Source organism: Hyaena hyaena, unplaced genomic scaffold (assembly GCF_003009895.1).
Source record: "Hyaena hyaena isolate Hyena2069 unplaced genomic scaffold, ASM300989v1 scaffold_477, whole genome shotgun sequence".
NCBI lineage: Eukaryota > Metazoa > Chordata > Mammalia > Carnivora > Hyaenidae > Hyaena > Hyaena hyaena.
In genome coordinates, this window is record NW_024081112.1 from 302,679 (window position 1) to 374,767 (window position 72,089).

Below are 72,089 nucleotides of genomic sequence, written 5' to 3' on the forward strand. Positions count from 1 at the left end.
TGAAGGCCATCACATTAAAGCCAGTGCATAATTAGGAGCCTATGCTGCAGCCTGACCTTCAGAAACTGGTAATTCCTCTGGAGTATACTACCTGGGAATGTGTGTCACAAAGGGGACAAAATTAAGAATCACAGCTTTATTTTTTTTAATGTTTTTTTATTTATTTCTGAGAGAGAGAGACATCATGAGCAGAGGAGGGTCAGAGAGAGAGACACACACAGAATCTGAGGCAGGCTCCAGGCTCTGAGCCAGCTGTCAGCACGGAGCCCAATGAGGGGCTCGAACCCACGAACCATGAGACCATGACCTGAGCCAAAGTCAGACGCTTAACTGACTGAGCCACCCATGTGCCCCAAGAATCACTGCTTTAAAGAAGAGTTTCATCTTGGGCACCTGAAGGCTCAGTCAATTAAGCATCTGGCTCTTGATTTTAGCTCAGGTTATGATATCACAATTTGTGGGTTCAAGCCCCGCATCGGGCTCTGTACTGATGGCATGGATCCTGCTTGGGATTTCTTCTCTCTCTCTCTCTCTCTCTCCCCCTCCCCTGCTCATGCTTTCTCACTCTCAAAATAAATAAACTTTAAAAAAAGAAGAGCTTCATCTTATATCAATATTTAAGGAGCAAAAGGAAAAGTGCAATGATGAATCTCACTGCATCAAGTGTCAACTCCTCTGAGACTTGGTTTTCACGGGTTTTCACACTCCAGCTACACAACATGGAGCCTCCACTTCAAGAAGTTCCAACCTCACACCCAATCCCTATGTACTATCCTCACATTAGAGATCATATTCGAATGTCCTTCCCAGAAAGTCTGTCTAATATTCTTCCTCTTCTTTGCCTATCAATTTCCCCTGCATCTAGGAAGCCTTCCCTAAAGTTCATGTTTATATCACCCTCCTTAAAATAGAGTGCTTTCAGCCTGTGAAATCTTTCTTGGGTTTACCTACAGATAATGGAAAGCCATTGATGGATGTTAAGCAAGGAAATAACCTGACTAAAAGTATGCTTTAGAAAAAAATAATTCTAGGGGAAATGGACCGCAATAAAGATTAAAAATAGAAGAGAACATGACTTTTCTTTCATAGTCTGCAAATCAGAATCTGAATAAAATTCACACATTGCAATTGGTAAATGTGTTTTTAAAGTCTCATTTAACCTACAGGCTCCTTTTCTATTTTATCTTAGCAGTTATTTATTAAAGAATCTAGGTTGTCTGTTCTCAAGGTCTCAATTTCACTGATTGCATCCCCACTATATTTTATAACATGTTCTTCTGTCCTCTTTGTTTTCTATAAATTGTTCATTGGCTCCAAAGAATTGATCAGATTCAAGTTTGGTTTTTCTTCCACAAAACTAATTCATAATTGATATTGTGATGGGTTCTCTTTTTTGATGATAACAGTCATTGATGATCAAGGCCTAAGAACTTTAGCTTCTTAAGAGCTGAAAAATGATGATAGTTTAATCCTCCTTAATTAGGTGCAATACTTCTTTAAAGAGAAACTTTACTTCACCTAATTAGTTTCCCAGTTATCCCTGGAAACATGGGATAAGTGATTCTTTCCCTATACTTACCAATTTTCAATGTAATAAGTTTGTTTCCTAGCATCTTCTAATGGTAACCAGTTAGCTTTTTAAAATAATACTGTGAAATCACAAATTAAATATATTTGTTATATTTCCATTCATTTTAGTTGTTATTCTGATTAACAACAGTCAGATTGTCCTATCTTTGCATTTTCAAGTCAGCCCCCTAAATCCTTTTGAAATGATCCTGATAGTCTTTGATAGATGCCTTGCTACTTGCTATGATTCCTCTTATATAGCTCCTTTCCTAGATCTGGCATCAGGTAAGGAAACTTCAACCCTTTTAGGGACAATGCTGGCACTTCCACCAGCAATCTTGACCCACTCTGAACTCCTATTACATCCCTGCATCCAATCCTACACCTCTAAGTGACTTGAGGATGAAATGAAGGTCTGGCTGGTCCTCATGAATGTGAGGACAGATAGGTTCAGGCTCAAAGATTACTGACGGTCAAGAATGTCTGTGACTGGGGCGCCTGGGTGGCTTAGTCGGTTAAGCGTCCGGCTTTCGCTTAGGTCATGATCTCGCGGTTCGTGGGTTCGAGCCCCGCGTCGGGCTCTGTGCTGACTGCCAGCTCAGAACCTGGAGCCTGTTTCAGAGTCTGTATCTCCCTCTCTCTCTGACCCTCCCCTCTCATGCTGTCTCTCTCTCTCTCTCCTAGAAATAAATAAAAATATTAAAAAAAAAAAAGAATGTCTGTGACAAAATTACTTGGTAATAATAATAAAATAGTGGCACTACATTTGAAGTGGCTATTTTGACATAACCATATCAAAATGTCCTGCTGTAAGACAGCTAACAAGTTAGCTATTTGAGGAATCCAGACAGACAACAGGATAGACACTGGAATCTGACTGACCTGGATTTGAATCCCAGATCTGCCATTTTAAAAGTTGTATGATCTTGGGCAAATTATTTAATCCCTCTAAGCCTTAGCTTCATCATCCATAAGATAGGGTAGGTTTCAATGTGATGCATATAAAATAGAGGACTCATGACATGGCCACTACTCAGTAAAGGAAAATAACACTTATTTTTCATGTTTTGTTATTGTTGCAAAAATTGATATAGTGACAGAGGGTAGATTCTAAAATAGTCCAGACCTCTAGACACTATGCACATGTGCCTATCGAGCATTTCAGATGTGGTTAGTCTGTGTTGCTATGTGTTACAAGTATAAAACAGTCACTGAATCTTAAAGCCTTCATTTTCTTTTTTTTAAAAAAGGTGTAAATTATTCCATTAAAAATTTTTATTTTATTACATGTAATGTTGATAATATTTAGGGTATATTAGGTTAAATAAAATATATTCTGATAATTAATCTCTACTGTTTCTTTTCATTGTGACTATTAGAAAACTTAAATTTACCTATGTGGTTCATATTATACTTTTATTGGACTGTGGTCCTCTAGAGATAGTAAGAATTATATACAAGAATTTGGAGACTAAGTGGATAAGGTGTGAGGGACATAGAAATCACTTCTTTCACTTATCCTTATATATTTCTGTTCTAATATGAAGCAACTTTTAATAAGTGCTTTTCTAAAATTTTTTAATGTTTATTTATTTTTGAGGGAGATACTGAGAGACAGAGCATGAGCAGGGGTGGATCAGAGAAAGAAAGAGACACAGAATTGGAAGCAGGCTCCAGGCTCTGAGCTGTCAGCACAGAGCCCAATGTGAGGCTCAAACTCATGAGCGTGAGGTCATGACCTGAGCCCAAAGTCAGACACTCAAGCAAGTGAGCCACCCAAGTGCCCCAATAAATGCTTCTTAATGCCTTGGTGTCCATTTTTTCAAGACACCAACCATATACATTGGTTGCTTTTCCCTGCTTGGAAAGAGGCAGTTTTTCTGGGTCTTGACAACAGATGTTGGACAAAGTAACCAAATAAGTTCCTTTCAGGGAGAGATTTACACTGATTTGTACCTATCATGTTCCAGACACTTAATATGTCTTCTCACTTAATACCAAAAGAATTGTTGGAGATAGATATTACAACCTTCATTTTTACAGATAACGAAATTGAGATTCAGAGAGGTTAATTAACTCGTCCCATATCACAGGGCAAGGAAGAAATGAAAGTGAGTGGTAAAAGTGATCCCATCTGCCTCCTTGATCCATGCTGCCACTTTCCAATTTGGGTGGTTATTTAGGGGTAGATGTGTGAGATGAAGAATAACTAGGATTCCAATTTCCGACACCCGCTCACCTTCTTAGGTGGTTTCTCTTGGTCTCCTGACTTCTTAGTAGTCCCTAATGTGGAACCCAAAGCATATATGCTACAAAATGCAGGAGATGTGAGCACCTTAAGAAATCTATTCCAAAGTGTTTATATTATTTATATTATATTTATATTTAAATACATATATTTATAATTACATTATAATTATCCTTAGCAATTGAAATATCACATCAGGCTTTTTTCCAGACAATAATAAAAACATAGATTTTTAAAAAGGAAGCTAATGAGGGACCATGTGGGAGAAGAAGGGGAAAATATTTGGGGAGAGGGAGGGAAGCAAACCATGAGAGACTCTTGAATGCTGAGAACAAACTGAGGGCTGATGGGGTTGGGGCAGAGGGGAAGGGGGGTGATGGGCATGGGGGAGGGCACTTGTTGGGATGAGCACTCGGTGTTAGATGGAAACCAACTTGACAATAAACTATTTAAGGAAAAAAAAAGAAACTATATATCTAATGTTTCTCAAGAGTATTGCACTACCAAGCAGTTTGAATGGGTTTTTCTTCAACTTGTGGCCTTCAAAAAGAAATCACTATTTCTGTTGCTGGTTCTTTTTTTTTTCTTGTATCTTAAGTACAGTTCCTTCCACTGAATCAAAGCGGGATTTAGAATTTAAAAAATATTTTCCTTTGCCGACTTAGTGCCTTTGCATTGTTAAAACCTACTTTTATAATTACACCCATTTGCCTTTTATCTGAAGCTTAAAAGGTTTAACTATCCAAGAAAATCTAAAATCTCTAGGTCTAAATATTGGTATATGCCCTAGAATATTTCTGGCATCTTTTCTAGGGATTATTCAATGATTTCTTAGAATTCTGTCTCAAATCCCTTTATCAGGACAATTGTCTTAATTTGGCATATGAGGTATATTAGGATTTATAAATAAACATTTATTTATATACACACAAATAAATAGCTACATATAAATAAATAGCTGCCAATAATGTCAGGTTCTTTGTTGTAATTAATCCTCACAAAAAGATTTGAAGTGTGCATCATATTTCCACTTCACATATAAGGAAACTGAGACTCAGAGAAGTTAATTAACTTGTATCCAATGTAATATTGATAGCAAAAGGGAAGAAAGGAAACATAAACTCAAGTTTTCACTGCTTTCAGAGCTCATGGTTTCTTACCACTATTCCATTTAGCAATTAAAGACAAGGATAAATCAAAGGAAGTATCCTGTTGCAAAAAGAAAGAGATAGGGCACTCAATTTGAGGAGAAAAGCACGTTCAGAATGCCAGTTTCCTCCAGGAGTAGAATTTTACACATATTATCAGTAGTCAGTTCAGAGCACCTATTAGGAGAGGCCATGGACAACTACAGTCCATTCAGTGACCACCTATTAACTATATTTTCTTTCCCCACAAATATCTCTCTCACCAATATGCTATAGCATCTAAAATTCTGACTATCACAGCTTCCACCTTGGGATAGAGTGGTGGTTTAATAGTTGAGTTAGAAATGAGCTGTGTGGGGAGGCAGCATAGGGAATGGAAGAAATTAGATAGAAGAGTCTGTTGGAATCCTGACATCAAGACAGGGTTTGTACCCAAGATGTCCTGCTCTACAGAAATGCCTGGGTCCACTGAAATCCTTTTCAAGAATCACAGGGTCGGGGAGAAGGGTAGGGGGCTGGGATTCATTCTGTCTCCTTATTTGGTGCTTAATTTCTCCTCACTCTACTTCACTAGATATCCCATGAGCATTACTGAAGATTTCATTTAAAAAATTAACAGAATGTAAAATAGAAAGAAGTTATATCTAACCAAAGTCAAATTAGAAAGTCAAGTTGTAGGAATAGACCTTGACTGCAATTTTCCAAAGCAGAACGAAATAAAAATTTTCAGATGAAAGGAACTTTAGGCTCATCTCCTTCAATCCTCTCCTATTATGTATGAGGAATAGGAGGCCAGGAGGCAAAAACAGTCCCAAAATCTCAAAAGAGGTTGAGAGAGCATGGGTTTTAGAGTTGGACAAGGCCGGTTCAAAATTCTGAAATCATCACTTAATAGCTCAATAGTCAATAGCTGTGACTTAAGACAATTTACTTACTTTTCTGAATATCAGTTTCCTCTTCTGGTAAATAGCAAGAGCTCTCAAACAGATTACAGTATTAAATGAAACAATGTATACACATGCATTATTTCTATAGGTCTGAAGAAGAACCTCATAACTTTATGTTTTTTATTGCCATTTCTAGCTCTTCTCTAGTAAGAAAAAAACCTATTATAGTTTAGCATCTTTGATTTTCAACTGAAATATAAAAATTAAAACATATTCACCAAGAAGAGATGGATGGTTTCAGCATAAATCTGTCATTTGTACCAATCTGAGACACACGTGAGCTATGAGCAGGTTTTCTCACACCAGCTGTGTGTGTGATGCCCAATAGAGTGAATGTTTAACAATTAAACTAGTTTTAAATATGTAGCATGGAAGGAATCAAACTGAACATCAGTTGTGATTATCTGCTTGAAAAGCTCATTAAGAAATGAATTATGGAATAGTGGACTAATTAAGCCCGTGTAGAAATGTGTGTTCCATTTCTGCATAAGACTTTTTTTTTAAATGACTCAAACAGAAGGGCTTGATATATTGATATGGCAATTTGGGGGGGAAAAAAACCCTCTATTTCCTGCAAATGAAAAACACTAACATTTACTGAGTGCCTACTCAATATCATACATTATTTCAAATTATCTGCATGGCAAATCTTTATGATATCTGTTATTACTCCGATTTTCTTGATGAGGAAAATGAGGCTCAGAGAAGTTTCACAATGTATTTAGGTTACATAATTACTGCGTTGTAGAGCTGGGATTTCAACCTGTAACTAATTTCAAGGCTTTTTCAACTAAGCCCAGAGACCGTTATTTCTGATAGCTGCTGTGACTGTAGATGTGATGTACAACTTGCTTCATTATATGCACATGCATAACAATCTTATGTTAAAGACCCCCATGTACACCTGTGTGGCCAATCTGGCTCCTCCTCTAGACCGTAAGGTCTATAAAAGGAGGCCCATGCATTTTTGTGTTCACCAATATATCCCTGACACCCAGCTCGGTGCCTGCCACATACTACATCTTCAGTATTCGTTAAATGAAGAACTGAATATGAATTAACTAAAAGAATAGCACTGAGCTCCAGTCAGCTTTTCACAGATGGCAACACCAAGGATAAAAGGAGTGTTTTGCCTTCATTCATACAATTACTCGGCCCCAGAGTGAAGATTAAAAGCCCAGAGCCTCTGAAATGCTAAGCTCAATGAGCCAAGTCATCAGCAGGCTAAAGGACAGGTACATTATTTAAGTCCAGCTCTGTCCTCCTTAAGCAGAAGTCAAACACATCCTGATTACATGGACAGGAGTCCAGCCCGCATGTGTGACAGAGGTCACAAGTGACTCCTGTACCCACCTCCAGCCATAGGAGTCTGAACATTGTCAACCCAGCCGTTGAAAAGCAGTCTGCAAAAAAAAAAAAAAAAAAATCACAGGACCCATTTTCTCTTATTTGATTCTTCTCAAAGAGGCCATTACTGTTCAGCGATACCCTTCTTTACCTCTACAACTCAGCAGCAAACAGAGCCATTCACTTCTTCTTTCAGGCATCGAACTGGGGAAGAAAGGTCTTTCACATCCCTTTTAGGGGGTATGGTCAAGAGACATTTCAATAGTACTTGCTAGTCTCCCAGATGATACTAACATCAAGGGGCAGATAGAGAAACAGACATCCAACAAAGAAACGGAAGGAACAGCCAGAGAGCAAGAAAGAGAAACAAGAGAGCCTTGTCCTGTAAGTCAAGGTTGTAAAACATCTTAGAAGTAGGAAATGACCAATGATATTAATATCAAATGCAGTAAGCTGAGCAAGTTAAATAAGATGTGAAGAGACAAGTAACTATTAGATATGCCCACTAGGAAGTCACAGCGCCCTTAGAAAGAGCAGTTCTGGTAGAGTGCAAATGTTGATTTGTTATTCTGAGTCCTTCATAGACTGCATACTCCTTAGAAGCAGAAATGGTGGTTTCATGCCCACAGTACCCAGTACAGTGCCTGGCACATACAAGGCACTTAATAAACATCATCAAATGGACGCCCAGATGCATTCATTAGAAAGAAGACGTCATAGTTTATTTTGGAAAGAAACATCCCAAAGACATTTAAAACTGCTCTTAAGATGTACCAGTATTTTCTAAATTAAATCACTAGGTCTAAAATTATCACCATGCATTTGGCTTCTCCCTCCAAAGGCCCTGAAGCCAAAACAACTCAGTTCCTATGGAGAACATATAACTTGCCGTCTGCAAAGATAGAGTCTCGCAGATTAGAAGCATTCCTAAATTTCTGTGCTTAGAGTGACCTTTTAAGTTGCTGCTGTGATGTCATTAGTGTTACAATTTTATGCAAGATTAGGCATGTAATTATGTGTTAAATAGTTCTGCTGGCTCCTGCTTGCTGTTTAATAAAGCGAAGTGCATCAAGAGTATCCCATATGCATAGCTCAAGGCCACCAACTCCAGAAAACTGTGTCCGCTTGCTCTTTCTCTGCCTCATATGCTACTTGTCCTTGCAGCTGTCACCCCGCGGCCTCGGCATTGGTACCAGTGGAGAATCACTGCCCAGAACAGTACTCAGAACTGTTACTCTCCTGCTGGAGCTTCTAGAAACAGGGCAATTCTCTATAAAGGACTCAACTTTAATGAAATCAGAACCTGAGAGTTTGCAGCAGTGTTTCTCACCTGAGCTGCACATCGGAATCACCTGAGCAGCTTTGTATACATAATTCTGGTGCGAGGCCCCACCCCAATGATCCTCACTGGTCGGGCTTGAGACCTAGTATTTGTTAGACATTTCCTTGGGTGGTTGTAATGTGTGGCCAGGGTTCAGGGACACTGTCTTTAAGTTCTCCCTGCTCAGGACAGGTACCAGAAATTAACAGGAATGAGGAAGGACTTCAGATTTCATGATCTCAGTACCTCAGAAAACTGTTTTTCCTCTATTGAATGCCACTGACCCATTGGAGAAAAAAAAAAATCAATAGTCTCAATGTGCCAGGATAAAGCATCTTAATTGGATTTTTTTCAGATAAATAAAATCCAGTCTATTTGCTATAACAATTAATAACAGAGGAAAAAAGAAAGGAACTAATGTTTAGTATGTGCCTTGATCCTACTTTTTAGGTCCTTAGGCATCTGTTATTCCACTAATCTTCCAAGCAAGCCAGAAAAACAAATGTTACCATTCTCATTTTTACAGTTGAGGAAACTTAGATGCTGAGGTGTTAAACTGACTTGTCCAAGGTCACACAGTTGGTAGATGATTATTCCAGGAGGCAAATAAACAAATAGGCGCCATCTGGCTCTCCTTGGACCATGCTTCCTTTCTAAAGAAAACCTTCTCAAGTGGTAATTCAGCAAGCAACAGAAACTTTCTGGCCAAGTCAATGAAAGAGACGGAGGGAGCACGACAATCAGGAGAAGGAGCCGGAAGAGGGGGGATTTAGGGGAAGGAATGACATCCAGTGTTGAGCTTGGGGGTGGTCAGGAAGGAGCCTCAGCTGGGCCCAGCAGCCATAAGCCACAAAACGGGAGGCCCAAGTCATGCCAACAGTCATGCTTTCACATGGATACTTCGATGGTCAGGCGGCAAGCATAACCAGTGTGTCATTGCATGAACTGTTTCATGCCATAAAGGTATGTAAGATTCAGCCCTGCCCTGGAAGGCTCCACAGCCTAGCAGGGGTGGCAGATTGCCTATGGGCAGGAGAGCTCGTGCCTTGCTCTAACAAAAGTTGAGTACCAAGAATTGGAAGCAGAGCTGAGGAAGCTGCTAACTTCAAAGAAAGGCTTCCCAGAAGAGGTGACATCTGAGATGGCTGTGGAAACAAAGGGACTCCTTTACCAGGCAGAGAAGTGAGGCAGAGGGAAAGCACAAACGGAGTCAAGGAGGTAGAAACCCACAAGGTGTGTGCTTGATCAATGGAAAGAGGCCCTTTGTAAGTTCCTGAGACAAAGAAATTATTACATTCTCACAGACACCCTGTTTTCATTCAAAGCTGAGATGGGGTCTTTTAGGCTGCTGGCTTTCTGACCATATTCGTCTGGAGTCATACAGTCAAAGCTCTGCCAGGCTCGCAGCAAGTCCTAGGTCATTTCGTGAAGGAACTGGACCCAGGTTTCTACCCCGCTCATAGCTCGTGCCACCCCTAACACAGTTGTCTGCTCATGCGAGGATTCCAAATTGCAAAATTGTAATAAAGCACTTTTTTCTGTCTCTGTATCATTTTCCTGATCGTAATTCAAATGAGATTTCCTTGTCTTATAAAGTGAGTGGAGCTGAGGTAATTATTTAAGAGTTCAGGAGGACAGCCTTTGAGATTAGAGAGCCTTCAAGCCAGCTCCCGTTAACATATCCTGGGTGTTTCTTTGAAGCCTGGAAAGTTTTTTAACTTCCACAGAACCTTTATACTGGTGTCCTGAAAGCAGCTACTCCCTTTCAGTTTAATTAACAGCAAACTTGACAGGTTTTAAATAACAGTTTGTCTCATGAAAGAACACTGGGCTGGAGAAACCCCAAATCCACTTAGTGGCCTAACCTGAGGAGTCACTGAGCCCTTTCTAACAAGCTACACAGCTGATTCGAATGAATGTATCTCTCGCCTCCCACTTTCTATATCATCTCAAACAACAGAGCAAGGGTGCCATGATAGAATAACGACACACAGCCTGAAGGTATCCTAGGCATATTAAAATCACTGCAGCTCCTTGCACTTAGAATGACTTCAAAGCATGTATAATGTGTATTGTGTGTCAATTAAACGCTGGTTAATAACCAGTAACAGGGTAGGAGCTCACTTATTTATTGCTTTACCTTCACTCAAAGTGTACCATTTTTCTGTCTCCTCCACATCCCTGGTCCTTCCGGAGTGACTAAGGTGAGCAGAAGACTCCACTAGAGTCTGTGCTGAAGTGACTTCCTGGAAGTTTAAGCCAATCCACATTCTTATGGAGTATTTCATTCCGCTTAGATTCACATCATTCTTATTTCCTGAAGGCTAACTGGCTTTAGTAATGGATTTAATCTACATCCTATTTGATGTGTTTTACAGATCTTCAAAAAGGAACATAACTAACTTTCAGTATCTCAGATCCGAGTCATTTAATGAGCTGGCAGATTCAGGGGCATGTGGGTGGCTCAGTCAGTTAAGCTTCCGACTTTAGCTCAGGTCATGATCTCATGGTTCTTGAGTTCAAGTCCTGCATAGGGCTCTCCATTCACAGCACAGAGCCAACTTCGTATCCTCTGTCTCTCTCTGCCTCTCCCCACACCCACACATGTTCTCTCTCTCTCTCTCTCAAAAATAAATATGGGTGCCTGGGTGGCTCAGTCAGTTAAATATCTTACTCCAGCTCAGGTCATTATCTTACAGCTTGTGAGTTGGAGCCCCACATCAAACTCTGTACTGACAGCTCAGAGACTGGAGCCTGCTTCAGATTCTGTCTCCCTCTCTCTCTGCCCCTCCCCCCATTCACATTCTGTCTCTCTCTGTCTCTCAGAAATAAACATTTAGAAAAAATTCTTTAAATAAATAAACTTTAAAAAAAAGTTAGCAGACTCAACTTCTAAGCCTTTCTATAACTGTTGAGGGCATCCATTCAGGTATATCCTTTCTTTCTTACCATTTACCCTAGGAGACCAGAGGTGGGATTATGACCTCTTCCATCTACACTGGTTACCAAACCCCTACTATCCCCATGGCCTCTGTTCCTTCTATCTTAGACGCTAGCCCCAGAGTCGCAGAAGGTGATCTAGTCCCAGACCTAGTCCCAGAAAGGCAGTACACAATGATTTTAATGTGCTTGGATTCATTCCACCATTTACCGAATCACAAAATGTTGGAGCTGAGAGCCATCATACGGTTCTCTATATCAAACTTTCTATGTTACTTAAAAATACCCAAGTCCTAGCAAAGTTAAGTGACTTTCCTAAGGCTTCACAGCTAGATAGTGGCAAACTTGGACCTCTAACCAACCACTTACTCTAAGTACATGCTCTGAGCCCTTGCTGCTCAGTGTTTTCTGAAGAACTCCAACAACAGCATCACCTGAGACTATTTTTGATGCAGAAACTCGGGCCCTACCCCAGACCCCACTGAATCAGAATCTTCATTGTTATAAAATCCCCAGGTAATTCACAAGCACGTTACAGTTTGAGAATCACTGGGCCAAGATCATAATATGTCTTTCTACGGAGAACATGAGAATTGGAAGCAAGCAGACATTGGTTTTGAAGCATGGCTTCACTTTTCCTAAATATAAGCAAATATCTCCTGGAAGCATCGTTTGTAATCTGGAAATATTAGCACCATCCACCTTGCAGTTTTCATTATATAAGCACAAGGTGGATATATGAATATACATCTCAAGATATATGAATAAATAATATATGCAAAGTGCCTGACATGTAGTAGCTAATATATCATATAATAGCTAATATTTCCAGTCTCATGCCTCCCATTAATATAGTGTTCAACCAAAAGGAAAGTCATAAGTGATTGTACATCATGAAGGAATCACTTCCTTCCTTCCTTTGTTCTATTTGCTCAATATTATTTCAACATTTATATGTGATTATGATTTCTATATTTCATATTTCTAAATCCCTAGAAAATGAGGATTATGCAGAAAACAAATAGTAATAACTAACTACTTTCAGTGCTATGCTTAGAAATGAAAAGACTTACCCCTAAGCCACATCCTAACCAAGAGAACACATTTTTCTTACATCCTGACCCTTGATCCTATAAACCTAGCCTCTAGTAACCAGAGAGTATCTGCTTCTGTTTCCACTGCTGTGATTTTCTCAGAGACTCAAACACCACAGAACGCACCCACAACTTTGGCAACAGCAGAGCATATTTAAAAGACGATGCTTTGTCACCCAATATGTCACATCTGTCAACATCAAGGAAAAGAGTTTGAATAGGAAAGGAAAAATCAAATTTTAGTATCTAAATCTGAACCAAAATTTTAGAAAATTTTAGAAAATACAGTGTGCTAAAGAATGTGAAACCATACCAAAATTAGATTTGTGGAGAAGGAATGTGATGCTAATGTCAATTAACCATGTTTCCCTACGGCAGTAGCTCGACTGTGGCTCTCCACCCTAGCAGTGCATTAGAAACAATGAGGAGGGTGCCTGGGTGGCTCAGTCAGTTAAGCATCCGACTTCAGCTCAGGTCATGATCTCAGGGCTTGGGAGTTTGAGCCCCACATTGGGCTCTGTGCTGACAGCTCAGAGCCTGGAGTCTACTTTGGCTTCTGTGTCTCCCTTGCTCTGCCCCTCCCCCACTCACACTGTGTGTGTGTGTGTGTGTGTGTGTGTGTGTGTGTGTGTGTGTCTAAATTTTAAAAAATTTAATTAAAAAAAAAAGAAAGAAAGAGGAACCTTTTTAAAAATTGAATACACATTTCTGAGGAAGGGACAGGGTTTTAAAAAGATTCCCAATTGATTTTCATGTGCAGCCAAGGTTGAGAACCACTGCCCTATAGCAACAGACACCTTGCCTTGTTTAAGAGAGTCGATCCAAGGAAGCTGTTGGTTGCTATTGACACAGACTTTCCCCAAACTCAAGATAACAGATTTAACATCAGTGTGCTCCCCTTCTAGGTCTTTTCGCCATTCCTCCAGGACTTCTACTATAAGGAAAGCAGCCCCTGGACCAACATCCTCTAAGATGTTTATATGGACCAGTGGCCGGACCTCTTCATCTTACAGACACAATGAGAAAAGGTAAATTACTGGGAACTCCTGGGGCTTTTCAGAATCACTTAACTTGACTATCCAGACAGCGTGTAAGTAGGAAAGCAAGAGGCAACTGAGCTTCATGTTTGGCATGTGTTAACGAGGGACGGGCACTACATTGAGGGAGGAGGGTTTCTGACACTCTAGCCCACTCCCTTACACTCTTGGTGCTCCCTCCCACTGCATCGCTTTGCAAAGGCTCTTCCCTGTCAGAGATGCCCTTCACCCATACACACACCTTTCCCCACTTAGCTAGCTCCAGCTCTGCTTTCAGAATATCCATTCAATCAGAGCCTCCTGCCATCTCTTGACCAGCATGGACACTGTGGTTCACAGTGAATTCCCAGCACCTTCCACTGTCCGTGGCATACAGTAAATGCTCAATAAATACTGAACCAAAATGATGAAAATTGCCTTTCAAAGACATATGGCAAGGAAGGAAAGCAGAAACTGCAAGAGGGTGAAAAGAGGTTGCAAGCCCATGAAGCCCTCAAGGTCCTTAGAAGAATAAGTAGCATGGGGCAGGGGAGGAGTGGAGGAATGAGAAGAAAGATTGACAGGCAGAGGCAATGTTAATAAAAGACAAAATGACAATTACACAGTTCAGTCTAGCCCTCCCACTTGTGTTTAGGGAACAAATCCATCCATAAAATTCTCAGGCCATTTTTAAATATTTGCTTTCTCTCCATTTATTGTCTTCTGCTTCTCTCTTTTCCTCATTGGCCTTATACTATTACTTGGGTTTGTGGAGTTCGAAACACAACTACCTACACCAGCATACTGCAACTTAAGCAAGGCTCACCTGCTGCAGACGCTGACAGAAACCAGACTTGATAAATGGTGCTGGACACAGGAAGGACCTGAGGGAGGTTGACTTGAATGCAGTTTTGAGAGCTGGTACTTACATTTTTACTTTTAAAGTCTGTATTACCCTACAGAGGAAATCCTTTGAAAACTGCCAAAAGCAAAAGTGTTCTTCCCAGTAACTATATATTACAGCAAAACACTTGGGAACAACATCAATATTCACAAAAGAAAATCTGTTAAATAAATCATGGAATGTAATATATTACTTAGCACTTAAAAATACTTTGACATAATATTAACTGAAAAATCAGGTTGAAAAATTGCATACGATCTATGATTGCAGCCACTATGTGTACACACACACACACACACACACACACGTGTATATATATGTGTGTGTGTGTGTGTGTGTGTGTATATACACATATATACACACACAGGAAAAAGAAGCCTGGAAGGAAAAACATGTTTTTCACTTCTCCATTTTCCAAATGCTTTGTAATATGTTATACTATCTTAATTATGGGAAAAATAATGATATGAAATTTAGGTAAAATTGCAGCCCAGAAGGCAACTAGTGTTTGAACAAAGTCCTACTGCTCAACACAACACAAGAAGATGGACTGAAAATTCGCTGTCTTTGTTCATCTCTAGGTTTCCACATGCTTTTCCTCAGTGCTTAATCAAGCTATTGTTCATATGCTTTCAAGCCAACTAAGTGAATTATTTTTCAGCAAGATCTTTACTGTAAGACTAAAACTTGGTGTGTCATTTGAAAATTTCATATTTTGAACTTAATCACCTTATTTCCCCCCACCACCACAAAAAAGAAGTCCCTGACAGTGATAGCGAGAAATGACAGGGACTGTGCTGCTCTACAGCAATATTGTGACTTTCAGTGGCCAACCTGTCTGAGATTTTGAAGGCTTCATCAGAGCAGGTGACGTGTGATTTATTTCACCTTCTATTTATTCTCACTGAATAATTTAATTAAGCATATTTTAATATATGAATAACATTTTTACAAATAGTTTAACACTAACAAGAAATTGCTATGTACTATATGTTTTATATAAACTACTCTCATTTATAAGATAGAGAATGATTATGCCTGTTTTACAGATGAGGAAGCTTAGGCTCAGAGATTTTTAAATAACTTCCAAGGGTCCAATGACTGGCCAGTAATGGAATCAGAATTTGAACTCAAGGTCATATTCTCTCCCCTGCACCCTAGAGCTTCCATAGCCTCTTTCAAACATGAGACACTTAGAACGGCAATGAACAGCCAAGCCCACAGCGGGGAAGGTTATATTAAAATAAACCTGAAAACTGCATATCAGAGGAGATTGTAACCACGTGGATATGATATGTTGGCAATGTTTGTGGAATTAAAGGGAGCCAATAACTAGCTTCATATTCTACACCATTAAAATTATATGAAACTCTTAAATTACTACTTTAATTTTTTTGTTTCAAATTATGATTTCAATAACTATGAGATTTAAAATAATTAAAGTATTGACTCTAAGAAATAATTTTCAGCAAGCTTTATTTATGGGATAGGAATGCCAAGACTATGAAATCAATCTGCACAGTTTTAGCCTTGAAAGTCAAAGTCAAATGAAAAAACAGCCAATGAACACAGCAACAGAATCTGCCACTAAGCCAGTATCCCTAGTTTGATAGTGCATCTGTCTGTACCTCTCCCTTGACCACACCTTCCTCTTCATTACCTAATTCACAGACTCCTTCGGGAGAAGACTCTGATTTTAAACCTGATTTGGAACAGCGTCTATTGTGCTGCTTAAGATGCTCTTAGTGGCAGTAATCATGGTGGTAACGAAGGTGATGATGGCTGATAATGAATCTCGATAATTAAGGTCCTCAAGTTAATTATTTGGAAATAAATGAAGTAGGTTGTCTGGCAGCAGTGCCCGGCCGGCCGTGCTGGCAATCATTCCACCTGCACTTTCTTATTCTGCAAAGCTGGCCTTCGTGCAACCGGCTTCCCCAGCTGCGCTCCTAAGGCAATCCCAGGGGCCAGGCAGCCAAAACTCTTCAGCTCCTCTCTGTGCCACCTCTTCTCCAGACCACAGCCAAACTTGTTAGGACACAGGCTTCCCTGGGATCCCTCAAGAGGTGAAACATCAGGAAATAGCTTACAGACAAGCAGAGCAACTCAAGAGAAGGAAAAGTCCACCCGAAATCCTGAAACCAAATGTCTTATGGCTCAAGGGAAGTTAAAGTCAATGTTGCATTTTTTCCCCATCTGTTTAATTCAATGCCAGTCCTTGTTCTGATCATCTGCTCTATGCAAAACACTGATTTCCATCCTTATCCCCCATTTCACACAGCAGCAGTATGAAGGAATACTTTTTCATCTCTGAACAAACTTCTTTGTTAGGTGAGCTTAGTTTAATCCCTAAATTGTAGGCAGCACAATAAAACAGCATCAACAATAACTAATTCAGAATTTAAAGAAGAGAGAGGTTATCAGCTAAGGACAGTACAGCCAAGCTTTTATCAAATATTCTTTGGATTGTTTTTATTAAATAGTGAACGATATAAAGGAATATTTATCATGTTAACACACAAAGGATGAGGATATAATAAGCATCTGAGTACGCTTCATTAAGGTTAAAAAATGAAGCAATCAGAATCTTTGAAGCTGTTGAGAATACTTCCCTAATGGCACCCTCCTCCCTACCCAGAGATAACTACCATCCTGAATTTTCTGTTTGTCATTCCCTTGCTTTCTCTTCAGGAGTTTATCACACTTGAATCTTTAAACAATATATTGTTTACTTCTGAATGTTCGGAGGCTTTATATAAATGGAATCATGCTTTATGAATTATTCTGTAACTTTTTTCACCAAACATTGTTTCTATGATTTATCAGTGCCAATGTGAGTAGAGTAGTACAATTCATTTTCTCTGCTATGTAGTATGCTATGATATGAATATACTACCATTTATTCATCCAGTCTATTGCTAATAGACATTTGCATCATTTCTAGTTCTTTTTGTACCAACAATGCTGCCATAATCCCTCTTGTCCATGCCTCCTTGTACACTTTGTACAAATATTTCTTAGGATATATACCCAACTTGGGTATATTTACTTCAAAAGCTTCCACTCTACCAGGTAATGCCATTGCTTTCCACAGCAGCCATTAATATGATTTCATTGCTCTACAACCTTATGAGGGTTTTCAGACTTTGTTTTTTAAGTTTATTCATTTCTTTTGAGAGAGAGAGAAAGCGAGAAGGAGAAAGAGAATGAGTGGGGAGAGGGGAGCAGCAGAGAGAGAAGGAGAGAGAGAATCCCAAGCAGGCTTTGCATTGTCAGCATAGAGCCCAATGCAGGGCTCAAACTCATGAATTGCGAGACCCGAGCCAAAAATCGAGTCTAATGTCTAACTAACTGAGCCACCCGTGTGCCCCAGGTTTTCAGATTTTTAATTTTCACCAATCGAGAGGGCACTATGCCTTCAAGTTCCATTTCTCAGATTACTAATAATACTGAGCCTATTTCCTTTATTCTTCTCTGTGAATTGTGTGTTCAAATATGTAGTCAATTTTTCTACTGAATTTTTTGTCTTTTTCTTACTGACTTACAGGAAATCTTTGAAAAATGTATATTAACCCTTTGTTTACTGTGTGCAAATAGCTTCTCCCAGTTTGTCTTCACCCTCTTTATGATGTCTTCTCATAAATATATGCTCTTATTTTAATGTGTTCTAAGTTAGCAATTTTTTTGAACATTTTGAAATCCCTTCCTACTCCAAGTTCACAATTTCCTTAATATTTTGTAGGTGTGCCTTTCACAATTTAGTCTTCAGTCATCTGAAGTTGACTTTTGTGTTTTGTGAAATAGGCATCCATTTTTTTTCCCTACAGATAACCAAATGGCCTCACACCTTTTCTTAGATAGAATATCCTTTCCCCAGTGATCTAAAAGCACACATGTATCATATATCAGATTTCCATGTGTGCATGGATATGTTCCTGGAACTCCATTTTATTTCACTGGCCAACTTTGTCTACCTCAGATAGACAGCACGCTTGAGCTTACAAACTTTAGCGTTGTAATAATCTTGATATCTGACAGGAAAAGTCACTCGCCTTGTTCTTTTCTAATCAGACATGGATTTGCTATCCTTAAATGTTTGTACTTCCATATAAATTTTAGAATCAGCATGTCAAGTCTTGTCTACCCTGTATGAAATTTTAATTTTCTTGAATTTAATAAAATTTCTTAAAATTTTATTGGAATTTTATGAAATCTCTTAATTAGTTTATGGAAAATTTGCATCTTTATATCATCAAGTCTTTCGCTGAATGAATATGATTAATCTTTACATTGATTTGTCTTCCCTAATATCTCCCAATAAAGCTTCATAGATACTCCCAAGAGAAATTGCACATAGCTCATTAGACTTATTCCTAAGTATTTTGATTTTTTAATTTTTAAGTTTATTTTCAAAAAATAAATGAATAAACATAAATTATATTTTCTGCCTTTACAGGCATGTGGAAAGGCAAATGGTATATCAACTTTTATTTCAACTATACTAATTTTCTAATTAACTTTAATAATTAATCTATAGATTTTTTTGTATTTTCTTCAGTCATATCATTAGTGAAAAATACATTTTTTGCTTCTTTTTGTCATTAAATATACCATTTCCTTTATTTTTCTTGCCTTATTATACTAGCTAGTAAACCACAAATAAAACAGATAATAGTGAATATCTTTGCTTCATTCCTGCTCATAGTGGATCCTTTAAATATTTTACCATTATGTATCAGGTTTACTATTGGTATTTCCTCTATTCACCACATTAAGAATGTTTCTATTCTGAGGCATCTGGGTGGCTCAGTCAGTTGAGCGTCCAAGTTGCGTTCAGATCATGATCTCGCAGTTTGTTAGTTCAAGCCCCACATCCCGCTCTCTGCTGTCAGCAAAGAGCCCGGTCGGGATCCTCTGTCCTCGCACCCATGCCCCTCCCTCACTTGCACTTTCTCAAAAATAAATAAACATTTTTTAAAATGTTTCTATTTCTGATTTGTTAAGAGGGTTTTTTTTTTTTATCATGAATGGATGGTATCATCAAATATGTTTCTCTTCTTATAATGGTAACCATTTAATATGTTTATGTATTACATTAATAGATAATCAGACGACCAACATTATATTCCTGGGATAGCCCCAAATTGATAGTGATGTGTCTTCACTTTTATATATCACTACATTTAGTGAGCTAACTTGTTTTTTAAGTATTTGCATTCATGTTTATGAATGAAATTGGTCCAATACTCTCCTCTTTGTGTTGTCTGATTTGCTTTTAGTATCAAAATTTGCTAACCTCTTAACTAGGTTGGATAGCACTCCATCTTTTTCTATACTCCAGAATGATTTTCCACTATGAGGATATTTAAATTTTATGATTCAATTTTTTAATGATTTAAACTATTCAGACTTTCTAGTTGTTTCTGAATATGTTTCAGTAAGTTATATATTTATAAGAATTTACTGTATATTTCAGTAAATTATGTATCCAAAGTTTTCAAATGCCTTGCTATAAAGGTGCTTTAAATATCCTCTATTATCTTTCTAATGCATGCTGTATTTGTATTTATGGTTTTTAAATTCTTAATATTTATTTGGCCCTTCTCTATTTTATTCTTGATCAGTCTTGTCAGATGTTTGTATATTTCATTGTCTTTTCAAAAAATTAATTTTGAATTCATTGATCCTTTAATATATCTTCTATTATTTATTATTTCCCTCATATTTTCTTTTAATATATTCTCTTAATATTTTTATAACTCCCTAAATTAGGTGCCTACCATATTAATTTTTAGGCTCCTTTCTTATCTAATACAGGCATTTAATATTATACATTTCTTACTATGTATTGCTTTAGTCACATCTCATTAGCTGCTCTACAGTGTTTTTGTTATAATTCATTCCTAAATATGTCCTACTTTATCATGTTTTATTCTATGACCCATGAGTTCTTTGGAACTCTATTTTTATCTCCATATATAGAGTCATTCTAGTTATTTTTTGTTACTTATTTTTACCACTTTGCAGTAGAACCAAATAATGTAGTCAGTGTAAAGGCAAAACTTCTCAAAGACTCTTTAGGTTATAAAGTCACCCTAACTTAGCTAACTGATTCACATAATTTTCTTTCTTTCTATATTTTTCACTAAAGAGTTTTATCAATTCCAATTGATCAATAGATCAATGCTAATAGATCAGGTAAAAAATAAAAATACATGGCTACAATATGTTTAAAAATTAAGAATTAAAAATTAAGATACCACTCAGAAAATGTATGATCTGGTAAGTTAAAGACAGGACTAAATAGAAGTAACTCCTACTTTTTTCTCCATAATTTTGCTTTCATCCTTTGTCTGTTATTCATAAAATAATATTTCAAGACTTCCTTGGAAGTCCTGTGGATTAATAATTTTACAATAACATTAGGTTCATGGACAAAACCTCTCATGTTAATGACTATATTAAAAGTAACTATCATTTGTTCCCAGACGCAAAGCACATTTCTCCCAATGGGATGTACTTTAAAAGATTGGAAACAGAATAATTAAATTAATCTACATATATAGAGAGAGAGAGATACATCTGTAAAGCTCAAGGAAGAGAAGACATGAAATCTGGAAGTAATAGAAGAAGAGGATATACATATGAAGAAGCACATCTCAAAAATGTGGAAGGCTTTGGTGGACAAAAGACAGAAAAATAGCTGATTGTTTTGTTTTGTTTTCCTTTAAAGTTTATTTCTTTTTTCCTTTTTTTATACCAATTTTAGTTAGTTAACATACAGTGCAATATTGGTTTCAGGAGTAGAATTCAGTGATTCATCACTTACATATAACACCCAGTGCTCATCACAATTGCTTTTCTTAGTACCCATCACCCATCTAACCCATCTCCCACCCACCTCCCTCCGTCAACCCATAGTTTGTTCTCTATCATTAAGAGTCTTTTGTGGTTTATTCCTCTCTTTTCGCTCTTCCTCTTCTTTCCATATGTTTATCTGTTTTGTTTCTTAAATTCTACATATGAGTGAAATCATATGGCATTTGTCTTTCTCTGATTGATTTATTTCACTTAGCATAATACATTCTAGCTCCATCCACCTCAGAGCAATGGCTGTTTTAATCAATGCCACTCCCAGCTCTGCCATATGAGATAACAGTTTTAGTGTTCCCGGAGCAGAAATATATAGCAACTCTGCTCGTTTCAGCACACCTGACACTCAGCCTTCCACTGCCCCATAGATTCCAGCCCCCCACCCCCACCCCCCGCAAAAGGATCTAACAGAAGGCTCTTTTCCTTGAAGTCTGGAAATGAGAGACTTTTGAGTGCCTCAAAATCTTGAAGTCTTTCTGGAAGTAATACTAAATTTGTTGGTGGTAGAGTCCAATGGACACTGACAGAAAAAAGAAGCCAGGAGTCTGTTCCAGCCATGTTTCTCTGATTATTTGTTTTCAGTTGGTCATTTAGCCTCCTAATGCTGGCTATCTCACAACTTAAGCATGTTGTAGCCATATCTAGCCCACATAAAAGGAACATATTTTGTGACCCTAATAAATGCAAGAGACTGAGCCTACAAAGATAAATATGGTCTGATTCTCACTGTTAAGTAGCTCTGTATTCATTAGGCCAGAAAGACATAAATATAAATATTTATTATGTTAAGTAATATATACGAGTTTCTGAAGCATCTCCCCCAAGTAACTTCAGATACACATAATTCTTTACTTTTATTCATATCTTTCCCATGCCTCCCAGGCCCCCTCACCTCTCACAGATTCCATACCCTTTGCAGACTTTCCTTCCTGCCCTCTCTGTGTTCCAGCACCTTCACTGTTATTTCTCTGATGAGAAAGTCTCATTAAAACCCACAGTGTTACTTGTTCTGGAAAGCAATGATGCTCAGATCTAAGTTTTCATCTCCTCTGCCACTGCTTTTTTCCCAATTCCTCTTTATCTAACCCTTGAAACACTGGGAGAGTTCTAGAATTAGCCTCAGACATAAACTTTTTTCTTTTTTTTTTTTTTGGTTTTTAAAAATTTTTATGTTTATTTGTTTATTTTGAGAGCGACAGAGTTAGCACAAGTGGGGGAGGGACAAAGGGAAAGGGAAACAGAGAATCCCAAGCAGGCTCCACAGCATCAGCATGGAGCCTGACATGGGGCTCGAACTCATGAAACTGTAAGATCATGACCTGAGCCAAAATCAAGAGTTGGACACTCAACCGACTGAGCCACCCAGGCGCCCCAAGATGTAAACTTTTCTAAGTAATCAACCACACTAACATGAGTGATCTTTCTAAAGTACAAATGAAATTATATCATTTCATTCCTTAAATTCTTTTAATGGTTCTTCTAACTGCAGAAGACACACAAGATCCTTTACCTCTGACCCCTGCTTAACTAACTAGCTTGCTGCCTTCCATCCCTTACCCACCAGATCCTAGAGTCCAGCCATACTCACCTACTCCTATTCTGTCACATTCTGCCTAGATACTCTTCTCTTTCTCAATTGTTTGCTCATCAGAAACTCAGTTCAGTCTGCTATAGGACCCTTAACCATCACCACTGAAATCAAGTTATGGCCTTCAACTGGCACACTTCTACACCACCTTCATGCTTATAAAGCATAGCCCTGGGATAGTTTATCTACCATCAATCTGCTGAATGCCCAGTTCAAGGAATACTCAACACAGTGATGGCCAATTTGCTTGAAACTATTACACACTGCCACCACCCAAAATTTGGCCAATCATTTTGATAATTTTCTTAAATTTAGCTATGTACCAAAAACTCAGTGTGCTCAATGTAATCCTACATAGTTTTAAGGGTTAGCAGACTGCCAATCTGTGCCTTATGCTGATTCTCCTCTTCAACTTTCCCCCAGCAAAGGGTCCCACCATTTTTACCCAGAACCCTCCCTTTGCAATAACAGGGCCAGAGCAGAGACAAATTAAACATTTTGTAAGATGATGTTATAAGGACAAAAAAAAAAATATTTTGAAATAAAATTTCAAAAAATCTTCAAAAGCTGTTAAAATTCCTGTTCAAAATTAACTACCATAACCTTATAGTTAAAAGAACTATTGGTTAATTGATAAAGTTAACAAATCTATCAAAGTAGTCAAAATGAAATTTGTCAGAAGAATCTCAATGATGCTAAAATGTTAGCAAAATGACAATGACTCTAAAAAGGTTTTGAAAAAAATCAGCATAAACTGAGATTCTCCCAAATGAAATGCCAAATTTTGTTATTTCTATTAGAAGAATATATTCACACACATAGTCAAGAAAGATAAATCTATGAATATATTCATAAGAATATATTTATAAAGAGACTCAGTCTCCCTAGGAAGCTTAGCTTTAAAAAAAAAAATCAGAGATCTTCCAAAGCTACTAAAAAGAATATATTCATAAGAAGAATTTACTTTTTGATTGAAGATGTTCTTAAAATATCCATAACAAAAAGGTATCCATATTCATTTACCATACTTAAGACAATACTCCTTTCAAAGGTCTTTGTTAAGTGTGTAAATGTGATAAAGTAGGCAAACTATTCATTAGCAAACTGATCCTTCAGTAAATTGGCTCTTGGTGAATTAGCTATTCAATAACTGATCCTTTGGCAAATGGCCACAGCACATTGACTTGCTTCTCCTCTGTATTCCTCTCAAATCAGTTTCATTGGTCTCTCACCCAGCCCCCCAGGACATGTCTTATTCACTTTGTATCCCCAGAACTCAGCACCATATGTTTCATCTTATAAGAACTTAAAAATATTGACAAACAAATGAATTAATAAATAATCTTTACCCTGCCTTAACCTCAATATTTTTCTCCTGGCAGGCTAACTACCAAGGGAATCTGAATTTAAATAGGGAAGACCGGTGGGAAATCTTACACATTTTACTCTTTATATCCATGTGTATATATATATATATATATATATATATATATATATATATATAGTCTCATAAATAATTTGCTTATGAACTATATAGCCTGAGTCCTAATATCAAACTTTAAGAAACTATCCAAATATGGAGTTTGAAATAAAATTATATTGTGCTGACTATTGTTTGGGGGGAAAATGAAGCTTTATTGGATAATTGAGAATCCTTCTTTATGCAAGATATTTTATTATACTTGGATTTGCCTTGTAGATTTATTATAAGACTTTTGTTGTACTTGGATTTGCCTTGTATATACAAGTTATTAATAACTTCCATTTACCAAAAGGATTTGGACAGAATGTCCCCCGCACATATAGTAAAGACTGTACATTATCTACTATTTGTTCTGTCAACATCTATAAATGTTGACTTATATCCACCATATTGATTCATAGTTTATCATGAAGCCAAGATTGCCTCAACAGAGCTCAAACATACTACTTTTCCAGAACACACCTAAGCTAGAACTGCACCAAACTTAGAAATTCAAATTCCTGGGGTACCTGAGTGGCTCAGTTGGTTAAGTGTCCAACTCTTGATTTTGGCTCAGGTCATGATCTCACAGTTTGTGGTTCTGAGCCCCATCAGGCTCTGCACTGACAGTGTGGGGTCTGCTTGCACTTCTCTCTCTTTCCCTCTCTCTCTGCCCCACCCCTACTAATGTGCTCACTCTCTCTTGCTCTCTCTCAAAAGTAAATAAACATTTAAAAAAAATTTTTTTAAGAAATCCAAGTTCCTACTGTATACCTACTGTTGGACATCCCACATGTTCAAAACTGAATTTGTAGTCATGCTCCATATTCATTCTTTCTCCTGAGATCTGTACTTCATTGAACTGAATTGGACTTCATTCCCTTATTTCTCCTCTGGCCCCTTTCAGATATATCCATAGAGAATAAAGGCAAAGAACCAAAGGGAGATGAAATACTAGCTCTGTTACTACTGGCACAATAGCTTCCAAAGTACAAGCTTTCCTAGTGTGAAGCCTGAAACATAGCATTGAAGACAGCTTGGCATGAAAGAGCCCACCTAAATAACCACTTAGTTTCAGACTATGTAAACCACCTTCTCCCACTTGGGCTTACTACCTGAAGATAGTAAAGGCAAGCCACACCAGCCCTGAACAAAGACAAGTCCAAAAGGATTTTTTAAAAACTGTGCCATACATGAACAATGACATTCAAATTCACCTAAAAGATAGACCTGGCCCCTGACTGTCATGCTCTGGTCCATCTCACCAGTCAGATTAGTCATTCCTCACCTGAGCTCAGGACACTATGCTTGTGGGAGAATCTATAATGCACCATCAGCTTCTCCCTTCTTAGCCAGGGCAGCAAAAGTCCCTTCTTTGGGACCCAGAAGAGTCAGGACAGAAGAATCCTAGTTTTAACACCTTCTACCACATCTCCAGTGATCCAAGCCAAGTACTTGGGCCTAAATCTAATCTACATCCTTCCTCTGACTTCCTTATCATCCTCTACATCCTATCAATCACCAAACCCTAGAGTTTTATTGTCACTGTTCCCCCATACATCCTTTTCTCTCTATCTATCCTACTTCAATCATCAGGCCTCATCACCCTTTGCCAACACTACAGAAACAATCTCCTAATTCTTTCTGATTTGTTTTGGTCTATTTCTAATCTATTCTCCACACTGTAGCCAAAGTGATCGTTCTGAAACTCAGCCCTGATTATGTCACTCTCTGACAGCTTCCTGTTAACTACAGGATAAAGGTCAAGCTCTTTAGGATTTACAAAACACTTCATGACCTAGTACCTTTCCAAACTCACTGGCCCCATCTCCCCTGTCCCACACTTATCCCAGTAATAGTAAAATGCTTGTCGTTTTTGACAGTCACCTTGCAGTTGCAAATCTTCATCCCTTCCTTCATGTAATTCCTTCTGTTTGAAATACCCTAGAGTCCCTGTCTTAGTTGGTTAATTCTGATTCAATCTTGAAGCTTCTGCTTAAGGGATTACCTCCAGGAAGGTGTCCCTAACCTTAATGCCTTATTGCTTCTTGTCCTGCTCCCTCAAGGCTGGGGCACTTACTTCCCTTCTGTACTCACCCTGTGAGTCGCTCCGTCATTGAATCCACTACCCTTTATTGATATTTATTTTCATGTCTTTCTTGGGCAGAGACAGTATCCCCAGGAACTAGAGATTACCAGCACTTGAGATAAATTTGTGGATTTAAACTGAATACTTTGTTTTCCCAAATTATTCATTCCTTAATATATCCATTAATTCAATAATAATATACTGATAAATTTCATGAGTATGTTCCACACCACTCATCCACTTTCTTTTGGCTGAGTAATATCCTTATTTCCCAAATATCTCTGGTCTGTGTGGAAACCAACCATTTTCCTTCTTTGCAATTTCCAAAGCATATGAAGAACATTTGTCACCCATTTCCAAACTATGATTTGTTTTTAAATTACTCATTTGAATCACTTTTATATGCTTCTTGTTCTGGTGACATAACTGATTACACTGCATCTTTCATGGATATGGACTGACATAAGTGATGTAGAGTGACAGCCTAATCCTCTGGAACTGTGAGACTACTGCTTTCTCTTTGCTGGCTTCCCTCTGCAGTAAATGCAAATCTCAAAGACAGCCATCAGAATTAAATACATTTTGATAAATAATAGCCTAGTAACATCACATTACTTTTGCAACAGGTCTTTTTTTTTTATTGTTTATTTATTTATTTTGAGTGAGAAAGAGTTTGCACACAAGCAGGGGAGGGGCAGAGAGAGAATCTTAAGCAGGCTTTGTGCCTTCACCACAGCAACTGATGCAGGGCTCGAACTCACAAACTGTGAGATCAGGACCTGATTCAAAATCAAGAGTCAAATGCCTAACCGACTGAGCCACCCAGGCACCCTACAACAAGATCTTTGAAGTCACTCAGTTTCTCCCTGCCTACTATTGGCTTTCATTGCTAATGGGCACAGATTTTTTTAAATCAAGTTAATAAAGAGTCAAATTTAAAGAGCTTTGATATAAATCTTATATTTTCCCAAGGGCACAGATTTTTTTAAATCAAGTTAATAAAGAGTCAAATTTAAAGAGCTTTGATATAAATCTTATATTTTCCCAAGGAAATCTCAGGAAGCAAATGGAGAAACTTAGAAGGTGGGTAGTGACCAGTCTCTGGAAGTCAAAAGCAGAGCAGAGCAGCTAGTCTGGGGACATTTGACTTGGGGTCTGTAGACTAATGAAAGATATGAACTCTCAGGGCTTCTGGTGATGATGATAATGAGCAGCTGACAGTGAGGAAGGGTGGAGGGGAGCCAAGAAGGACATGATCACAGAAATATGGCTTCTATTTAGCTACAATTCCCCTACTACAATGGGCCCACTCCTTAGGGAAAGAATAAGATTTGTATAAACTACTTCGTGAATACAACTTTAAATAATAATAAGCTAATTGGTTAATTTCATGCTCCAATAACTAAATTAATAAATACTCTATCCTAAAACCCTTTGGAAATATATTAAGTTCGTACATGTTTTCACACTTTTCTACAGAGAATCAAAATATCTAACAACCAGCCCAGAATGAACTAGCCAACCAGAATGGATGCCAGCCACCAACATCAGTAAGACCATCCTACCATCCTAGAGCACAAACCTAAACAGAAGCCCTGATTATATATACAATTGTACTAGTAACAAGGATCTCTTCCCTTCTCTGCAAAGTCCCATTCTAGATTTTACTCAGGTTATTTTTTTTCCAAGCAACAAGAATGACTAGGGATAAAATTTTTAAAGAAAATCTGAAATTATTCTTGTGTATGTTGGCTTTTTGTCTGAAGCTAAAAAAAAAAAAAAGCCGTAAGAATTTATTTCTCCATTTTTCAGCTATTTGTCTTCCCAGGCCCTAAAGGTCAACAACACCCCTACTCCTGGGCCCCTGCTACCCCAAACTTGCTTCTCAGAATAGAAACTAAAGGAGGTCCTGAGCTGCTGCTTCCCCAGTCACCTGCTTTACCAAATCCTACACTTCTCACATATCTCTCCAAGCAACCAGCACCCCAGCAGTTTCTTCTTTTTTATCTTCTCCTCCAGGTCTTCTTTCAAATTCAGTCTCCCACTCATTAGCTTTCTACATTATTTATTTCCCTGCCATTCTATCCTTTAGAAATTCTTTGGAAGATTGCAGCAATGTTAAGATACTTTGACGAACCTATCACGGAGCTGTAGCTTCCCACCCCATTTTCCAATGGGAGCATTTGTTAAATGTTTCACGTCAGTCATTCTCCTGGATGATTTACTTATGTCATCTCATTCAACCATTATAATGTAGTTAAACATTATTCCCACTATTCAGGAAACTGGAAATCAGAAAGGAGGAGGAACTTACCTTGATCACACAGGTAGTCAGCAGGGAAATCAGGTTTTGAACTCAGGAGCCAATTGGTCCAATCTCGTGTCCCTTCTTACTCTATGTTTCTGCTGTGAAAATAAAAAAAAAAAAAATACTAATAAAAGTACCCAAAGTTATGGAGCCTGGCCCTTGACTGACATTTTCAAAACTCACTCAAGTGTTTACATCTATAAGAAAAAAGATTGGGTCACCACTCCACATTTTCATATAGGTTATAAATCTCAAGCCAACAGCGCCCTAAGCTACCCTAAGCTTGAGAAAAACATTAACCAAAATAACTTCTATTACTACTGAAGGGAAATAAGGTATTAAGTTGATAGATTTCCGAGGTATACTGCCATTTATTTGGATTAATGCTCTGTTAGGTATTCAGAGAGTATAAAGCGATCGATAATGATCAGCTGGAGGTTAAATGGCAAATCCAAAAGCATTCTTTTAAGAGTTGAAGGAAGTGTTTTCTTTCTTCAGATTTAAGAGGAGGAAAAAGTATTTACAATCAGACATGGGCCCCAAGGAAAGAAGGGGGAATTGTTTCTGCTCAAGGTTGGTGTGTGCGTGCGTGCATGCATGTGTGTGTGTATTATTGGGAGACAGTTGTCACATGGTGGGATCCGACTGCATTCAGGTAGATTTAGAGAGCTCCTCTAAAAAGGAAGGAAAGCATGGGCAGAGACTTACCCACTCTCTAGGAGTGTGCTGATTAACTGTGAACTTCATGTAAGACTGTATTATTTTCAACCTCAGAAATATTTACCAAAAAATCAGGGACCACGACCTCCTGGACAAAAGGAAAACTGTCACAGCACTGAAAGCAGGAGAGGACCGGGCCATTCTCCTGGGACTGGCCATGATGGTCTGCTCCATCATGATGTACTTTCTGCTGGGAATCACACTCCTGCGCTCATACATGCAGAGGTAATGCCATTGGGGGGTTGGGACACGGTCGTTTGTCTTCTCCTTCTCCTTCCTCTTCCATAGTTTATCAACCCTAAAATCCTCTTTCTCACCTCCTTTCCCAATAATAACTTTGAGCAGTGCCTAGAATGTAGTATTTTTAATAATGTTATTGAATGATAATGATAAAAATAGTTCTATGTATACACTACCTACTATGTGTAGGAACTTTCCATACATGACTTGCTTAATGCTCACACATACGTTATAAGGCAAATATGATATGAATACACTTCTTATAAGAATGGCAAAAGTGAGGCTCAAGATAAATATAATTTGCCTGATATCACACAACTCTAGCATATAGCAAAGGTACAATTCAAACCCACATCCCACTAATTCCAGAGTCCCTATTCTTGCCTCTTCACACCTCTGTTCTCCACCATCCTTCTTTTTCCAGCCCATACCCCTCTTCATCACCCCACATATCAGTGGTTCTCAACTGTATATTTAAACTTCCTGAGAAACTTTAAAAAATACAGATGTTCAGTCCAGCTCCCATTCTCCCAGGTCAGATTTAATGGCCTACAGCGGGACCCAGTCACCAACATCTTTCAAAGTTCCCCCAGGTAATCCTAATGTGCTGTCAAAGCTGAGAAATACTGCTATGCATCAACTTTGAACAGTAACAGATTTTGAACCCCTTTCATTTTAATATTTGCCCTAGGTTTACTGAAAAGATAGGGAGGCAATTAAATACTGAAACAGCAAGTATATTCCCCCTGAGTAAGCCACATGATAAATCCCCACAGCCTCTCCAGCTAACTGTTGTCCACAAATTGGACACTTTGAGCACAGGGGAGCCCAGCATTGCTGTAACTAATGGGGTAAGTCTCACAGTAGTTTGGCTCAAAGGAATGAGGCCCTTTCAAATGAAAAATTGAGATTTCGATCTGAAAGAGAGTCAAACCATTTTGTGGCATTCATTTCTCCACCCAAATTAATACTTTCATTTTAGAAGCAAAATCTAGCTGAAATACAGTAATTTGCTAAAATTAAGGCATCATCTTTCCATTTGTGACTGCTCTGCTCTGTGTCTCTGATGCCTTCAGCTGTGCTCCTTCTCAATGAAAGCGCTGATGCCTCAGGCCTGAGTGTTCACTGATTCCAAAACAGCTTTCATATCTTCACATCTGCTTAGAACCATCTAAGACTTTTTCTCCCTTTTGTAGAAGCAAAACCTGACCATCCATGTCCTAGGAAAATACAATTTGCCACACCCGAGGGGGTCAGGGCTAGTAACCTGCCTCTGGCATAAAGCTGGACATGAAACAGGAAGTCAACACATGTCCAGCAAAAGGAAAGGGTATTAATCTGCAAAGAAAGTGTGCTGTTTTCTGATCACAATGGTAATCAGTTTATGCCCAGAGGCAAAACTTTGATTGCTGGTGTGTCACTTCTTAATTACAAATGTTACCCTTGATCGTAAAATTATAAGTATTTCAGAGTGAAAAACTGGCCAACGGGCAACTGGAGGTTCGTTTGTTTTTTCTTTTTTAATCTTTCTAACAGAGGTTCCAGGGCACTGACATGAGCCCATTATCTCCATAGAAGGGCCTCTCTTCCACTGTGTTCAAAGGGAGGCAAACCAGTACCACGGAATGAGGCTGGGCCTCAGAGAAATGCCAGATTGGGCAGTATCACCATTTCCATCACTTACTAGCTAAGTGCCCTTGCACGTGTCCTGATTTCTCTGACTCTCAGTAAACTCATCTTAAAGAAAAATTTAGTACCCAACCTATAAAGTTTTGGAAATGTACATAAAACACCAATTAGGGTGAAGTCAAGATGCTACAAGTGATTGTTTTTGGTACAATGAAAGGGTGGGGTGATCTTTTCTCCCTTATTAGAAAGGCCACAGAAAGAAATATATCACTGTCCTTGTATCGATCAAGTTGGACCTCGAGCCCCCCCCCTACCCCTCTGCCATCTTCCCTCCCCTTCTCCCTCACACCTTGGCTACCTCCAAACCGGGAAGACACTGCAGAGGTGAGGACTTGGGTACGATGGTACCGCTGACAAGGTAGAAATACAGGGTGGCTGCAGGTTGTGACATCAAAGATGCCTTATGCTTGCTAGTGAATTTGATAAAAAAGTAAAAACCTGACTTAAATCAAGCATTGGATAGTGTAGTACATCTGAGAGAAGTCACTGGAAGTTTTCAGGTGCCAGGCAGTTTATCCATGTTTCTACTGTACTTGGCCTAAAGCTGCGCAATTCAAAGGCATAAACTCTAACAAACAGATTGCATGATAGATTTGGATTCCTCAGGTTAAGATGACCCCCTCTGATTACACCTTCCTCGCCCTTAGCGTCCGGGCCCGTGTTTACTCTCACCTCTCTCTGTAGCGTGTGGACTGAGGAGTCTCAATGCACCTTGGTGAACGCGTCCATCACAGAAACGTTTAACTGCTCCTTCAGCTGTGGTCCCGACTGCTGGAAACTCTCTCAGTACCCCTGCCTCCAGGTGTACGTTAACCTGACTTCTTCCGGTGAAAAGCTCCTTCTCTACCACACTGAAGAGACCATGAAAATCAATCAGAAGGTAGGAGTTTGGCACACACACACACTGCATTTGGCTCACCCCCACAGAGCTCCTGCATGCAGCCTTCTGAGGCCTCCCTGCGCCAATGTTTCAAAGGAAAATACCCCTGGAAAGCAGGCCCTGCCTCCTCCATTTGTAGAACTATCTGACTCTTGACTGGGAGACATTTATTTTCTGTGCATGTTGTAGACAAATCATTCCCCAATTTTGTGGGAGTGGAGACTTACCCTTTACTATCATCTAGGAAAGTAAACGTTCTATCATTTATGCACAAATAGACTGAGTCGTTCAAAGCAATAGTGCAGCTTAGTCCAAGTGGTACAAGCCAAACAAAAAACAAAAACAAAAACAAAACAAAAAAACAAAAAACAAACACCCAAAAATAAAAAAACAGGTATTCGTCATATACCTGAGAACACTGGAGTAAAACTGCATTTTGCTTTTCCGTAGCCAATGTCACAGGGATATAACTTAGTTTCTCTGAGCTTCAGCTTCCTTTTCTCTAAAAAGGTAATAACAATGGCCATCTTGCCAAGTCATTTGGAGGATCAGAGCTGCGTACGTAAAGTGTGGAGCAGATCATGGTGCCTGGCACGGGGGGGCTTCAATCCATGGTCACAGTGTGTGTGTGTGTCTGTGTTTCCCTCTTCATATGCACTAGGTTCAGGAGCTGAATTTCCCAGCACCGATATACTCAACTCCACATGGTAGATGCACAACCAGTGTGTATTGTGTGAAAGTTGTACAGAACACTTGCATTTCTAAGGTCTGAGGTGATGAGTAACGTGTCAGCAGAACCAACCTGCCATTATCAATGTTAAGTTAAATACAGCGAGTTTAGGATTTGTGGTAGCAATTTAGATATGCCAAGAGCAGCCGATGCCACTCTCCAGTAGGACAACTGGTCTCATTACTAGGATACAACCCTCATGAACTGCACTCTTTCTGTAAAAACTTCACAATCCATCACAGTGATCAGCACCTAAATGATACAGGTTATATATGCACTGAAAAAATGAAGTAGTTTAGAAATTAGATGCTAGAACATAGGACCTGTTTTGTGTTATATGGACACAAAGTAAGAAAATCCACCTTGCATTTTGGCCACAGTAACTTGAAAAAATCCTTGCAGATATCTCTGAGGACTGAACATAATGAATATTTCAGAGACCATCGTTTGAAAACGTCTGCTGCGATTTCCCTTCGTTTGTGGCAGCTACAAATAATACCAATCCTAACCCTGTTCTGCAAATATATAAAGCTTGGCTCTTCCACAAGTGTTTGTTTTTCAAGATCTTCCCTCAAGTCAGATCTTTAAATCAAAGCTGACCTATAATGGCGAATGCCTATAAAACTCTCAGATCTCTGCGGAACTGGAAATTGGCCAAAGTTGAAGAGGCATCGAAAAGTAGGACAGATTTCCATTTCCTTATTTTGACATTTTATCACTACAGCCCTGTGAATGCATTATTTAGGCTATAAACAGGGAGTGAACCTAGCATAGAAAGTCTCAGTTAAAAATTTAGGACCAGTATCTGCTGTCAGCATGACACTAGGTCATTGTTTGGTTTATTTGCCCCACTACCTTGTTTTTAACCGTGAATTATAACATACAGAAACATGCAAGAAATCAGAGTGCAGCTCAAGTATTTAATACATAGACCACCACGAGGGTAAAGAAATAAAACATTTCTTGCACCGCAAAAATACCCCTCATGCCCCCTCCCAATAATAGGCTCTGTCTCTCGCTAAAGGTAACAATCATCCTGACAATATGGTAATTACTTTTTTAAATTTTTCTTGGTACTGTTATCACTAAAGCCTTAAACATTATCTTTTAGTTTTGTCTGGTTTTTAAACCTTATATAAATGGAATTATACAGAATATTTCCCTCTGTGTCTGGCTTCTTTCACACAATATGTAGGTTAGAGCCATTCCACTTGGTGATAGTTCATTCATTTTCATTACTGTATCATATCCCACTGTATGACCATGCCAACTTACTTATTCATTCTACTATTTATGGACATTTTGAATCCTGTACAGTTTGAGGCTATCACAAATAATTCTGCCATGAATTATATATCTTGTATATGTCTCTTGGTGCACAAGCAGATATATTTCTGTTACGTATAAACCTGGGAATGAAATATCTAGATCACAGGGCACACATATCTGAAAATTTAGTAGATAATACCAAATGGTTTTCCAACATGCCTGCTCAACTTACACTCCCACCCTGAATACATGAGAGATTTTATTGTTTCAAATCCTTACCAACCCTTGCTATCATCTGTAATTTTAACTTTAGCTAATGTACTGATATTTCTTTGTGATTCTGATAACTAATGTTGTCAAGTGCCTTTTCATTTATTTATTGGCTATCTGGATGTTCTCTTTTGGACAATGTCTGTTGAAGTCCCTTGTCCATTTTTCTATCAGATTGTTTCTTCTTCATATTCATTGCAGGAATTCTTTATATCTAGATATGAACTTCTTTTGGTTATATGTGTTATAAATGTCTTCTCTCATTCCATGGCCTTTTCACTCTCTTAATGATGTCTTTGAATGAAAGAACTTTCTAATTTCAATATAGACAAATTTTGTCAATCTGTTTTTGCTGTTGTGGTGGTGTGGTTGTTGTTTTGGTGTTTGGGTTTGGGGGAGGTTTTTTTCGTTTGTTTTGTTTTCCTGGTATTTTTTTGTTCTGTTTAAAAGTCTTTACCTATCCTGAGTTCATAAATTCATTCTCCTAAATCACCTTCTAGAAATGTTATTATTTCTCCTTTCACATTTAGAATACCATCTGCCCAGAATTCATTTTTATGCAGGAGTCTGCTTTCTTTCCACTGCTCCCACCCCACAAACCCCACCACTAGCCATCCCCTGCCCTCCTCCCCACCCCCACTGTGGCCCTGCCTTTTCAAGACTATATTTAAATTCAAGTTGATTAACACATACTATTGGTTTCAGGAGTAGAATTTAGTGAGTCATCACTTACAGGTAACACCAAGTACTCATCACAAGGGCCCTCCTTAATGCCCATCACCCATTTAGCCCATCCCCCACCCACCTTCCCTCCAGCCTGGTTTCTGGGTTTCTCTTTTTTTCTCATGTTGACAGCCATTTGCCCAAGTCTACTTATGAAAAGACCACTTTTCCTCACTAGATTATTATTATAATCTGATCCCCCCCAACTTTTTTTCTTGGACGTTATCTTTTGTATTACTATTCTTTTAGGATTTAACCTACAGATTACAACTTGCAATCTTGACTAAGACATTAAAACATCTTAACTCCTACTTACTGTCTTCCCAATGTATTATCATTTTATTCTGTATACACTTTAAATTCATGCAGACATCATTATTGTCTTTGTAGATGTAGATATTAATTTAGATGTGTCCTCATAGTATTCTATTTTTATTATCATTCATTTCTTCCTTTATCTCTGTTCTTCGATCTGGGATCATTTTTCTACTATATAAAGATTACTCTTTAGTATTTACTTAGTGCTATATCTGCTCTAGAAAATTATCTCTGCTTTCCTTTGCCTGAAAATATTTTTATTTCACTTTCATTCTTGAAGGATGCATTCACTGAGTGTAAAATCTGAAGTCGGCTGTTATTTTGTTTCTGCACATCAGAAACATCCCATTGTCCCCTGGTAAGCTTTATTACTATTTAGAAATCAACTCTCAGTCTAATTGATGCTTCTTTGAAGCTAATCTTGGTTTAGTTTATAGAGCATTTTATTTGGTTTCCTATAGTTTAACTCTTAAGTGGCAGAGTGTGCATTTATTTTTATTTAGCCTGCTTACTGCTTCCCAGGGCTTCTTTGGCCATTCCTTGATGTTCTTCATCAATTTCAGAAAGTGCTCAGTCAGTATGTCATCAAATATTGTCTGCTTTGATTCGCTCCTATTTCTCCTTTTGGCATTCCTTCTAGCCACATGTTAGGCTCTTTCATCATATCCCCTGTGTATCCTACTCTCTCTTTCTCGTAGCTATCCTCTCTTTAATCTCTCAGTGCTTTATTCTGGATACTGATCTATCTTCTAATTTGTAATTCATTCCTCAGCTTTGACAAATCTACTGTTGAGCTTACCCATTGAGTTCATAGTTTCTTGTATTGTATTTTTCATTTCGGGAATATCCATTTGAGTCTGTTTCACCATTTCTAATTTTCTGAAATATCCCCATTCTTGTCTTTTAAGTCCTTCAATGTTAAAAGTAAAATTATAGTTATTTTAAAGTTTATCTGGATGACTTCAATATCCACAGCCACTAAGGTGTTATTTTCTTTTCTTCTTTTGTATGTTTTCATGTTTGTCTTGTAATATCTGGTTATTTCTTATCAGGTATCATATTTGTAAAATTATGATTATTGTAATAAATTATAAAATTATTAAAATTATAAAAATAATTTTAAGCCTGGGACGATGTCAAGATGTTATCTTTTCCGAAAAGTATTTCCATTTGCTTCTGTCAGGTTCCTGAGTGTATAAGCCATACGTGATCATGTCATTCTGACTTCATAAACTGAGATATACAAGTCTGAATTGAAGTCCCTTTGAAGATTTACTTCAGGTTGCCATTATTCCTAGGATGCAATCCCTTAAGGGTCCCAACATAATGGATGGGGGGGCAGTCATCGGGGCTCCTACCTGATAGATCTTCAATGATGGGTCCTGTCCCTAGCTCTGCAAGGCTGTCCAGCATGCTGTTCAGCTTTCTAGGCTCTCAGTCCCCCTCTAGACTCAGGATATACTCCCAAGGGAAAGGTAGCTCACCTTCTTGGCCCCACAGCTCTTCACACTCTGAACCTCTGTCCTCTGCCTTTAATCAGAAGTGTATAAATTGGGGCGCCTGGGTTAAGCCAGTCCATTAAGCATCCGACTTTGACTCAGGTCATGACGTCTCAGTTTGTGAGTTCAAGCCCCATGTCGGGCTGTGTGCTAACACCACAGAGCCTGGAGCCAGCTTCAGATTCTGTGTCTCCCTCTCTCTCTGTCCCTGCCCCCTTGCATTCTGTCTCTGTCCCTCTCTCAAAAATTAATAAGCATTAAAAACAAAGTATACATATTGAAAACACAGTTACCTCCACATTAGAAGGTCATTAAACCACAAACTTCATGCAGCATGGGGAATATTCAGGATATTCCCATGGAAAACATAAAAATATTCTTTATGTGGAGCTCTCCTTCCTGTTACCCTACCCCAAGCTCACAGTCTTCCCCAGAGTTACCAAGAAATAGGCATCATTTTATTGAGATACATAAGGTACTACTGACCATTTTGATCTGAGAAAACAGGAGGCAAAAGGGTATTTATCAGTCAAGCTCTCTCTATCTTTGTAGAAAATATCCAAAAGAATTTAAAATTTTCAATCTCTCATATATTCTTTTTTTTTTTTTTTTTTTTTTTTTAGCTTTTAAACCCAATGCCCAGCCTTTTGTCAATATTATAGTTGGAGCTGCTTAAGCTGGTAAGCTGGCATGGTCTTCTAGAGCAACTGGCTGCCCCTGCCTCTCAACGCCGAGAGGCTGTCAGAGGAATCCTAAACAGTGGTTGACGATTAATTCACTATGGTTGTTAAATTCCTCAATGCCAGGCTCCTTTGGAAGTTTAAAACCTATTCTGCCCACCAGGGATTCTCAAAACATGACTCTGTGGTTTGAGGGTAGATTTTAAATAAAATTTGGTATAAAACCAGAAAATGTATCCATTAAAGGGGTTCTGAACTCAGTGCCAGTGTTGTTTGAGGTGGGAAGAGAGGGTGTTACCCACATCATCAAGTAATTCTCCAAAACCAGCTGCATGTCTTACAATTCAACTCAAATTTGACACTATCTACCCAGAGATAACATTAGAGTCCATACATTAAGAGCCCAGTTCCAGAAAACTGCCCGCATCTCGAGTTCCGATGCCAGTCAAAAGCCCAGGTTATTGGAGATTCCAGAGACCCCCTAGTTAATTTGCTAGAGTAGCTCATAAACTCAGAGACACATTTTGGTTATTAGATTCCCAGGTTATTTTAAAATGATAGAATTCGGGAACATCCAGGTGCAAGAGATATATAGGGCAAAGTATGGGAAAGGGCACAGAGCCCTCTCCAAGCATGCCATTCTCCCCAAATCTCCCCAACCTGGAAGCTCTCCTAACCCTGTCCTTTGGGGACTTGTGAAGCCTTCATTACCTAAGCATGATTGATTAAACTATCAGCCACTGGCAATTGATTCACTCTCCAGTCCTTCTCCTGGGAGATCAGGGGGGTAAGACTGAACATTCTAACCCTCTAATCACATAGGTGGTTCTCCTGGCAGCCAGCACCTATCCCTAGGGGTGGTTCCAAAGTCACCTTATAATCTAACAAAGGACACCTTTATAGCTCTTATCACTTAGGAAATTCCAAAGGTTTTAGGAACTCTGTTCCTGAAACAGGGACAAAACAAATATGTATTTCTTATTATAAATCACAATATCACCTCCATTCTTTGGTTATATGGGATAGTACCATGTTATATTTTATCTATAACTGTCATGGGGAAGACAGCTATTATTGATATAGAATAAGTTCTAGAAACTAGCCAATTATCTGCAACTCCAAACTCACCATTGTCCCTCACTCTGTCACCCATTTTGAAGCCTTCTGGGTTTAGGAAATGCAGAGAATATACATATCTAGACCAGGGTTTCTCAACCTGGGCACTATCAATACTTAGGGGGTGGGGGTTGGAATAATTCTTTGTTGTTTTGTGAGGGTGACTTCTGTCCTGTCCAATGTAGGATACCTGGCCTCTGCCCTCTAGATGTCTAGCATCTAGCATCTCTCCAGTTGTGACAACTAAAAATGTCTCCAGACAGTGGCAGAACCAGACTTTATGTAGCTTTGAGTTTGGATGCTATAAGATCCAAAAATTCTAAGCAAAGCTTGGAAGCGATGAAGTCCTTTGCATTGCATTGGGAGGGCAAGGGTAAAAGGAAAGAAACAAAAGTGAAGTTGAAAATCTAGATAGGAAATAAAAGGTTCCGATACTTGTCAAATGTCTGCCATATACAATGTCCTCAGCACTATGGTAAGAACTTTACAAAAATCATCTCATTTAATCCTGACTAAAACCATACTCCTAAAATAATAGTCAAATTTTATCAAGAGTTTACAATGTTCCAGGCACTGTATCATATTAAATATTTTACATGAACTCACTCATTTAATTACAGCAGCAACCCCACATTTTAGGTACCACTATTATCTTCACTTTTTGCAATCATGAAACTGAGCTCAGAAAATAAAATAATTTTCCTAAAGTCACACATTCACCACTAATTAGGTCTGAATAAAAATCGAAGTCTCCTCATCTCATCCTGCTGTTAAAGAAGAAAATATGACAACATCCCCTTGAGAGGATGAAAAATCTAATTCTATGAAATATTTATCCTCTGATGGCACGTTTTAGTGCACAGGTGAGAATCCATGCCGTTCCATCATATCCCAAGAGCTGCTTAGGATCAAAAGGCCAATGCACACAGAATAGAATTATCTGTGATCCATGGGGAAGGTCAGGGCTATGTATTCAGCACCAGTTTCACAGAATAGAGACTAAACAGATAGAATGTAGGCTAAAAAGGGGCAGAAGGCATGCCTGGAACTGTGATTTTTGAAATCCCCATAACTAGCACTTTAAATTGAAGGATATCTATGAGACTTTTGCTGAAGCTACCTATAGACCAGAGATTCAGACACTCTTATGATTGACGAAGTTTAGTCACTTCTCACCAAAACTGAATTCTAGGACAGCCCAGTGTACCTTAGTGCAGAAATGAAAGGAAGAGTGTGCCCAAAAGGAGCCTGAACTAAGCATCAAGAAGAAAAGCTTGGAGATGGGATCTACTCCTTTCCAATTGCTGAGAAAGAGGATCATAGCAAAGGGCAAGGGCAGACCAGGTGTCTTGACTTACTCTAGGCCTAACTGGATACACTGTGAACTGGGAAGGGGGGGTGCCTCCATGGTTTAGCCATCTGGGTATTGACTAATCTCAAGGCTCCAGATGGCTTGTATTTAGTTAGTAGACTTCCTAGGTCCTTTTAACTTTTCTACTCCAAATCAGGCATAAATGTAACAACATGGCAGTTCTGGGGAACACAGGAGAGGAACATTTCTCTCTGGAGGGACCTGTGTCTCAATACTGAAAGAATCATTAGTGCACAGCAGAGTGTGAATGCTGTTTTCCTGTCTCCCCTCAAATAATTCAAACAACCCCACTTGCCAAGATCAAGCAGACAGTAGATTTTGTGAGATTTTTGGGGATTCACCTTTTTTTTTTAGAAGCCATGATAAGGAACACGTCTCAAAAGGGAAAGAAAACAACATCCCAACTAACTCTCTCTCATCTCTTCTATCCATCATCTATATCTAAAAAACTCAAACGTTTGAACTATACTTGTGGACAGGAGAGACCCAAGGCTTCCAGTAGGTGATCTCTACATTCTCTCAACATGGGGTCCCTGTCTTCTTTTCCAGCACAGAACACAGACCCTGGCACATCACATAGCAGACCAGCTTCATCACCACATGCAGGACATTCGTTGTTTAAGGACACGAGAAACACTTCCATCTGACTCTAGAACCAAGAATATCTATGTTTCACATGAGCAATCTTTATGTTTTTATCTCACGGCCATGGTGGGCTTAGGATGCCCTGGCTACTAACAAGTTTTGAGAGCAAATCTGTGGTCCCCTCTGTGGAGGACATATCTTTACTCAAAGCCTCATTAGCTTCATTCCTGGTCCCACTGTATCAGCCCATCCTTGTTTTATAATCTCTTCCTGTTTCTTTCTAATGATCTGTCTTGTATCATTTATGGTTTTTTTTAATTTTACTTATTTTTGAGAGAGACAGAGACAGAGAACGAATGGGGGAGGGACAGAGAGAGGGAGACACAGAATCTGTGCCTGAAGCAGGCTCCAGGCTCTGAGCTGTTAGCACAAAGCCCAATGCCGGCTCAAACTCATGAACCGCAATATCATGACCTGAGCCAAAGTCAGATGCTCAACTGACTGAGCCACCCAGGTGCCCCTATTATTTGTTTTTGATGCCTGTGTCTAGCATGCTATCCAGCACATTAGCACACTCAACATTGATTGGATTTCATTAAATTTCTAACCCCTCTCTGAAATAAAAACCCTTCTCTTTTTATAAAAGAACAAATGAAGAATAAACCCTTTGCTTGAGGCGATCCAGAGAATTGATAGCCTCTTTCCTACCATTATTTAAAAAATAGGCTGGCCAGTGAGGTTACTCAGCCACACCACCCCCTTCCCACTGCCCTCCCCCCACTTCTCCCCACACGTTTTATGTTTAGAGTGAAGGTCTGCCACTGTTTACTCCATACATTCCCAGCAAAGCATGTCTAAGCAAAGCCCAACAGGTAGTTTCTCAAAACTTCTGTCCACCATCAGAATAAAAATAACTCCAGTGATGTAAAAGATTCTGGAACTGAGAATCTTCAGTCTCAGAAATGAAAATTTTCAGTCGCTTTTCAAAGAATTGTAGAAAATATGAAATTCTGGATCTTCATCACCATGTCAGGGGCACAAGTGAAGTCACCAGCACGCAGGCTTCCTTAGCTAGGAGAGGAAAGGTCATACCAACAAGCCCACTCCATAGTTTTCAATACTAAAGCGAATTTAAGGGATGTGGGAAAGCAAAGAAGGCTGTTAACAAAACCCAGGATTGAGAAGAGGTGTGGGAGACTATGTCTTCCACTGAGTGAGCACCTCAGAGGTTTGCAAGGTTTATATATTCTTATGTTAAACACAAAAAAAGAATGACTCAAGGCCATGGTAAAAACACATATATTAACATATTTTGGTTGGTACTTAAGTGTCTTTTGTACATAAAATTATTACTCATATGTTCCTTTATGTTATATATCATGCAGAGTCTAAAAGTTAAGTCTTTCCTATCCCAGACCTCCCACTAAAACAAGAATGCTGTAAAATGCTGTGATTTTTATCTTTTCAATCTATATTATATTTTCCAAATAAACATAGCTCACTTAGTAAAGTTTCCATTTGCTGAAACACATTCTGTGTATCCTAAACCAATCAGAGAAAATGATTCTTCAAGCATGTGATAAAATCATAAGGTCATTAAACCTTCACTCCCAAATTCATACCAGCCTCAGGAATGTACACATGGCTATAGTTTGAGCCATAGAAACAGAAACCTGGAATCCTAGTGTGGGATTCAGCATAATGTCAAGTCTCCTGGGACACAAAAGCAAGGACCATAACATAAAAGCCATCGAACAGCACTGCCCCTGTGAAAACCATGTAACTAATAATTTTGCCCTCCTTAGAAGTATCATACTTTAATACGTGGCACTTGGTTAGAGACTTTAGAAGATCATGTGGACAATGTGATATTCCCATAAGAAAGTATATAAATGAAAATTTATTGAGGCTTTAGGCATATTCATCATTTACTCTTCACACAAACCCTGTCCAGAGGGCTGTTAACCCCTTTGTACAGATAAAGGTGATTCTGAGGAGCCAAGTAAATTGCCCATAGATACACAGTAACCAGGTCTCCTGAACACAACTTTGGCTCATTACACACCTCATGCATTGGTTATGACAAAAGAAGGATCCATCGATAATAGAAGTAAATCAATGATTGACATGCGGCAGAGTGAGTCTGATCTGTATAGAACATGCCTTATCTGCCCATTCCAGAAAACATATTTGAGACCCTGATGGTTTGAACCGTTAATAAGGAGTATTAAACCTGTACTAGGTCCTTGCTAGACAGTCTCAAAAGTACTTTATATCAGGATGCCTGGGTGGTTCTGTCAGATAAGCATCTGACTCTTAATTTCACCTCAGGTCATGATCTCATGGTTCCTGGGATCAAGCCCTGAATCTGGTTCTGCACTGACAGCAAGGACACTACTTGGGATTCTCTCTCTCCCTCTCCCTGTGCCCCTCCCCTGCTTGTTCTCTCTCTTTCTCAAAATAAATTAAAAATTTTTTTTAATACTTTACATCTCATTTTACTTGAATGAATCTTACCTAGTGACAGAATTATTGTCATTTGACTGACAAATGTTTCTTCAAAAAAAATGTTTTAAGCCAAATCAATCCACAAGAGCATAAGAAAAGAAAAACTCCATTTTTAGTGGAGTGCCATTATTGAGATCATTTCAATACTTCTTACTAATAACTACTGAAACTGCTACCATAAACTGTCTTGGCACAAATATATACAGAAGCCTGATAGACTTATGATCTAAATTGGCTCTGTTCGAATTCAACCACAAATGGCTTGTCTGTGATGGCGTTAACACTTTGCTTCAGAAAACATTTTTAAAACTATAAAGACAAGAGGAAGCTTTGAAGAAGAAAAAAATAACGAAGGTAGGTATCTCCATCCTGCCTTAAGCTCTTTTGATCCAAAAGGGGTCCAAATGGTAGAAAATTTGTTTCATGGAGTCATCGGCTAATTTTGTACTAAGTTGAAACTCACTGAGAAATTCTTCTTTTTTGGAAATACTTTCAGACCCTTAACGTTCTCGTGCCAGCTCTCAGCTATGCTCATATTTATGAGTGTATCTGCTGTACTCATATGTATGAGTGTACTCATACTTTTTCTTAGTTGGTTACACTGGAAGGTGTTAACCAGCCCTGCTATGAGAACATTACTTTAAGCCTGGTTTACGATAAATACCCACATACTCAATCTTCATTCTTAACTAAGTAAGAATCTTCATGCTGTTTATAGTCAAAGAACCCAATGATTACAGCACTATAAACAAAGTAAGGGAAAAGAATAATCTAAACCTACACTGTTAGCAAAACTCATTCCATTTCTTTTATATTTCTTCTCCTATGAAATCTACAGGTCTAAATTGTTCTGGAAATGCAGGATCCTACCCTCAAAGCTTCCATCAATGTACCTCAAATTTCAACCACTCCCCACCTCATTTCGTTTCTCCACATACAGTTGTGTGAGTTGTGCACTGCACAACCTTTGGGGTACCAGTCACATTGTAAAAAGTCACAGATGTGAATATTTGTAAGCACAACTTATAAATTGGTAATAGCAGTAAAATATGTGAGGTTTTCCCATAAAGTAAGTGTATTATGACAATTTTTCAACAGAAAAATAATAGTGTTCCAAAGAAGGGGCATAGCTGTCTAATTCACACCAAAACATTATATAGATTAGCAGTGATGTTGTCACAAACTGATTCAATTCAGAAAAATTGGTTAAATTAATCATTTAATAATATTATGTTTAACAATGGGAAGGGATTTTTTTTTTCCTGTTGAAACGCAATTATGCTAAAGAGGGGAAAGAGTTAGCTAAAGACTCACACATCTCCCTGGAAAGTGACTTAAATCACTGTTGGGGTGGCCAGCAACACAGATGGCAAAGAATTGCACAGAGTGGAGCAATAAGCAAGACAGAGTTCATTCACTCTTCAAGGGAGGAGAGGGGTCAGCCCCCCATTTCTGTTAGGTTGGGCCTTTTAAGGCATTTTGAAGGATGTGAAAGGGTTGTAGCTACACCCCTGGTGGTGGGGGGTTGTGGGGGTCAGGGGTTGACTCTTGGCCAGTAGAGCAGGAGGCAGCAGGTTTCTCAAGGGGCTCTGACTGGGGCTTATCTGTGATGTGTGTTGTGGTCAAGCTAGAGAAGAATATGTTTTGTAGTTGGGGTCAATTTTTTAAGAATGTAGGGCCCTATGATCTAGAAAAACAAAGAGTTGGGGCCAAGTGCAGACACCTGTGAGATTTGTCTGTAAGGGTGGCTGGGGTGGGATGGCGGGAGGTGGTTTGAGTAGATTTCTTTCAATCACTTTTTCCCTAACTTTTCAAAAAACCAGTTTTGTCACTGCTCATTGACAGACCAAGGAGAAAGGGTAACAAAGATTTCATCTCCTTGAAGACCGCTTTTTAAATTAGGAAAAGTGTGTTCTAAAGTACATGCAATAATAAAAACTCAAAGTTCGTTAATTCCATCTGTATGTAGAGAAGCAAGGAAGAAAAAGGACATGAAGAGGGAACAGAGGGGAAAACATAGAGTGAGGTGAGGAGTCAGGACAGGCAGGGAAGGAAAAGAGACAAAGAAAGAAATTCAAGGACATAAGTATATAAGAGGAAAGGAGAGACATGTAGAAGAGATATAATCAGAAAGATAAGAGAGGGGAAAGATTAAAGGAAATATAGTATAAATTATCAGATGAGCACTGCTTGAAGAGTAAACTCATTTGGTTCTGTTGTATTTTTCCCTGGTTTATGGAAAAAGTTACTTTGTCATGCCATCATGCTCACTGAGCATGAACAATTCATCACGGCTCTTTAACTAGTCAACATCTTTACCCTTTCCAGGATTCTTTTCCAACAATTCACCAGGTATAGCTGTTTCCTTGACTACTATAGCAAGGTGAACAAGGTGACTTGGCTGAGTAAAGTAAGCCAAGCCAAAAAGAGAATAAACTACTTTCCCTGACAGAACTGGTAGCTTGTGATATTACATGGGCAGCCATGGATAGACAAAAGACAGAAATTGACATTCTGGTTCCATAGAAAAGTGTGTTTGGTAGGGAATAATTAAAATTCATCATGCTATAGTAAAAAGAATCCACTGGAATCATCCAAGTCTAATTAATAATCAAACTATATATGGGTGAACTATTTAGGTCCTTCTGATTCAAGTACCTAAAAACATTGTTTTCCTTACTGTGTGAGGTCTTGGGGTTTCTGGAGGCACTGGTTTGAATACAAAAAGAATAATCATCATGCTTATTTCACATTAAGGTGACCTCAATATCTTATCCCCTCCTAGTACCAGGCATACATATATACACGGAGAAAGTATCTTCTCGTGACAGGTTGTCTCATTTTCCACAGTGCTCCTATATACCTAAGTGTGGAAAAAATTTTGAAGAATCCATGTCCCTGGTGAATGTTGTCATGGAAAACTTCAGGAAGTATCAACACTTCTCCTGCTTTTCTGACCCAGAAGGAAACCAGAAGAGTGTCATCCTAACCAAACTCTACAGTTCCAACGTGCTGTTCCATTCACTGTTCTGGCCAACATGTATGATGGCTGGGGGCGTGGTGATCGTTGCCATGGTGAAACTCACACAGTACCTCTCCCTGCTCTGTGAGAGGATCCAACGGATCAATAGATAAAAGCAAAGGGGATGAGATCATTTTCTTTAAAGCTCAAATACTGTTTCCTTTCATTCTTCACCAAAGAACCTTAAGTTTGTAATGTGTAGTCTGTTATGAGTTCCTTAATATATTCTTATACGTAGAGCAATAATGCAAAAGCTGTCCTATATGCAAACATGATGTCTTTATTATTCAGGAGAAGAAATAACTGTTTTGTGTTGGTTGGTTGTTTTCATAATCTTGTTTTGATGCTGGAACTAGTAGTTCCTTCTCTCGTTCCACCAAAACAGGGCTCAGTCATTCATTTGCCAAGCTACGTGGAGGAATGTAGACAATATCCATGTGATAAGGTCTGTGTTCTCAATTGTCAGATCTCTTGAAGATATTTCTGCAATATTTTTCATCATTCATTGTTTACTAAAGCTGCAGCCAAAAATGTTCTTTCTTTTCTTACTCAAAACTGAGCCCTGTAGCAAGTGAAGGGACCAGATTTCCTAACTAAAGGATGTGAACCATTTTCCTTATATTTCTACCATATCACTGTAAAGAAGGGCAGAAACCCAGACAGTTATTTCTTTTTTATTATTTTCTATTCATAACTTTAGATTTTTTAACTGATTTCCAAAAATAAGCTGTTTTCATCAACCGATTCTGTAATCTCTTCCTGTGATTTGAATAGAAAATGAACAGAGCCCTTTTCCATTTAAGACCCTGTTACTGTGTGAGGAGATAACACTTACAAAGAGTTTCATTAGCTGTGAATTGACTGAATGTTGAGTAGGTACACCACTGCAATCCAGGAAAGTCTACATCACTAAGATATTTATGTGAAAGTCTTTATTCTATCTCAATTCAACTGTTAGATGGTAAAATTAAGATCCTACTTCCTGGGCAAGACTGGTGGACTGATTTCAATGGGTAAATCTATTGTGGCAAATTAACATATTGGAGTGTTACTCTTTGGGAATTTATGTTTAACTTAACAAGTGTGTAGTCTCTCTTTCTGACAAGTGTTCCCCATTGGGATTCTAAAACTATGTGCACAGAATATTTGTCTCCTCTACATGTTTTATTTTTCTATTTACAATTCTCTTATTTTTTGCTAGATTTTACACACAGAGTAGACTCTTTTCCTAACACGCACTTAAAATGAATAGCAGCTCTAAAGGAAGACTTTGTTCACAATGCCATTTACTTATTGCGTTGAGGGGGGCAGGGTGGAATGAGGGATTGGTTTTAAACAAAAACATTCCATCTTTTATTTAACAACAATATCAAAAGGGAAAGGCAAACATCTATCTTTCTCATCCATATTTAAGTACCCTTTTGTAATGTAGTATCAAAGTTTTCTAGAAATTGGGAAATTTTACAAAACATATTTGTGGAATGAAGAGTGAAACTAATCTGATGAAGTGGAAAATATCCTGTAATACTGTAATTCATAGTTTGACTTTCCATAAGCACATAAATCCTTAGGGTATAATCAGGACTTCAAATGTGTAATCAAAATTTTAAAAAGAAATCCATGACATCAGCAAGATTTGAATACCTCTTGTGTTCTGTGCTAAGCTGACAAGCCCATGGTGGTCCAAAAACCTATGATTCACTACATTTAAGGTATTTAAAGAGATTATAAAGAAAGTTCCTTTAACACCCAAACACATACCACTTTTAAGCAATATTATGAATATTTGGAAAATTCGATTCCTACTCGACTTTAAAAACATAATTCTAAAGATGATAGAAAAATCTTTTGACTATGGAACTGAAAATTTACAAGCTTCAGTGTTCCTTGAGCTTCCGTTCAAGTAATCCAAAAAAGATATTTTTTCAGACTTGTTATTAAAAATTCCCAACTAATGTTTCAGATAAGAATGAAGAAATCTCAAAATAATGACGCCAAAAAGAAGTTAACTACTGTCCTCCTAAATTCCAATAGAGCAACAGCCCCTTCATGTAATTTAAATGTATACACAATTAAATGTTCACTATTAAAGGAGAATGAACTGGGATTAATAATAATGTTTTAAATGCTTTACATGGGTTAGCTAATTTAATCTTTATTACAACCATATTAGAGGGAGAATTATTACTTTCCCATTCTATAGAAGGGAATGTTGAGGCTTAGAGATATTAAGTAACTTCCCCAAGGATCCACAGATACCAAGATGGCAGAAAGCTGAGAAAATACTCAGTCTGTAGCATCTCCATTATAGTAACCATTTCCATGGCTTTGGGGTATTTTTGATAAGACTGAAGAATGCTAAAGTTTGGAAAGGATTATAGGTGTAAAGAAACCACTGAGCTAGAAGTCAAAGATGTCAAAGACATGGGGACTAGGTGACTTCAGGCTTCTCGATTAATCTCTTGACTTCTTTAGTTGTAAGATCAGAATGTGAGACCAGCTCACCACTGAGTCCTCTTTTAACATTAACATTTCATCCTAGGTATATGGAAGGAAGAATGAATACCATTCTCCATCCTTTATAGCACAGATCTGATCCTAAAATAGAATCTACATATATTTGTCCACAGATTAAAAACAGCCTCCCTGCAATATTCCTTGTAAGTCACATGCCCCCCTTCTTTAGGGCCCAAAACTTTACACCTTCCAGAGGCAGAGCTGAGTCTCCACATTACTCAACAAAGATGATATACCTCACAGAATATCTGTGCTTCCAAATCACTTTCATCAGCCAATCGGCATATCCTGTCTAAAACTTTATTGATTTCAAATTCCCTGAGTTGCAATTACATTAAAACCCAGAAAATGGTAAATACACCAGTGATTGCATGCAAATAGCCATAATAAAAACTATGATTCTATAGAAAGCCCCTGATGAAGTGCTGACTGATCATAATGATGGTATAGGCAGTCATAAAATACCTCTTACATAGGCCACGTGACATTTAGGGTTTCAGCACGTTACTCTCTTCTCATTGCTGTAAATAACCAAAAAAAAATGATTATGCATGGCATTTATATAACAAATATTATTTTCAATATGTCAAGCCATAAACATCACATTTCAGTGGGTAAAACATCTTGACACTGTAATCATTCCATTGACATTAACAGAGAGATCTGTTAGGACAGCAAAATAATATGAACCATTGATGCAAGTGAGTTAAAACAATAATTTTAAAGCAACGATTTGTCATTCACAAGCACAAATAAATTTCCTCCCCTCCCCTGCCAAAATACTCAACCAAACAATGCTCCAGCAAGTAAGGGAATTTTTGTCCTGCTGAGAAAAAGGAGGTGATTAAAGGTTGGCCATTGTTCCTCCTTTTCCCAACTTCTACTTGTTTCCCTTTCTCTATGTAAAACATTCAGTAAGAACAATCTCATTGTTCTGTGGTAACCACTCCAATGTATGTGCCATGTGAGAAGTTTGACTCAAGGAACAAAGTTTCAGAACTCTTCTGAAGAATGTGTCAGGGTGAGGTGCACAAAAGAACTGAGAGATGACTTTTTAGGTAAATCTGTTCCACCCTTCTATAATGGCAACAACTGTAAGGAATAATACAAAGTATACAACACTGCCGTCTCTCCTAAGAATGAGTCTGCAATCAAACAGAAGGGGTCAAGACAACGTATATGAAAAAATATAGGGAACAGTTAGGTCTCTAATTCACAAACATGAGCATAATATCTACAGAGGGTTCATATGACGCTGACCTGGGATGTATATGTAAAATGCCTAGCACTGTATATAGCATATAATAGATGCTTACCAGGTGGTGATTATTACTATTAATAGCAAAATGTAGAAGTAGTATTAATAGTATTAATTGTATAACCACTAGTAGTACATATAGTCTTTTAGAGCTAGAATAGCTCAAAAATGTCATTTTGCCCAGAACTCACAGCAATGCATAAATCCCTTTTACAACATCCTTAGCAGGGATCATCTAGTTATAGGGAGTTACTAACTGAATCCTGCTAGCAGTGGGATAGCTTACCAATTGATAAGACAATGCTGGAAAGTTTTCCTGATATCAGTTTGAAATCTGCCTCCCTATAATATCTACCCACTAAATACACACAAAATCAGATCGGTAGTCCCGTGTCACTAACTTATCCTATTAGTGCTATTTTACTAAAAAATGGAGGAAAGAGCAATTTTCATTTGCTTAGAATATAAAACCATGGAAAATCACACATTCAGCCAGGATTATGACATAAATGAAAATTTATAAATGACATCAACTTTAAAAGGTTAATAATATACCTATTAGATCCTACACATTCATAAATGAATTGAACTCATGAGCTAGCTCAACCCTCTATGCCCATGTGGATTTTAATCCCATACCACCTCTCAAGTAATTTCACTGTCTGAAATTCTACATTATGTTCTTATTCAACTTTGTGAAGCCAGACTAAGTTATCTAAGTAACTGGATTACTTAGGAGCATAGATATGTTCCTAACAAGATGCTGCTATAATTATGCCATGGGTTCGCTTTGGCTAAGGTACCATTCTCCAGCGCAAGGCCAAGGAACTGGAAGGAAATGTTGATTGGTGAACTCCAGCAGTGACTTATGAATTAAGTGCTTCATTTGGGTAGGAAGAGAAGTTGTTCTTTCAATATAATCACCTAATTGGGGCTTCCAGAACTGTTCTTTAGCCAGCTTCTTCCAAAACAAATATAATCCCCAAGCCCTTGCAAGTTACAATGTGATGTGTTACCAACATAGTGTGATATCAGGACATGGAGAAGGCTCAAGGTTGTCTACACAATTTCACCCCCAATTAACACTGTTAGCAGTACCAAAAATTGCTTTGGGTAGAAATTACAACTATCCTTCATAAAATCTCTCTCTCTGTCTCTCTCTCTCTTTCTCCTACCTCTGTTTTTTCTGTTAGTTGTATTCTTAATCTTTATACACCAGCAGAGATGAACCCATGGTGGCAAAATTCCTCATGTCTATAATTGCAGGAGGAGACTAAGTCAGAACTCTGCTCTGTCCTCCAAAATGCCAGCTCTCTGTGTATCATTTGTCCACTACTGGGCCCACACCGGTCATGACAGAGCAGCCCCACTGGGTGGGGTCAGGTAACTCCCTGAAGGAAAATGGGCATATGAAAGAAGAGAAGAAGGGGTGCCGGGCAAGCCAAAACAACAGATGTCCACTAATGGCAACCTGGATCAAGTGCTTCTACCAACAGAGATTTTGACTGAAGGAAAAAGAACACTGCAGACATGAGAAAAACTCATGGGACTAGAGTAAAAGAGAGAAAGAACTAGTACTCAGAATTTACTTTGCAATTTTTCTATCACTTCCCCAGTTATTAATAAAATTTAAAAGAAAAAAGAAATTTCGGATTTTCATTCAATGAGAGATGCGGGGATACTTTGGTTTCAGCAAAGGAGAAGAGGTTCCCTTAGAAACAACTGATAGAGCAAAAAGAGAAAGATAGGAAAAAATTAGCTTAAATGGGAGAAGATGATATGCCACAGGGAAAGGAGGCTGGGAATTAGGAAATCTAATTAAAGAAACTACTGCTATTCATCCAATACTGAAGAATATCTCTGTGGTTTTCTTAAGGGCCTTATTCTTTGGGCTGATAAGTACCTGTTTGGACTACCACAGATTCAGTTGTCCTATTTGCTGCTTATTTTGGAATAAATTCATTTAAGGAGCACATGAAGAGAGGAAGGCCTGGGTTCTTTCTACCCATTAGCTTTTTCACATCATAACATTTAAGAAAATAATTCCTTCTTGGACCATGCAGTGAGAGATCTTATCACAGAGATATTAACAAGAAGCATCCACAACATCACCTACCATCTGCAATGCCATGGTGACCTCAACACCCGTATAATACTCTCAACTTGGGTCTGTCCCAGCTCATCAGCCACCTCCAGCTGGACAGTCACCAAAGCTCAGCCCTTTCATTTGCTGCATTAAAACTCCAGCAGTCAGTTGAGGCAGCTGCAAACCCTGACAGTTAGCTCTTTCCAGTGGTGAGGAAACACAGCAAGCCATTCCTGCATCATCCTTGACATGACAGAAGTATCCTTTTGGGCCAATTAGCAGTGTGTGTATCTAACTGAAAGCATTCAGCTGCTGTAGCTAACATCTAGCAATACTGAGAAGAAAGTACAGAGTTCAGGCTCAGGGACTTATATTGTATATAAACTATATCCCTTCTGTGCAACGGTTGTGGCAAATATGCAGTTTGGTGCCAATACTACAGTTAGATCCATCTCTAGAAAGTCATAACCAGCTGAGAAACTTCAGCTTTCCTAGAAAAAGAAAGTGCTCTAACCACAGCTCCGGCATCATCAACAGAAATCTCAGGAGCCAGGCCCAGCTCCACCAGCTGAGGCCACTTGCAGCAAACTGGTTTTTAGCTTAACACCAGTTTTGAAGCAAACATTTCAAAGAGGCTTTCCAATTCTCCATTTCTGTAAAAATCCTACCCAGTCTGGCTGAATAAATAACTCTTTAAATACTAACAGCCTTCAAGTTAGCCTGGCAAGCATCCAAGACCATTTAGAAGATTCTGCTTGGTATTGTTGAAAAGCCACATATCCAAGTTGTCCAATAGTAGAAATCAGCAACTCCTTCTGCTTTAAAGAATAAAGCATTTTAATAGTTGAGTAGCCTCAGAAACTGTGAACATTTACCATTAAACTCAATTCAAAAAAGGGGCGGGGGGGGGAACGTACCTCTGATATTAGTGTAGCCTGTGATCCCTGAAGAACAACCACTGGGAAAACTTCTGTTGTATGGAAAGCAGTAAGTGGAACCCAGCCCAACTCTGGCCTCTGCAGACACCTAAGCCTGCTAGGAGGAGCTTTGCATTCAGTAGACTGCAGCCCAGCACGATGTTCTGCCTTTACTTAGGAAGACTTACATGCCAGAAACTGCTGTTGCCAATGACTTGGATTATGGTGTGAACTGGACCTTCAAGTCCCCTTCCCACTGTCATCCCCACACAGCCTACTCTTAGCCATGGAATCAGTGGCCATCCCATCTTCCAAATTCATTCTCACCTCTGGGCCTTTATGTTTACAGTTTCCTCTGCCTGAGACGCCCTTCACCAACCTCCCTTCTATCTACACGGCTAACTTACACTCATCCTCTAAGATTAAGCTCAAATGTCATCCACACCAGTTGGTTGTTCCTGAGCTCCCCAGGCCCAGGCTACATGCCTGCCTTCTATGCTTCCATAACACCCCATTGCACCCCTCTATGGAACCACTTATCACCCACAGTATTGTCTTGCTTTATTTCTCTAATACTTCTACAAGATTCTGGAAGGCATGGATTTATTTTATTCATCTTTGTTTTTTGTTAAATTCTAATCATCTGGTCCAAGACAATTACTGGCCCATAGAAGGGGCTCTATAAATTTTACTTAAGTCAACAAATAAATAAGTGAAGTATTAATAAAAAAATAGGCAAATTAAGTAGATTTCTCTGTATAAGAAGATCTTCCCAAATGACAAAATACCTGAAAAGCCACCATTAGAGATCTGTTCCTTTCACTATAGATTCTGATGGCCTGACAGCAAACTTGCAGATGACTATAAGGTTATGCTATCTCTCTCTGCCAACATGTCCTCAGCACCCTAGAACCATCATGCCAGAAACCAAAGAGCAGGGAGACATAACAGTTAAATTCTGATGGGAGACAAGTAGAGTCTTAAACTTACAAAATGAAATAATGCCCAAGAAGGGGAAGGTAGTCTATACAAGTGATTAGCACACAGGCTTTAGCATCATTCAAACCCACAGGCTTTGGCATCATCCAAACCCAAGTTTGAATCTTGGTTCTGCTACTCACTAACTTTGAGACGTGGGGAAATATGCCTAACTTACTCATGCATCAGTTTCTTCATCTGGGAAATAGGAATAATAATATCCGTGTCATAAGCTTAAATGAGATAATATATTAAAATGCTTAGCAAAATGTCTATCACATAGTAAACACTCGTGAGATGACAGTGATCTCTTTATGGTAATACATAATAAAAGACAAAGGTTATTATTATTTTTAGTACTGAGCACTGAGAGTTCGGAGGCAAAGGTAAAAAGATGGATGTAGCACAAGCAAGAAAAGATTATTAAAATGAGCTTCATCAATCTACATTTTTTTTCTAGGACTGAACCCAGCCTTAGCACAGCCAAACAAAATCTCATAACTAAGGTCAGTTCTGGGAGATTTGAAAGCATCCCCATCAATAGAGAAATGCGGATAAGGAGTCAAGAGATTGACTTGAGATATTGTATCACATACTCCCCAGTTTCTCTGGAGGAGAAACCTATGAAGGGGATTTCTATTCACTGCCATCCCCCAAAGCAGTAAGAGAAGGGGGTCAATTTCTGCGCCAGTGCATGAAATCCTAGAAACCTTTTTGAAAACAGAAGCACAAGATGCTGAGGAAACAAGCATCAGAGTTGAGGGGCTCCAGAGAGCCAGCTATAAAAGAAACAAGGGTGCAGGGAGAGACACAGAGGAGGAGGAGAAAGTGAATATATACACTTGAACCAAAGTCATTAACACCAAGGATCCATTCAAGAGTGCCAGACACTGGATCCAAGTTCTTGTTTCTTCCAAGAAAAGAGTCAAAAAAACTGGCTCTGATTAACCACACACCTTATCTAAGTACATTGACATTTTTATGCACAGAATTACGGGGCACTTATTTTCCACTGAGAGTGAGAACATAAACATAAGCTATCAACTCAGCAATGAAAATGTTGCTTATCTCCTACTTTCTGTCTCTGGTTTCCAGCAATCTGGAAAGAGTAAGAAGAAAATGATCCAATATATGGCTAAATAGCCTCACACTGGAGACATTTTTATTCTGCCAAAAGGAAAGGATGGCTATAGGAGGAATACTTTCTGCCCTCACAAAAATACTTTGGATAATCAGGAGGTCTGGTGTGGAAGGAAAAGGGCCACAGTGCTTTAAAAAATCTACACAGATGCACATGCACACAGACACATACCATTCTGGGAAAAAAAAGGAGCTTTATTCAAGTTTTTTATCAGTCAGGGCACATCTGCTTCCTGTGAGTCATTAGCATGTAATGGCTGTGTTCCAGGCATTTTAAAAGGGAAAAGAGGGGAGAAAGTAGGGGACAGAAGTTCTATAATCTATTGCTTCTCACAAATAAGTCATAACTTGATTTCTATCACAATTAAAACAAACTTAGCAAATTCTGGTGATCAAAGAGAAGGATCAGGATAGTGATGTTTTTCTGCCTAAAACAATATCCGTAAAATTGACTGGCAATTGGTTAAAACAGAAGAAAGCAGAAAAAACACAACAGAGGGTGTCCTGGCATCATCTGGCATCATTTTTTTCCCATGTCACTTACCATATGTTCAGAGAGGTAGGAAAGCAAATTGCCAAGCACAGCAAGAACATGACAAGCCCCCTCCTGCTCTGTGCACATGAGTCGCTCCTTCAGCCTGTTCCACTCAGTTCTATCTGTGGCTGCCCCAGGGACATTACAAGCACTTGACTCACTTACATAAGTGTGACACTGTCAGGGGTTTTTCCCCCAAGTAGATAAAATATGACACAAATCCTGCAATAAAACATGTCATAATTTGTTACATATAAAACCTCTCTTGCAACGTTTTTCAAATCTCAGTATCATCTGCCTGGAAAATAAGAAAAGGAAGTAGTTTTTTAAAATCTTGGGAGGAGAAAAAAGTTGGTTGCATTCTCTGTATTCAGAGGTGGCTCTGTGTCAGGGTCTTTTCCTGACATGACTTATGGTACTGTTTGGAGAGTGCTTTCCCCAGAGCATAAAAGGAGGAAGAGAAAAACCTCAGGAAGATTTGCTGTGGGCATTTAGGATGTTCACTGAATAAATGTGAATTATGATAGCCTAAAACTTAATTCTATAGAGTTAGGTTGCACATGGCCAAAAAAAAAAAAATGAAAAAGGAAGTCAACCATGGTGACAGGTGATGCAGGGATGAATGGACCGAAAAAAACAACCAAGCATAAACCGAGCCTTCAAGAATGCACCTCCAAGTGCTGCCTTGAAAAATGAAATTGGTGTCATTTATGCGTGTATCCAGCCGTTAGGCTAAATGTCTGTCCAATTACCAGCAAAAATGCAGAAATGAGCATTATACATCATGATTAGACATATGCCAGATGTCTACACAATATATGAGAGACATATATCACATGAGGAAAGATATGATACCTTCTTTGTAAAAAAAAAAAAAAAAAAAACTTCTCTGGAGAGAGTCTTTATCACACAATATAGGCAGGCAGACATATTTTGGGAGGGACAGTGCCGTATGATGGGAAGAGCATTGGATATGGAGCCAGTAGACCTATTCTCTGCCTCAGCTCTTCCCCTTTCCAGCTAAGGGAGAAGCCACCTTACCCCTGTGTCCTGATTTTGTCCCTTACAAGGTGGTGGTGAAAATCATCTTCCCTCTCTCTCAGATGGTTATTATGAAGAGCAAGTGAGATCATGTGCACAGCCTTTTTTTCCCCTTTTCCCAAGAAACTCTATTCATGGGATCTTCACATTAAGATCTTCAAGTATCAACTGATATTCCAAAATTTATATGTCTAGTTATGGGCTTTTTCTGAAATCTCAGAACTATCTTTATCCACTTCTGGGCATCTCCACCTGGGTAGCCTCCAGCCACCTGCAACTCAATACATCTGGTTGAAATGGTCTCCCTTTCTAATCCATACAAACACACATACTCACACATGCCTCACTGTCCACACATGCCCGCAACCAGACTTGTCACCAAGTTCCATTGACCTTATGCTCAAAGCACCTGTCAGGTCAGCTCCTTTTCTCTCCACACTGTCACCTTGCTGGTAACTACAGCTCCAAACCTGTCTTCTCTCCAGTCTCTCCACTGCCTCTCACTCCAATTCATTCTTTCCACCAAAAGGAACTTCTTCAAAGGCTAGCACACCCTGAAGAGAACTGTGTAATGACTTCCTGTTGCCCTTGTAATAGAACTCAAATGCCTTCAACTGACTGTGAATTCACCCCAGGCTACATTTCCAGCTTCATCTCCCTACAACCACATTAGCCCCCTTGACATTCTGCTCTAGCCATACTGAACCATTTCTTCAAACCCACCAGACTTTTTCAAGTCTCTGTGTCTTTACCCCTGCTCTCTGCCCAAGCTGCCTCTTTTTGTCAGTGGCAAAACTGGTAAGAGCATGGACTCAGGCTTTAAGGGCCTGGGTTCAAATCCTGTCTCTACCCTGGGCATGATACTTGTCATGGTTAAGGTTCACCCAGAAGAAGACCCTGAGACAAGGATCCAAGTGCCAGCAGTTTACTTGGAGGTGCAGAAAATACCAATAGGGGAGTAAATAAAGTGAAAAAGGGAAGAGAGATCTCCCAAACAGAGAAAATGCTATCAAAGCCAGCTACCTCTGTGGGTAGCTGAAATGTCATCCCACAGGGAAACTCTGAAAAATAGTGAAGACCTGTTGCTTGAGAGTCATCCTACCTAAGAGATACCCACCCGAGAGGCTAGGTTCCTGGGTTATTTACACACAGTTCTTTTTCTCCAGCTCTACTGAAATATAAGTGACATATAATGTTGTGTAAATTTAAGGTGTTCAACATGTACACACCTTAGTGATTACCACAATAGGGTTAGTTAAAGCCTTCATCACCTCACATAAGTACCATTTGTTGTGTATGTGTGAGAATATTTAAAATCTACTCTCATCACAACTGTCAACGATATAATACAATATTGTTAACTCTAGTCAACATGCTGTACACTATATCCCCAGAACTTATTTATCTTATAACTGGAAGTTTGTACCCTTTGACAAATATCTCTCTATTGCCCCCACCCCCAGCCTCTGGAAACCACCATTCTCCTCCCTGTTTCTATGAGTTTGGCTTTTTTAGAATCCACATATAAGTGACATCATACAGTATTTGTCTTTCTCTGATTTATCCGATTTAGCATGATACCCTCAAGAGCCATCCATGTTGTCACAAATGACAGGATTTCTTCCTTTCTTGTGGTTAAATGAATATACTTAAATGTATATACATACTTAAACCTATACACATGTATGTATATGTGTATACACACATACATATATCTTTATTCATTCATCAATAGACAGATACTTAGGTTGTATCGATATCTTGGCCATTGTAAATAATGCTGCAATGGACACAGGAGTGCAGATCTCTCTTGGAGATCCTCATTTCACTTTCTCTGCATATATCCCAGAAGTGAGATTGCTAGATTATATAGTAGTTCTATTTTCTAAATTTTTGAGGAACCTCCATACTGCTTTCCATAGTGGCTGTAAGATACTGTCCTACCTCCAAAGGGTATATTTCAATCATTGCATTTGCCATATTACTTTTGATTATATTTAATTATATTCATTATATATTGTTGTATTTTTTTTTTACTAAGAAGTAAAGTAAATGTGTGCGCATCACAAAGTAAACACTCAATAAATGTCTGTAGGATTGAATCAAACTAAGTTATCTTTCACTAAGACTTGTTTTCCTTTTATGCCAAGTAAGGAAAGAATATGGGGAAGAGTTATAGTTAGAACAAAGAAGGAAAAGAGGAAGGGGCTGTCCATTCAAGATGCATTAATAATAGGGGCTCAGTTAATATTTGCTGAATAAAGTAATAAGTGACTAAGAGATGAATACCTACTATGCATCAGGCATTATGCAAAGCACTTGAAATACAGTGATGATTAAGACAAGGTCCCTGCCCACAAGATGATTACAGAGGGTATATACAAATTAATGAATAAAAGAAATAGGCATTAATGAGTTAAAGAATCTTGGGAAGAGACACAGATAGCCAAAAATAGTCATTGGCTTAGTTTAATGCTCTTTAGCCACTACACAAAGGCTAAACAGTCATGACTAAAACCGGTCTAAGTACTGGTGCTCTGAGAACTTCCCTGCCATTTTTCTGGCTTCTTGCTTAGGCACCAAGTATTTCTAGTTCTATGAGGTCAATTCAACATATCAGGTATACTGCGCAACTTGGGCCTAGGAAGGAGATTGCCCCTCATTGTTCACTTCCAGTAAATCACATTGCTATAAATCCAGTCTGGCCACATAAAACAAAAGAATAAAGCAATCTCTTAGAAGGATGCATAAAACTGCATGCACAGATATGGAATATTTGTTAAGGATTTATTTAGTGAAAAGAAGTAAGGGAGAAGCCAGTGTGTAGGGCATGCTTCAAGCAGACAAGATGACCTGTTCTATGACACCAGCCAGCATGTTTCCCAGTCACCCCTGTCATCATCCAATTGGCTCATGAACAAAGTGTCCATGGTGGAAAAGATGGCAGCTCAGCAACATGGACTCCCATTCACTAAGGCTGATCTGGCTATGGCCACTGCTTGAATACCCAATCTGCCAGCAGCAGAGACCAACACTAAATACTTGAAAAGGCATCATTCCCCACCTAATGGCAAGCTGATTACACTTATTCTAAATAGACACTTATTCTAGTGTGGATTTGCCATCCCTGTGTGCAATGCTTCTGCCGGAACTGCCATCCGTGGACTTATAGAATGCCTTATCCACTGTCATGGTATTCCATAGAGTATTGTTTCTCATGAAGGAACTCACTTCACAGCAAAAGCAGCTCAGCAATGCACCCATGATCATGGTTCGCTGGTCTTACCATGTTGCCACCATCCTAAAGCATCTGGCTTAATAGAGGAGTGGAATTGCTTTTTGAAAACTCAGTTACAATGATGCAATATCTTGCAGGACTGGGGCAAGGTTCACCAGGACACTATATATGCCCTAATTTAGCATCCAGTATGTGGTTCCATTTCTCCCAGAATCGGGATTCATGGGTCCCTGAACCAAGGAGTAGAAATGTGAGTGGTATCACTTACTATTAGCCCTAGTCATCCACTAGCAAAATTTTTGCGTCTTATTCCCATTACCTCCCATCCCCAGAAGACCTCTGCTCTGCTAGCCTAAAGGTCTAAGTTTCACAGGGAGCAGGGCTGCTACCAGAAGACACACAATGATTTCTTTGAACTGGAAGCTAAGACTGACACTCAGTCACTTCCTCCTCATGGCTCTGAATCAACCGGCAGAGAGAGAGAGAGTTACTATACTGGCTAGGGAGATTGATCCTAGAGTTGCTACTACACAATGAGGGTAAGGAATAGTATGTCTGGAATATAGGAGATCTCTTAGGGTATCCCTTAATTCTACCATGCCCTCTGAGTAAAGTCAATGGAAAGATACAATAACCCAAATCAGGCAGGAATGCTAATGGCCCAGACCCTTCAGCAATGAAAATTTGGGTCACCACACCGGGCATAAATAAAATAAGCTGAAGTCCTTGCTGAGGGCAAAGAGAATATTAAATTGGTAGTGAAAGAGGGGCACCTGGGTAGCTCAGTTGGTTAAGCATCTGACTCTTGGTTTCAGCTCAGGTCATGATCTCATGGTTCATGGGTTCAAGCCCAGCATCAAGCTCTGTGGGACAGCACAGAGGCTGCTTGGGATTCTCTCTCCCCATACGTGCTTGTGCTATCTCCCTCTCTCAAAATAAATAAACATTTTTTAAAACTATTTTTAAAAATGTGGTGGGGGGAGCGCCTAGGTGGCTCAGTCAGTTAAACAGCCGACTTTGGCTTAGGCCATTACCTCATGGTTCATGAGTTCAAGCAATACATCGGACTCTGTGCTGACACCTCAGATCCTGGAGCCTGCTTCAGATTCTGTGTTTCCATCTCTCTCTCACTGTGTACCTCTCCTGCTCATGCGCTGTCACTCTCTCTCAAAAATAAATTTAAAAAAACATTAAAACATATTTTTTAAATGGGAAACGAGTAGTGAAAGAAGGTGAGCTATACATACCAGATACAACCACTTGACCAAGTGCAAAAATAAGGACTATGATAATTACAGATATGTCTTCCTTATTTTGTTATAAATGTTTGTATATATTTTAAACAAATGTATTTGTTTTCTCCCCTTTCTTACCCCCTGATCATCTAACATAAGATATATTAACTTTATATCACAAGAGTTAAATCACAGAATATTAAGGATAAGAGTGAAGAATGCACCCAAGTGTATTCTCTTCTGGGAAAGGGTTAGTGTATTTTCACTGGATAGTTGTATCATGGTAGGTGGAAGTATGACTTGGCTATCACCTTAATTTGGAGATTAAGTATGGTTTAAGGTGGGGTGCCTAGGTGGCTCAGCTGGTTAAGCATCCAACTCTTAGTCTCAGCTCAGATTGTGATCTCACGCTTTCATGAGTTAGAGCCCTGCATTGGGCTCCACGCTGTCAGCATGGAGTCTGCTTTGGATTCTCTCTCTCTCCCCCTCTCTGTCTGTCCCTCCCCTACTTTCTCTGTCTCTGTCTCAAAAAATAAATAAATAAACTTTTTTTTTAAAGTATGGTTTAGGGAGATGTGTATAAGTGCCTCGATGACAAGACATAGATGATCAGTTTTATGTGTAGACTCGGCTAGGACATAGTCCCAGTTATCCAATCAAACACTGATCTAGGTGTTATAATTAGAGTCTTTTGTAGGTGTGATTAGGGTCTACAATCAACTGACTCTAAGTAAGGGAGTTTATCTGATATCATCTGAGGGGGCTTGATTTTATCAGTTGAGTGGCCTTAGGAGCAGAACCAAGGTTTCCTTGAAAAATAAATTCTGCCCTGACCTACACCTTCACTTCATGCCTGAAAGTTCTAGCGGGACTCTCCTGACTGCCTGCCCTATATATATGTATCTTGTTTGCACATGACCGTCTTTGCAAAATGCATAAGAAATGGTGTTATATGCCTTCTGGGAAGAAACTTGGTGGCTAGAAGATAGGGAAGGGAAAGGCATTTTGAGAAAGAAAGAAGAGGAGGGGCAGAGAGAGAGAGGGAAAGAGAGAATCCCAAGCAGACTCCATGTTGTCACCACAGAGCCTAACACAGGGCTAGATCTAATCAATCATGATATCATGACCTGAGTCAAAATCAAGAGTTGGTAACTTAACTGACTGAGCCACCTTGGCGCCTCAAGGCATTTTTAACCATATACCATTTAGTAACTTTGAATTTTGAACCTACTTGAATTTATTACCTATTCAAAAACATTTTATTTTAAAGAAATGTAATTCCTCAAAAGAGCATAATTCTAACTCTCACTGACTTTCTCTCCCCTTTCTCATACATTCAGGTCTTATCTATATCCACCACAGTAGATTGACCTAAAACAGTCACTTCTTAACACAAAACTTTCAAAATGTGACTCAAAACCTATCTATGCCTGGAAAGGTTCAACGGACAGCATAGGTTTTAAAAACTTTGAAATTGTTCAAGAGTCTATATATTTGCCCAACTTTGGGGCTAAAGGCAGGATGATGGAATTCATGAAAATAAGCATCTATAGAGAGAATGTTTAGTTAGTTCAGTGATTTATATAAAAATATTGTTGAGATTCACTTTGAAATGGGAAAAACATCAAAGAAACAAGTGAGCACTCAATGGTAGCCCAACAGGGAGTCCCATTACACTATGATACAGCATCATCATTCACATTTAGTGTTTCCTGGGATTTTGGAGTGTCATTTGAAGCCATGTAATTTGGTGTGAGGCTGGACCAGGACTAATTACTGCATTGTGAAATGGCAGATGCCGCTAAATATATATATATATATTTATATACACACACACAATATTCATATCAGACACCATTTCCAATTCAGATCCCTACTATGATAGATGAAACTATAGGGAACTGACTCTCCATCAATAAAATGGCAGGAAATAAAAAGCCAACATACAAATGATGCAGAGGGAAACTACGAAACAGCCCCATCACTAGCATGACATGGGAGTATCAGACTGTGAGCTTATCCATGAACTTCTTGCTTTCTTTGTCATCGATTTATTGTAAAATTTTAAAATGCTATACCTGTGAATTACAGGATGTGAAATAAGGAACTGAATAAACTAGCCTCTGGAGGTTTCAGGAAAAGATTAAAATAAGAGCTGAGTTAATAAAATTGAAACCGTTATTTACAAAACAAAAATATCTAGCGTGCTCAGGTGTGTCAAAGATCTTGAAGAATACACAACCCATTAAAAATCATGACAACTATAGTCAACTATGAAGCCACTGTACAGTTGTCTGGGTTTGCTTTCATTTGGCAATCAAATATAAACCCTGCAAAAAATATAAAATCAGTAAGTTTTCTACTCATAGCATAATAGAAAGTTGATAAGAGCTTCCTAAGCAACACACAAAATGTAGGAGTCATCAAGGAAAATACTGACAGATTCAACTATAATACAAATATGCACAGATTCAAAAACATCCATAAAACAAAACAAAAATGAAAATGTGAGTAAAATATTTATAATTCATAAAATAGACAAATTAACTTTAAGTTTAATAAATAAAAGGCTTTAAAAATCAATAAGAAAAGGACATGGCAACAGATAATGAGCAAGGGACAGGCATAGGCAATTCATAGAAAAGCAGCAACGAATCTGCCTGAGCCTGCCCCCCTGGCCTGCAGATTTCAGACTAGCCAGCTCTCCCTGGAGCCAGTTTCTTAAAAGAAGAAGAGAGATGCCCTATTGGTTCTGTTTCTCTGGAGAACCCTCACTGATGTGTATCCGAATGTCTGGAACGTATAAATATTACCTTATTGGGAAAGGGGGTTTTCTGCAGATGCGATTAAGTTAAGGATCTTGAGATGAGACAGTCATCCTGAATTATCGAGGTGGGCCCTAAATGCCATCATAAGCGTCGTTATAATAAGAGAGAGGCTGAGGGAATCTTGCTACTCTACACAGAGAAGAAGGCCACGTGAGACAGGTAGAGATTGGAGTGGTATGGCCAAAAGTCAAAAACTTTCAGCAGCCACCAGAAGCGGGAAGAGGCAAGAAATAGGTAATCTCCTGGAATCTCCAGCAGGAGTATGGCCCTGCTGATTCTTTTATTTGTCCCAGTGACACTGATTTTGAACTTCTGGCCTCCAGAACTGTAAGAGAATGCATTTCAGTCGTTTTAAGCCATCAAGTTTTGGGTCATTTGTTACAGTGGTCATGGAAAACTAATGAGCATGCCTATATTCATGTGGCACTTGCATAAAAAATATATAAAAATTGGGGCACCTGGGTGGCTCAGTCAGTGTCTGACTCTTGAGCTCAGCTCAGGTCTTGATCTCAGGGTTATGAGTTTGAGCCCCATGTTGAGCTCCATGCTGGGTGTGAAGCCTGCTTATGTATATAAATATATATAAATTTTAAATGTTGAGCCTGTTTCCTCTTTCATGAAACCACTTAACCATACCTACTGTGGAAGACAAAGACCCCAAAGACTTCCATGTCCTAATCCCTGGAACCTGTGCAACTTATCACACATGGCAAAGGGGACTTTGCAGGTGTGAATAAGTTAAGGGTCTTGAAATGAGAAGATTATTCTAGACTTTTCTGGTTGGCCCAGTATAATCACAAGTTTCGTTAGAGGAGAAAAGCAGAAGAGTCAGAGTCTTTCCATTGTCCAAATATTTGGCAATGGAAACAGAGGTCAGAGAGAGAGAGAAATATTAAAATTTGAAGATGCTGTGTTACTGGCTTTAAAAATGGAAGAATAGGTGCCCAGCCAAGGAGGGCGGGCGGCCTCTATCTAGGAGCTAGAAAAGACAAGGATGTGGATTCTCCCCTGGAGTGTCCAGATGGAGTGTAGCCCCTGCCAAAACCTTGGCTTTATTCCAGTGAAACCCATTTCAAACATCTGACCTCCAAAGTTGTAAGATATTCGTGTTGTTTTGGGCCACTAAATGCAGTAATTTGTTACAGCAACAATAAGAAGCTAATATGCTAACCTATCAAAGCTGTTGTAACAGTTAAAAGTAGTCTTTTAATTATGGTAATATTTATTATTAGAAGAGACTATTTTTTAAAGTGTTCTGAGAAGTGACTTGTTGATACATAAACTGTCTCTGTAAGCCAAAAATACTTCTAGGCAACTGTTCAGATTTTCAAAGTCTTAAGTATAGAGTTCACTTCTGTGTATTCAGTTCTCCACATGTGGAGTAGAATGCTTCCCATATGTCCCCATAGGATTAGATATTTTTAAGAGAAATCTTTAATTTCCTAGCTTCCTGACCTTGAATTCATTATTCAAGGAAGGTATTTGGCCAAGAAAACTGAATGACCTCTATGCATTTTTTAGTTTTTATCAAAAGGATACAGACCCAAAGCTTATTTCTTTTTTCTAGTGAAGGTTTGCCAAGTTTTCTTTGTAAAAATTACCTTAGTTTTATTCAAGAAGTCAATGTCTCTGAGACTCCATGTGAGTTAATGTGAACTCTAGAAAGATACAGTAAAATATCCATCTGACCTCTGCCTACACCTATCCTTCCATTTTCCAGGCTCTTTGATCATCAGCTCATTTCAAGCATCACTTGGCTTATTTTTCCACCTGGACCTCACAGTCTCTCATCAACTATGTTCTCACCTATGCTCCAGAACCTCTCTTCTCTAGAGCCTCTTCTGTACCTTGTTGCCAGTTCCAACTCGGTAAACTCTCCCACTTTCCCTCTCTCTTCACCCAGGGAGGTTTGTCAATGTTAGTCCCCTAACTGGCCATTTGGATGCATGGTCCACCATGAAATCATCCTGTCATCAGCCAGGCCAGAAGGGCTTTGCTGTTTATCCTGCGCTCATTTTTCATGAGCTTGCCATAGCATACACTACATCTCTGTTCCAACCCTTTTCCTCTACTAAGGCATTAAACATTCACTACATCTCCATTCCCTCAGCCAATAAGTGGACATGAGAGCTTCACTCCAGGGGAATCTAGCAAGCTCATTAACATCCTTTTACTCTACCTGAAAAGGCCTGCTTGGCCAAGGCCCTCTACCTTCACCATGTTGTCTTCACATGCCCTCATGCCTGAATTAACCATCCTTTATTCTAGCACCAATATTTTCCCTTATACCTACTATTTTACTTGGCCAATAAATATTCTCAAGTTTTTCCTATTCTTCAATCACCTTTCCCTCCAACTTTCTCTGAAATGCACTGCCTCTATTTCTTTTTAACAACTAATATTTATTGAATGCTTCTTGTGGGTACAGCACCATGCTGTTTATATGCATTATCCCATTTATTCGTCCTGAGGTAGGTACTGCCATTAGTTCATCCGTACCAACAAGGGAACTGTCTTGGAAAGCTGAAGTAACTCATCAGAAGCACTGAGCTAGGAAGAACGCAGCTTTGGACCTGAACTAGCTAACTGCAAATGTCTGTGTTTAACCATCTAACTGTATTGCCACCTTCCGTGATCACCCTTTCCCTTCACAAACTCTTGTGGACCTACTCTGATCTGCTAAAACTACTTCCTGAGGGCCATCAATTCTTGATTCCAAAATCCATGGCTTTTTCCTGGTTCTCCTCAAAATGGCCATTTTACTCTCTCCTGGCTTTAGGGATGCCACCCTCCATGTCCTTCTTCTTGGACTTCTCTTACTCTGCCTCTACTGGATTCCTTTCCTGCTCAGGTCTGCTCTTGATTCTTTGTATTCTTACCTTTCTCTGGCAGCCAGTCTCAAAGATTAACAAATCAGCTCTATTTATATGACTCCTTTTAGTAATTCAACAATTTTTTAGGCTTTCCCCTTATAGTTCTGAAATTTTTATTCTAAGAAATGTTGAAGCTATTCCAGGACATGGCTACAGTGTACCAACCACCACCTAGTAAAGGTCCACTAACTAAATGTGCTGTGACTGCCTTGATGGGTCCTGAAAAGAAGATGCATGAAATACAGGCTCTGGGAAGGCTACTGACTTTTACACTTTGAATTGAAGAAGACGTGTTCTAAAATCTCTTTATTTGTAAAGTGGAAGTTAAGATCCTCTACCTGCTTTAGCAGCATGTGGGAAGACCAGAGCATGATTTATAAACAACAAATATGCAAATCATAAAGCAAACAAATAAAGGACCAATAGTGTTCAAACATCAAGTAAAATGCACCTGTTCAAGCTAATTAGCCTTTGTTACTTATAAGGTTACTGATACAGTATGTTATTTTCTATCTGGCTCCTCTTTCAGTTTGTATTTCTGATGAATGTGGTTGATGTTCTGTGTGATTTCTCAGCTTAAGCGGACCTCCTTGAAACTTTTCCTAGCAAATTTTTCAGATAACACCCAAAGGATTGACTCCAATAAATTGTATTAAGCCAAACTATACTGAGGTGATGTTTGCTTATTAAATTGGTGAGCAGTTTTATCTGTTCATTTTTTACTAAGGGGTTTAATTCTCTCCTGGTTCAGGAGAATACAAAAATACCCTTCTAAGGCAAAGACAACAAGAGAACCCTCTGCTCATTATCTAACAATGTTCTCAAAAGTATCCAGACTCTCTTCCCCCAGAGCATACCTCAATTGTCATTGGGATTCCCACAGCTGTGGTGCTGGAGTTGGCCATGGAAAGGGAACTGAGATGGAGAAGGTTACAGGTATGCATATTCAAACTTTATCCATCTCATCATTCTCTATCTTTGGCTATGTTACCTTTGTCATCAAAATTTATCTTTTAATTTTATCTTTATGTATTTAGTAACCTTAATTTGCACACAAAAAAAATTACAGAAACCAAAATGACCACCAAACTTTCTGCTTTTGCACTGTGGCTATGTGAACCATGGTGTGGAGGGATTCATAATTAGGTAATTTTCCCACACACTCTCTACATTGAAAATCAGAAAATTAAGGCCACCTTTGGAAAGTTAATCTAATTAAATTGACATCATGGTAACAGACACAGTTTCTTTGATCCCATAGAAAGATTGCTCTTTTTTAAAAATTTTTAATATTTATTTTTGAGAGAGAGATAGACAAAGAGACAGCAGGACAGAGTATGAGCAGGGAAGCACAGAGAGGGACAGAGACACAGAATCCGAAGCAGGCTCTAGACTCTGAGCTGTCAGCACAGAGCCCAACGTGGGGCTTGAAGCTATGAGATATGAGATCATAACCTGAGCCAAAGTCAGAGACTTAACTGACTGAGCCATTGAGGTGCTGCTTGCTCTTTTTTTTTTTTTTTAAGCAGTTGACAAACACTCATGATTCCCTGGGTTGTTGTTTTTTTTTTTAAATGCTTATTTATTTATTTTGAGAGATAGAGCTAGTGAGAGTGGGGAAGGGGCAAAGAGAAAGGAAAAGAGAATTCCAAGCAGGCTCCGCACTGTCAGTGCAGAGTCTAATGATCCCATGAACTGCAAGATCATGACCTGAGCCAAAATCAAGAGTTGAATGCTTAACCCACTGAGCCACACCCAGGTGCCCCAAGACTTACTCTTCTAAAAACAGCAACTTTGTTGATAGTAAAACTGCACCTGAACAAAGAATGTACTAACAGAAGTTAGTGGACAATAGAAAATTGCTGGGTCCAGAAAGCAAACCTAGGTGCACGTGCGCAGGACTAGCCAGGAGAATGAAAATGGCTCAGGCAGAATTCTAATATTCTAGACCTTGAAGAAATATTCACTATATGCTTAGGATTTGAGGAAATTCAATTCCAGTAAGACCCCACTGAAATGAACTTCAAGATCATTGATCTGCCTGCTCCCCAAGCAAACTTTTCATTGTTATTTCCCAGCTACCTCATAATAGAGAATGAAAACGCTGGGGCACCTGGGTGGCTTGGTCAGTTAAACATCTGACCTCATCTCAGGTCATGATCTCGTGGGTACACGAGCCCACATAGGGCTCTCTGCTGTCAGTGCAGTGCCCACTTTGGATCCTCTGTCCCCCTCTCTCTCTGCCCTTCCCCCACTTGCATGTTCTTTCTCTCTCAAAAATAAACATTTTTTAAGTGCCTTGGATTGAAACATAAGATCATTCCCATTCCCACAAAGTATACCTTTTCATGGTATACAAATAAGTTACCATTCTGGTTTATCCATTTAGTCCCCTACTAATGTGGTTTTTAACCATCTGTAGAGGGTGTTGGTGATAGTAACTGTAACTTCAAGACTAAGGTTCATAGGGTGCCTGGATGGCTCAGTCGGTGAAGCATCCGGCTTCAGCTCAGGTCATGATCTCACCATTCGTGAGTTCGAGCCCCACATCAGGCTCTGTGCTGACAGCTCAGAGCTGGGAGCCTACTTCAGATTCTCTGTTTCTTTCTCTCTCTGCCCCTCCCCTGCTCACACTCTGTCTCTCCGTCTCTCACATTAAAACAAATTTTTTTTAAAAAAGACTAAGATTCACAACCTGTGAGACCTCTAAAGTGGCCGGTTAGCTGCCCCTCCCTGGATCCCTGGTCACTTGCTTTTCTCTTAAAAACACCAGCAATGGTCTCACCTATAAGAAACAATAAGCAAGTTTAGTAGGTGGCCATTACCTAATAAATGTAACAAAAAACTATGCTTTTTTATATACGAGCAATATCTAGTTACAAAATATAGTGAGAAAAAAATAACATTCTGAATGGCAAAAAAAGAAAAATATACCATTTCTATGAAGCAAATAACAAAATTGAACCAAAGTACATAAAAGATTTTATTAGAGAGAGACCACATTCTGGAATGAAGAGACTTAATATTATAAAGAAATCTCAGTAAATAATCTATATATTTAATATAATTCCCTTCCAACTTTTAAAAAAACTTTTGAAGAAACTGACAATAAAATTCTGAGCTTCTTCTGAAAGAATAAATTAAAAATCTATTCAGGAGAAATTTGGAAAGAAATAGAGAGGATGGCTAGCCCTACCAGATAATAAAAATAAAGCAATTAACCAGCATAGCACCAGTGCAGAAATAGAAAAAAAAAATAACTAACATAATATAAAGTTCAGAAACACATCATCTCTTTGACAAAGATGGGATTTCAAATAAATAGAAAAATAATGACTATAATAGACAGCACTGGGATAACTAATATCAATTTTAGGAATGGTAATATAGTTAAATCACTATTTTAAAAGTTAAATCTAAATAAATTTTAAATGAATCAATGATTTAAATGTAACATAAAAGTATCTGAAGAAAATCAGCATTCTTTTTTATTTTATTGATGTAAAAACACTTCACATGTTATACTTTTTAACTAAATTTTAAGAGTATAATTCGTTACTGTAAACTATAGGTATAATGTTGGACAGCAAATATACAACGTTTATTCATTTTGCTTAACAGAAACTTCATGCCCGTTGATTAGTAACTCTATTTTCTTTACTCATAGCTCCTTGCAACTACCATTCTATGCCTCAATTCTATAAATTTGGCTATTTTTGATACCTCATATAAGTAGAATAATGCAGTGTTTGTCTTGCTGAGTGGCTCATTTCATTTAGCATAATGTCCTCAAGGTACATTCATGTTGTTGCATATTACAGAATGTCTTTAAGGTTGAATAGTATTCTCTTGTGTGTATATACCACTTTTTTTAAATCCATTCATCTGTCAATGGACATTTAGGTCATTTTTACATCTTGACTATTGTAACACTATAATGAACACATAGTGCTATCTATTCAAGATCCTGATTGCAATTCTTTTGGATAAATACCCAGAAATGAGACTGCTGGATCATATGGCACTGGCATTTTTAAGTTCTTTATGAATATCCACACTGTTTTCCATAACACTGTACCATTTTGCATTTCCATCAAAAGTGTGCAAGGTTTCTAATTTTTGCACATCATCTCCAACATTTGTTGTCTTTTTTTTTTTTATAATAGCCATCCTGACAGATGTGAAGTGATATCTCATTGTGGTTTTGATTTGCATTTCCCTGAAATGGTTAGTGACATTGAGCATGTTTTGTCATAGCTATTAGTGTATCTTCTTTGGAGAAATGTCTATTCAAATTTTCATCTTATTTTTTAATTGGGTTTTTAGGCTTTTTGCTATTTATTTGTAGGAGTTCCTTACATATTTTGGATATTAACTCCTTATCAGATATATGGTTTGTAAATACAACATTCAGTGCTCATCACAAACGCTCTCCTTGGTACCCATCATCCATCTATCCCATCTCCCACCTACCTCCTTCTGTCAACCTATAGTTTGTTCTGTGTCATTAAGAGTCTCTTGTGGTTTGTTTCCCTCTCTTCTCTTTTCCTACCCACTTTCCATATGTTCATCTGTTTTATTTCTTAAATTCCACATGTAAATGACATCATATGGTATTTGTCTTTCTCTGATTGACTTATTTCACTTAGCATAATATATTCTGCTGTATATATAGCTCCATTCACATCATCATGCCAATATTGCAAATGGCAAGATTTGATTGTTTTTGATGGCTTGGGAATATTCCATTTTGTGTATATATGTGTGTATACACACACACACGTAAATACATACAACATCTTCTTTATCCATTCATCAGTTGATGGAAATTTGAGTTCTCTCTATAGTTTGGCTATTCTTGACAATGCTGTTGTAAACACTGGCATGCATGTATCCCTTCAAATCTGTATTTTTGTATCCTTTGGGTAAATATCTAATAGTGCAAATGCTGAAACAAAGAGTAGTTCT

The 72,089-nt window shown here is 38.6% G+C and overlaps 1 protein-coding gene across 2 annotated transcripts; it reads left to right on the top strand.

The window, feature by feature from the left end:
- Positions 1–13,586: 13,586 nt before the first annotated feature.
- KCNMB2 (potassium calcium-activated channel subfamily M regulatory beta subunit 2) lies at positions 13,587–46,588 on the top strand. 2 transcript variants are annotated; one of them, XM_039254322.1, is made up of 4 exons: positions 13,587–13,642; positions 29,629–29,799; positions 32,188–32,383; positions 46,304–46,588. In XM_039254322.1, the coding sequence occupies exons 1-4, from the start codon at positions 13,587–13,589 to the stop codon at positions 46,586–46,588; spliced, it is 708 nt and encodes a 235-aa protein (XP_039110253.1). The 2 variants fall into 2 exon arrangements, with proteins under 2 accessions (XP_039110253.1, XP_039110254.1); XM_039254323.1 differs by lacking the exon at positions 13,587–13,642 and adding an exon at positions 28,054–28,096 and having other exon boundaries at positions 29,650–29,799.
- Positions 46,589–72,089: the final 25,501 nt, after the last annotated feature.

Bases quoted from the DNA above. Each gene is read 5' to 3' on its own strand.
- KCNMB2 (XM_039254322.1), top strand. From the start codon at position 13,587: ATGTTTATATGGACCAGTGGCCGGACCTCTTCATCTTACAGACACAAT. The intron at 13,643-29,628 runs GTAAATTACTGG...TTTCAACCTCAG, and splicing joins TACAGACACAATGAGAAAAG to AAATATTTACCAAAAAATCA. The intron at 29,800-32,187 runs GTAATGCCATTG...CTCTCTCTGTAG, and splicing joins CTGCGCTCATACATGCAGAG to CGTGTGGACTGAGGAGTCTC.